Source organism: Phaenicophaeus curvirostris, chromosome 1 (genome assembly GCF_032191515.1).
Source record: "Phaenicophaeus curvirostris isolate KB17595 chromosome 1, BPBGC_Pcur_1.0, whole genome shotgun sequence".
Classification (NCBI taxonomy): domain Eukaryota; kingdom Metazoa; phylum Chordata; class Aves; order Cuculiformes; family Cuculidae; genus Phaenicophaeus; species Phaenicophaeus curvirostris.
In genome coordinates this window covers 3,730,761-3,802,007 of record NC_091392.1, presented here as the reverse complement: position 1 = coordinate 3,802,007, position 71,247 = coordinate 3,730,761, and the positions used below count along the sequence as shown (strand labels likewise).

At 47.3% G+C, this 71,247-nt stretch overlaps 1 protein-coding gene across 7 annotated transcripts; it reads right to left on the bottom strand.

The window, feature by feature from the left end:
* Positions 1–15,435: 15,435 nt before the first annotated feature.
* PFKFB3 (6-phosphofructo-2-kinase/fructose-2,6-biphosphatase 3) lies at positions 15,436–60,572 on the bottom strand. 7 transcript variants are annotated; one of them, XR_011337629.1, is made up of 17 exons: positions 36,073–36,937; positions 31,152–31,277; positions 30,724–30,820; positions 30,208–30,274; positions 29,967–30,041; positions 29,663–29,719; positions 28,431–28,555; positions 27,473–27,680; positions 25,890–26,036; positions 25,427–25,531; positions 24,845–24,974; positions 24,571–24,633; positions 24,309–24,373; positions 22,600–22,770; positions 21,380–21,402; positions 19,270–19,346; positions 15,436–18,436 (listed from the first exon to the last, which is right to left on the bottom strand). XR_011337629.1 is itself a non-coding variant. In XM_069859508.1 (17 exons), exons 1-17 carry the CDS (start codon positions 60,454–60,456, stop codon positions 18,430–18,432), a joined length of 1,533 nt encoding a protein of 510 aa, XP_069715609.1. In that variant the 5' UTR covers positions 60,457–60,572; the 3' UTR covers positions 15,436–18,429. The 7 variants fall into 7 exon arrangements, 5 of the variants coding, with proteins under 5 accessions (XP_069715609.1, XP_069715176.1, XP_069715344.1 ...); XR_011337624.1 differs by having other exon boundaries at positions 19,292–19,346; XM_069859508.1 differs by lacking the exons at positions 19,270–19,346; positions 36,073–36,937 and adding exons at positions 19,400–19,450; positions 60,441–60,572.
* Positions 60,573–71,247: the final 10,675 nt, after the last annotated feature.

Below are 71,247 nucleotides of genomic sequence, written 5' to 3'. Positions count from 1 at the left end.
CTTCTGCAAACATCCAAATTATGCAATACTGATGCCAAGGCATCCAGATTATCATTTCCAGCACTGTGTATTCATGCACAGGTGAATGTGGGTGGTTAGAATATGAATAAATGAATATGCATACAAACATATGTAAAAAGTGGTGAGTGTATGAATACAAACAGACAGGCAAGTGTGTGATGCCAAAGAGTGTTAAATTCAGATATCCAAACCAAAATATCCTTGTGCATCTAGACATCAAATTGCTAGAAATCCTAGCATATTTATAACAAACCTTGCAGGCAAGAACCCTTTCCTCTCTGCCCTGTTTTAGCAGACAGAAGTGTGCCCATGTTTGCTGAGAAAGAAAGCATCTGGCAGGCAGCATGAATGTGTGCACCTGTGTGACAGAGAGAAACAACTATTTAGATGCTGAGTGGTGATGAATAAATACTTGCCAGTGTTTATTCCACACCCCAGGGTGGGGCTGACACTCAGGCTGATCGAGTGAACCTTTTTTTGTGTGTTTGTTTTGTCAGTCTCTGGGGGTTTTCCCATTCTTTCCCAGCTCTCTGGTGGGATTTGGATGGGGAGGTAGGTCCTGTTGGACAAAGCCACTCCACGCAACAACAGAAGCTGCAAAGGTGGGCTGCAGACCGGTTGATCAGGGAGGTTTAATGAGTGGTGTGAGGAGAGAGAAAGCATCTCCCTAAATACAGAATGAGTCAAACTCACCCCTGGGGAAGGGAGAAGAAAACCTGGAGCAGAGAAGAGGCAGTGACAAGGCACCGTATGTGCTCTCAGTCACATCCTCTGCTGTTTACTCAAGCTGGAAGGATATGAGCAGAAGTAAAACCTGATTTAGGTCACATATGCCTTTGTCTTTGCTCAGTACCGGAGACAAAACATCCCTTGGGCAAGAGAAGGAGGAGACAAGGAGTTGGTGCATTGTCTGCATGGTCAGACAGGACTTCATGCGCAGTCTTGGACTATCAAGGATGCCATTTCTCCCAGCTACAGTGCTCCAAGCAGAGGGCGGGTTTTGCATCTCTCTAAACACTTTCTGTTTATTGTGGACCTCATGACAGGCTCATTTGGCTTATCTGAGACTTTATTTTCATAATCATGCAGCTTTGCATAACTAAGAGCACTGTTCCCACTACGGTCTGTAAAGCAAGCACTAGCTGGCAAGGGATGAGCTAGGTTTATGGATCTAAACAACAGGCATGTTTTAGTTCCTCATCTCCTCCCCTCCCACCCACACTGACTTCTCAGCGCACAGCCTCTGGGCTCTGCATAAAACCTTCCAAATTGTTAATACAGCATGGCAAGGACCTATCTACAGCTCCGCATCCATGCAGGGCCCCGGTGCAAAAAATGCACCTCGCAGGTGTCGGAGAGGTCAGGGTGTCTGAGATCTCTGAAACCTGCCTGCAGAGCAAAGCCAAAAGGAGCTGTGCTGGGAGCCTTACTGCAGGTAACACAAAGCACCTGGCTCACATCTCATGGAATTTAGGCTTAAGACCAAATTCATGTCCAGTAATGCCTGTCCTCAGCCATCCAGGGCCAAGACACCATTTCTGCCTAACCAGCAATTGATGTGAACTACCTGGAAGAAACCTTCTTACCAAGAGATCACATGTAAAGATGGATTGTAAGATTGGTGTTGCTGGTTGCCTCTGTTGAGTCAACAGTGGAGAAGAAAAAGGAGACTTCAAGCCCTATGAGCAAGCGATGGGAGAGCTATCCAAGATCTCTCTGTCAGTAAAGCAAACATGAGCTTTGCCTAAGCCATGCAGCGCACATTGATTACTGGAAATGGTTATTGGTGACACCCTCCCTCTCTTTTCCCATGCTCACGACCGTGGCTCTGCCTCTTATTCTGAGCACCTGTGCTGCTTCTCACTTTGAGCCAGCGTGAGGCAGAGACACAAATCTCAGTCACTTCTTCCACTCACCACATGTGAGAGAACTGCATTTACTGGTGGAGGCTAACTACCCATGGTTTTAAATACCACCGCACTCAGAGCCACTGTCTGCCTTCAGAGTTTCTCCTTCAAGGGAGGAGCCAAACCTGCATGCTTTCTATAGGTTTTGTTAGAAATTAATAGATAAATGCACCTGAAGTCAAACATCCTTATTGCTTAGGCCAGCTGCTGCTAGCTTTTTCCAACACAGTAGAGAGCTGGACAATGCAGCAACTGAACCCTGGTCACCAGCTGCAAAGGAAGCTGCAAACATTTGCCAAGGCACAGATAATCAGAATCAAAGCATCGGCACTAATAAATGCAATGTCAAGAAGTTAAGATGGGGTAAATACCCAGTTTGGACACCAGTTACAGGTTCCTCTGCGTTTTGTGACTCCACTGGTCCATCATCTGCCCCGTAAGATGACATGACTTCTGCTGCTGTGCCCCACCATCAACAAATCCTAATCCCAGAAGGTGGTGAAAGGAGTGAGCTGAGAGAACAAGGCTGATGAGCTCCATGGGAACACTGTTTGTCCAGGACTAATGCCAGGTCTCAGGATTGCAGAAAATCCATAACTGCACCATGAGAGGGGAACAGTGATGTTGCTTATGGAATGCAGGGTGGTTGTGTTTCCACCTTGGCTGTCATTTGGGAGATGCCCTGGGGATAGACTTCACATCTAAACCTTGCTTTTTTATGTCTTCACCGTACAGGTTCATTGGTCACTCAAACTACTGGAGATCCAGGCAGGTATGTGACACTTCCTAGAGGCTACAATAGGAATTTATCCCTTCAGGGATCAGCAAAGTATGCCTGGGGATCACAGGGGATGAGAAGAGGGACAATTTACCACTTCCTTTCCCACACCCAATCTAGACAAAGAAACCAAATATAGGCTTTGTGCTCCATCAGAGCTACACTGAGTCCACTGCCCAGCCTGTATCCTTCTCCGACTTCTCAGCTCCCAGCATGCTTCGATCCCAGACACAATAATAGTAACAGTAACAACAGCAAGAATAATAATAGTACCAGTAAAAATAATTAAAATGTTGCATAAAGAGTGTACCATTCCAAACACCTTGATAAGCCATCAGCAGAATGGACTAACACTTGTTAATATTCAATGAAATAGCAGAACTTGTACTAAGTAAAAGATCAAAGCACTCATAATCTGATGTAAGGGATGTCTTGGACATCTGGACTGAAGAAGGACGTATTAAACCAGATCTTGTCATCAATATTGCCGATTTGGCAGAGGAACATAAGAATCCCACCTCCAGGAGCAGGCCTCCTACTGACTGAGCATGCATAGTAGAGAACTTGTGTAATGCAATCACTTGTAGCATTTGTGGATAAATGGAGTGCAGAGTCTCCTGTCAGGGGTGCTAAGAGCTGTGGAAACCCACTGAGCACCCAGACTTGCACTATTGTGCAATAAAATTGATGTCTCAATTTGGCATGTGAGACTGACTATTCGCGTGACAGGTAACGAATCCGACTTTTCAGACAACAGTATGACTTTTCTACCCATCAAGGAATAAACTTTTCTTGGGGTGATTTACATATCTCTGCTGCTGCTAAGAGACCAGCACAACAGCAAACTTTCAGTGGTCCAATGACCCCAGCTGTATCTTTTCACCTGAGGCTGCCATTTGATCATGGAGAGGGCCACAGAGGCAAGACAGCACAGAGATTTGTCAGGTTTGCCCCACCGAGTGATGACCTCCAGAGGAGAGGTCCTCTATGGACCTCTATATGGACCTCTATAGGTCCTATATGGACCTCTACAACCCTATAGTGCTTGTAGAGAGGAGGGTGCTGGCCTCTTCTCCCAAGTGACAGGGGACAGGACAAGAGGGAATGGCCTCAAGCTCCACCAGGGGAGGTTTAGGCTGGACATTAGGAAAAAATTCTTCACAGAAAGGGTCATTGGGAACTGGAACAGGCTGTCCAGGGAGGTGGTTGATTCACCTTCCCTGGAGGTGTTTAAGGCACGGGTGGACGAGGTGCTGAGGGGCATGGTTTAGTGTTTGATAGGAATGGTTGGACTCGGTGATCTGGTGGGTCTCTTCCAACCTGGTTATTCTATGATTCTATGATTCTATGGAGATACGCAAAATGCCAGCTGGGGAGCAGTGCTGCTTGCCCAGCCTCCAAGGTGACCAGAGCTGGCATGCAGCTGAGGGTGAAATCATCTTGTGCCTCTAAATCCTGTGAATCCAGGTGGTTTCCCACAGGTCTCACTTTCCATGTACAAGCAGTGAGGACAACCATTGGGATGGAGTTTTTCTCTGAGCATTGGGACTTTCATGGGACTGTGCATAGAATCATAGAATCACCACGTTGGAAAAGACCCACGGGATCATCGAGTCCAACCATTCCTATCTCCCACTTAAACATGTCCCTGAGCACCTCGTCTACTCATCTTTTAAACACCTCCAGGGATGGCGACTCAACCACCTCCCTCCTGAGCAGCCTGTTCCCATGCCCAAGGACCCTTTCCATGAAAAAATTTTCCTGATGTCAAGCCTGAACCTAGCCTGGTGCAGCTTGAAGCCATTCCCTCTTGTCCTATCACCTCTACACTTGGGAGAAGAGGCCAGCACCCTCCTCTCTACAACCTCCTTTCAGGTATTTGTAAAAAGCGATAAGGTCTCCCCTCAGCCTCTTCTTCTGAAGGATAAACAACACCAGTTCCCTCAGTTCCCTCATAAGACTTGTCCTCCAGCTCCTTCACCAGCTTTGTTGCTCTTCTCTGGACTTGCTCAGGAGCCTCAACATCCTTCTTGTAGCAAGGGGCCCAGAACTGAACACAGGATTCGAGATGCGGTCTCACCAGTGCTGAGTACAGGGGCAGAATAACCTCCCTGGACCTGCTGGTCACGCCATTTCTGATACAAGCCAAGATACCGTGCACGGCATGGACATTGTGTTCATGTGGCCCCCTCTCCGCTCCTTGCCCAGCTGCCCCCAGACTTATCCAATTTATCCATCATGGGGGGACATTGGTCTGACTGTGGACTGCTGCCCTCAGCTGCATTCACAGACCCTGTAGGTATAATCTGCATAATCCTGCGGTCCACAGACTGCATCTGCAGTCAAGGTCTTGCTCAGAGTCCCTCAAGTAAGGAGCTAATTTGAGCACTCTGATTTATTTTAGGAGAGTCCCTTTGGACAGGAGAGCCCCCAGCTGATGCACATACCCAAGCAGATAGTGTGGCTGCCTCCAGGAGCCAACCCTGAGCCCTGCTATCCCTGCACCCATCAGTAAAGGCTCCTCATTAGCCCAGGCCAACACTGCACCAGGGAACACACCAAAATACTGCTGATGGTCACAAGTCCTTGCCCTCTTCCAAGTCTTGCTCTGACCCTGTTGGTTTGCCAGTATAGGTGTAGTCTGGCATGTTGCTGCAGAAAGCTTCTATTTTTGACAAATGAGTGTTTTCAACTAGAAAATAACAGCTCCCCCAGGAGAATCCTGCCTAGCTTTGCCTGTGTTCCCAGCCTTACTTAAACACAGCTGACTTCTCCCAGCAGCCACAGCCCCTGCTGTTCGCCCTGCCTGCTCCGATGAGCTCCTACAGACAGTGCAGCTATAAATAATCCCAGCCAGCATAAGCAACAATCTCCTTGACAGTTTTATTTTCTGCAAGCACGACCAATCCACAAGGATTTAATTTGCTCTTTGTGCATATTTGCTTTGGTCCCTTGATTAATTACTTGAAAGAAGATGTTACTGGATTTCCACCCTGGAATATCTGTTTTGCAATTGAATGCTTCGGTGCTGTGCTTTGTCTCATCTGCTGCAAGCAGAGGTGATGATAACCCAGAGCAGCTCAGTTGCAGCTAATGGGATCTATCTAAAACATATCCGGTTCAACAGAGGAGACAAGGCCTGATTCTGCAATAGCTATTAAGCTCGTTTCCTTTGGTGGATTTATTCCTAAGCCCTCACAGCACATGTTTACTCATCCAGAGGTATCTTGACCCCTGGCATTTGTGTACTGAAGCACGCAATTTGATTGTGAGTTAGTGTGGATCTCCCACACAGCCTGATTTTGAACATCCTCCCACGAAACTGGAGCCAGGCTGCCTCCAGTGATTGGTCCCACAGCAGTTTATCTCAAACCACCTCATCAAAACAATAGAGGGATGTAGCAACAGCTTAATGTTTCGCCTGACCTTTGCATGGGGCAAACACAGTCCTTGTAGTTGTAGATGGTCAATTGGTTTGTGTTTGTTAGCACTTCAAATGCTGATGTCATGGACAGTATCTATTTTTTTTTGGTTATTGCTTGTACTTCTTTTTTGCACTGATGATTTAGTTTTAGGCTGTCCCATGAGGAGCAAGGAGCTGGACTCAATGATTCTTGTGGGTCCCTTCCAACTCAAGATGTTCTATGATTCTGTAATTCTATGACTTTGATCCATCACCTGCAAGAGATGCACAGACATGGGAACTCCTGCTATCCCACAGCTAGCGGATGGGCTGGATGTTATGACTGTGTGGGGTACTGCCTGCTTCTGGCAAACATCATCCTTTGCAAAACGTCTGTCTACGCCACCAAAGATGAGCCACGAAGAGCAATCCTCCCTCCCAGACCAAAACCCACCAGTACAACAAGAAAGGAGAATATTGTGCAATGCATTGCACTGCCGTTAGGAAATAGCAAAGGGTTTCAGATTCCCAGGAGAATAAAATAATAATAAATCTTCCCAAAGATGCTGCAAAATTCACATTACAGGCTCAGACTCACGACCGAGCTATTGCAGTGGCACCCATCAGCCAAAGCCCAGCTGCCCAACACGTGCATATTCTCACCCCGTGGCAGGCATGGGATTGCCTGACTTAGCTTAACCCTCACAGCACCACTGAGTCAGCATCTCTGCAGGCAAATCCGCTTCACAGACACGGCAAAAAGCCTTCCAGAGCTGGCTGACATCCTTGCAGCCCTTAGTCAGCAGCAGTTACGTCCTCGCCAGCCATCAGAGCGGCTGTGCAAGCACGCAGGCAGCAGCAACTTTGCTAGGAGCACCTTCAAGTGGAAACAGCCAGCCGCAGACATGCTCTGATCAGCTTAGCAGATAGGAAGGTAATTAATACCTTTATTAAAATGAATGAGGACACATAGGTGGGCTTTTTATTTAAGCCTACCTCTCCCAGCCTTTCTTCCTGCTCAGGGCATTGCTGACCATCCAGTTCCCATAGCTCCCAAGAGTGTTTCAAGGGATGATAGTGAGAAACAAGAGACACCACACTGAGCCACGTCTGCATTCTTGAGCCCCTGTCTCCTCTGTGGGGTCTTCCAGGAGGTGCCTAGAGGTGATCTGTTGTGTGGAAGAGGTGAGCATCCAGCCCCATATGAGATAAGGGCAATGAAACCCTCATTTCATCTTTCATCCATCCCCCATTTTCTCACCAGTGGTGCTTCTTCCCTAGCATTACTGCAAATTAATCCAGTGCAACCAAAAGAGCAAAGGAGGTGATTCTCCCTCTATGCTCCACTCTCATAAGACTTCATCTTCAGACTGGAGTAGTGTTCAGTTCTTGAGTCCGCAGCACAGGAAGGATATGGATCTGTTCGAGTGAGTCCAGAGGAGACCATGAAGATGATCCAAGGGCTGGAGCACCTCCCATACAAGGACAAGCTGAGGGTGTTGGGGTTGTTCAGCCTAGAGAAGAAAAGACTCTGGGGAGACCATATAGCAGCCTTCCAGTACTGAAAGGGGGACTCTAGGAAAGCTGGGAAGGGGTTCTTTATCAGGGAGTGCAGGGATAGGATGAGGGATAATGGTTTTAAGCTGCAAGAGGGGAGAATTAGATTAGAAATTTGGAAGAATTTGGTTTTTTCCCATAAGGGTGGTGGGGCACTGGCACAGGTTGCCCAGAGAAGTCATGGATGCTCCATCCCTGGAAGTGTTATGGTTTGAGCAACCTGATTCAGTGGGAGGTGTCCCTGCCCGTGCCAGGGGGGTTGAAACTAGATGATCTTTAAGGTCCAAAACCATTGGACCATTTGGTCCAACCAAAACTATTCTATGATTCTATGGTATCTTCCATCAAAGGAATGTTTTGTCAAAAAAAAAGACAACACACTTTAAATCATCCTCAGCAAACGGGGAAGAGGATATGTCAGTTCATGGCATCAAAAGGAGCTTCACAAATTTTGAAAAAAACATTGGTTTCCATCTCCTTTAGACATGTAGATGATTTTGGTTTTACTTACTTTTAAAGGAGAAGATCTTTGTTGAACCAAAAGCCTTGGTTTTCAGCCAGCTTTAACCATGAGTCTTTCAAACTCTTTATTACAACTCTTCTGACTTAATTCTCTTTCTTCCCAGCCCCATGTCTCTCCAGGGTTACCCGAGTCTTGCAAGTGATGTTATGCAATGGATGCAGATGGACTTCTCTCGCTTCTGCAACAGACCCAGTCATGAGCAAAAATATGCTAGAAGAAGAGACTTGAATTTAGTCTCTCTGCAATGACCATGCTCAGAAATGCTCAATATAAGCCTGCATGATGGTTTAGGAAGTCCAGAAAGGCATCCCAGTCATTATTACAAATGAATTATGATGAATATTAATGCTTTATTATTTTCTTATACCTTGATTATTCAGTTTCTCCTGGGGAATTTATAGCCAAACAAGAAAATTAGTCCCCTGCCCTAAGTAGCTTCTAAAATGTGGGCTCATCCACACCAATGGGGTCGGTAATGGTGCAAAAATGTCACTGAGAACATGCTCTAATGGATGGTACCCTCTTAGGAAAACCTTGAAGACATTATTAAAAAGATAAATCAAAGTAGTGGCTGGAAAGGCATTCAGATTTTATGGCGCTGGCTCTGACACTGTAGATGTGTCCATCTCAGCTATGAAGGGCAACCTCCTCCTCCTCCAAGAACCTGCCCTGCGGATGACTCCCAGATCTTTTGTCTCTCCTTTCTCCAGTACATTAAAGCCACCAGTGCAGACCTAAAATTTAATCCTTGGACCCATTCGGCAGAAAATGGGCATGGGTCGCTGCTGGTGGTGGCTGAGCAATTATAGAGTGGGTTGAAGAGCAGGATGTCTGCAGCCTGTCAGAGGATAAGAGGTGGCCTTGTGTTTCTGCACAAGAAGGACAGGCTGGGGAGGTGCCTACACACTGCATTGAAAATATGGAGCAAGAAACAAATGTGTAGTGCTTCAACCGCCTAGTGAATGCTAAAGGATGGAGTAATTAGAAAGAGAGGAGTGGATGCGTGGCAGGAGAGCACGTCTCCCAGTTGTCACAGATGAATCAAGGCTGGGCAGAAGGAAGAGTGAGTCAGGTTGTCTGCTTGGTAGGGTGGTGTCACCCATCATAGCGGGTGACATTAATACTGTCTGAAAGGTAAAAGATCAGCCCTGGAAAAGCCAGATGAAGTCACAGTCCTTGCAGCATTACCAGTGGGAAAGCCAGGAAGGAAATCAGCCATTAACACTTGTACCATCACCCTGAAATCTAGGTCGATGATCCCCCAGGGATAACGTGCTTGCAGCACAGAGTGAGTAGGGCCACCAGGCACCTGTATGAGAGCTACAGCTTCCTTCCCTCCACCACTGCATCCGTGCCCTGGATTAACGATCTGTAGAGATGGACCAAGAGCCAGAGAAATGCCTGGTGACATTTGCTTCTCCGTGCGGCTATATGATGGGACTCCTGCTCCCAAGGGAGGACATCAGTATTTTTAGGTACCCCATGCCTTCTCTAAAACAACAGATTCCCCACCAGCCAGAAAGCCTTCTCTTCTCTTCATTTGGAACAGGCAGCTCTGCCCCCAGGCTGGCATCCAGCTTTGGTGGAAGCATTCAAAGCAGGCTAACACAGGCTTTTCAGTCTGGTTTGGGTGACATTTATCAAAATTCTGGGTTTTGTTTCTGCTGATGCTGAGTCAGTTGTTTTGGGGGATAAAGGCAGTGAAAGGCAAGACCCAGCTCTGGAAATGCCTCCTTATAATGACCAAAATCACACTTTAATTGTGGGGTTTGAGCTGCAGCTAGAAATATCTGGATTTGGGGCTGTGCTCATTCTTGAGCTTTTCTCCACCATGAAAATTAATACTTAGGTCTTAATTATTGTTTCTTTTGGTAGCTCCAGTTCAGTCATGTTTTTTGGTTGTAACCTCTGCCGCCATTCACTTTTCTATCTTCCACACTAGGGCACTGTTGGTACCAATTTTTGCCAACACTGACTTTTAGAGCAAAGACCAAATAACGGCAGTAAAGACCAAATAGTGTTTGCTGGGTATCTGACTAGGAGTGGATGACATACAAGAGTCTCTACCTTGTACTAGAAGAAAAAGCAATTCACAAAGCCTGTGTGATCCTGAACACTGTCTCATCACCATCTCTTTAGATCATGCTAGCTCTGCAGCTGAGGAACATGTACCGACACCAGCAAGGAATGATGATCTCAATTTTCCAATAGGTTGGGTGGGCAGATGTATCAGTTGGGTTTTGTCTGGCTTATCATGGAGGTCATCAGACTAAGTAACCTGGTCATGCTCTTATCAGGTTGCAAATTGGATTTTGCTGAATCGTGGGAGATAACATTCAAGGCGACCTCTCAAGGAATTTAGCCAAGTCCTCAGCTGGATTGGAGCTGCTCAATCCTCAAGGGACCATGGTGGCTCATGAGGGAAGAGACTACCAGGAGATCTGAGGTCTGGCAACACTCAGTACACCACTGACTGTTTGGACTCGATGATCCAATGGGTCTCTTCCAACCTGGTGATTCGATGACTGGTTTCTTTGTGTTCTTTTGCACTGTGGACTGTCTCATGATGACACACGTTGGCTGGTGCATCAGACCACAAGGAAAGCATGGAGAAAATTTTATGAGGAAGGTTCCCTAGGGTATAAGAGCCCAGCATGGCCTCTGCAGCAACAAAGACTGGTTGCCTCTATAGCCTCTCCAGACCAGGCAGAAGTCTTCAGGGTGGACCACAGAGCAGAACAGAGGATCACCAGGGCACTTTCAGGGGGAACATGAGATGTGAAGCCAACTTTGTTGAGGTAGGCACTGTACATAAATCTCAGAGGTCTCTCAAACATTTTGGTATTGACTTCTATAACCATTCCTCTGTCCACATAATATAATTTCTTCTAGGACTGCTGACAACTAGATTAAGTTTCAATTCATTTTTTTAACCAGTTCCTTCCCAGCAGCACTCCCAGCAGAAGTCTAATGACCAGACCTTTAAGGTCTCCCCTGAGTCTTGCCAGGGCTGCAAAGAGTAGCAGTTCTGCAAACAGAGGCCAGATCACTCTTAGTGAACAGGTCACACCCCAAGAGGAAAGAGATAGGAAAGGAAAAGCATATGGCTAGGGAAATGACACAATCTGATTTCTTCTTGAGAAACGAGTCAAAATAAAACCCTCTGTGTCTTTATCCAGGAAGTTGCAAGGGCATGTCACTGGCCAGCTATTTCTAAGCAGCAGCTAAAAGGCAGAAGTGTTTCCAAACAGCTCTGATGGTTGCTCTCAATTGCTGCGCTGAGTGGGAAGTAGGTCTAGGAGGACATTCTGTAGTGGTCAGAAAGGTAACAGAGGGTCAGCAGAGGCAGGTTTCTCCAGCAGGACCAACTCATGGGGCTTGCGACTATCTAAAACAAGTACAGCTGCAGACTGGATGGCTGTTGCTGGTGGCACAGCAATCGCTGTTTTCTTTCTTTCTAGGTGAGTCCTCTTTTACTTGACCTTTTAAACTCAGTGGGGCTTTAAAAAAACACTCTCAGTCTGTGTGGTTTTTGGAAAGATCAGGACTTCTTACAGTGACCTTCCAGTACCTGAAAACAGCCTACAAGAAAGCTGGAGAGGGACTATTTATAAAGGTTTGTGGTGATAGGACAAGGGGGAACAGATATAAACTGGAGAAGGGCAGATTTAGACTAGACATTAGGAAGAATTTCTTCATCATGAGAGTGGTGAGACACTGGAACAGGTTGTCCAAAGGAAGTTGGGTAACCTGATCTAGTGGGATGTCCCTGCCCAGGGCAGAGGGGTTGGAACTAGGTGATCTTTAAGGTCCCTTCCAACCCAAACTGTTCTATGATTCAGCATGGTAGGTCTTCCCTACTACTCCTAGTGGAATATTGCCAGGTAGGAAGTCAAGTTGTATATGGCCAGGAATGGAAGAGTCTCTCAGTGTCATGAAGGGCAGGTGAGAAGAAGGAACCAGCAGCTGGTGGTGAGTCCCTTTAAGACAGGTGAGCTGAAGGATGGGACCAGTGTGTGACCTTCGCCCACCTGACCAGGGAGCCAGCAGAGATATGCAGTGCCAGCACTGGGGGGACCCATTGATGGATTGGGGTGAGGTGAGGAGAAGGGCTTGGGCTCCTTAGTGGGATCCACAACGGAACGGTTCTATCAGGAGCATGAAACGTCTGGGAGAGAGTCTGCAGACCCCCTAGACTCCTACTGAGCCTGTCTGCTCATGGGAACAGGCTTTTTCACACCCTGGGAATGGGTCGGCTCAGGGAGAGAAGCCTGGTTCTATCCCATCACACCCCTCAGAGAGGAGAGAGCACAAAGGTGCACACACAAGCAATGGAAAGGCAAGGGTCAAATATTCATGTCCACATAGTCTTTCCTTGGCCGGGAACAAAGCCTGGGCTCTGAGCTCGCCCTGGCAATGGGGAAGAGACCCTGACAGTTAGCAGGGTTTAGGCACAGAGCAGTGAGACTTTGAGTTACACTGGTCTGTGCACAGCTGTGAAATCAAGTTTCCATATTTCAGTAGAAATATATGCCTTCCCAGCAGGTCCAGGGAGGTGATGCTGCCCCTCTACTTCACTCTAGTGAGACCCAACCTGGAGTATTGTGTCCAGTTCTGGAATCCCCAACATAAGAAGGATATAGAACTGTTGGGAGTTGTCCAGAGGGGACTACAAAGGTGATCAGAGGGCTGGAAAACCTCCCATATGAGGACAGGCTGAGAGAGTTGGGGTTGTTCAACCTAGAGAAAAAAGCTCCAGGGAGATTTTATAATGGCCTTCCAGTACTTAAGAGGCCTACAGGAAAGCAGAGGAGAGACTTCTTACAAGGACATGTAGTGATAGGATGAACGAGAATGGCATTAAATTGGAAGGGGGAAGATTTAGATTAGACATTAGTAAGAAATTCTTCATGGTGAGGGTGCTGAGACACTGGAACACGCTGTGCAGAGAAATTGTGGCTGTTCCCTCCCTGGAGGTGTTCAAGGCCAGGCTGGATGAGGCTTGGAGCAGCCTGATCCAGAGGAGGGTGTCTTTGCCTGTGGCAAGGGAGTTGGAACTGGATGATCTTTAAGGTCCCTTCCAATCCAAACCATTCTATGATTCTATCTCTTTGTTGTAGCAAAAGTGCACAACTGCATTTAGATACCTGGAGCTGTTGCAAAAGGTGCCTATTAAAGCCACACCAGCAAGTCGTTCCATTTTGCAAGCTCCCCAGAATTTCCATTTCTTTTTATTTTTTCCCACCAGTGGAAAAAAAAAAAAAAAAGAAATCCCCTCAAACCCCATGGTGTGATGGCAGCCACTCCCCAGCCAGAGGCAGGTGAGCAGAGTGCTGGCTGGGCTTCATCCAACGTGTTGCCATTGTAAAGGTTTGCTGGCAGTTTATTTAATCCCTTGCACGTATCAGACACATTCCTGAGCCATCAATCAGAGCTGAGTCAGCCAGTGTGACTTGTCTGTCTCTTTTTTTTTTTTTAGCAATCCAGCCTCGTTTGCCAGCAGTGAGCTGGGTTTGTTTGTTTTTTTTTTTTAATGAAAATGGGACTTGACTGGGAGCAGGGAAATGTTCCTGCTGTCAAGTATAACCTTTAAAGCCATCCTGCCTCGAGGAACGTCTCCTCTCTACAATGGTACAAAATGCATCATGTGGGAGAAAAATAAAGGATGCTGCCCATGAACCCTCTCCCTTGCATGGTTCTCCTGCATGGGCAGCATGATACAAGACCCAGCATGACCCTGAACATAAAAAGAGGAGAAAAGACTTATCAAAGAGGACACTTTCTCGCAAAGCAGCCTTGAAAGCACTGCCTGCAGTCGTGTTCCAGGAGGCAAAGCTTCTCCTGCAAGGATGAGGTTATCACAGCTTCATATCAGCTCCTACCCATCCAGAAAAGGCAGGGTAGGTGCTGTTGTGGCTATGCATCATCTCAGCCCGCTGTGGTTGGCATAATCAAAGCCCCCTGCATCCTTGTGGGACTGTCTGCAATGTGGGTGCAAGGCTACACTCCCTGCCCTAAAACAAAGCGAGAGTGTTTAGTCTCCACTTTTGGGTCAAGGAGATGGCTGGGTCTCTAGAGGTTAAATAAAATATTAATAATTAAACCCAAAAAATCTTGCGGTTTCTGGCTTTCCTGTAGAGCACAGGTCCTCCCTGCCCTCAGGATGCTTGCAGGGATGAGCATTGCCCTAAGGTCTCACATGTCTGCATACACATCTAGGAGAAAGTTATTGCAGATACCTCGAGCAAGATTAAAATCAGAGACCCTTCTCCCTGGTGAGGGGCCCAAAGCAAGGCTTGACCTGTTCCGAAAGCCCAGGGAAGATCACAGCAAGTGTTACCCATGAGCCAGCGCTAGCTAACCTCAGAGCTGAGCTTGAGTATAGTGGTCCACACCTTTTGCTCCTAACAAGCTTCCAGGAGGCACAATAGCTTGAGGGGGATGAGCCTCCAACCACATATGCTCCAAGATGTGCTCCGGAGCATCATCTCCAAATGACACCTCCTTCCATGCTTTTTTGCTGGAGCACAGGGCGATGGGGAGAGAAAAAAACAACCGATTTTGCAGGGACTCATACAACTTTGTTTGCAGGTAGCACCTGCTCTTTTCCTGCTTTCAAGGCAAAGACAGCTGTGATTCTCAGAGGACAGATCTCATCCAGCTCTTTGGCTTCATTTAGCAACAAATCATTTTAAGGAGGTAGGTATTTGGTTTCAAGAACTGTATTAAGTTTGAATAAATGCCTTGCCCTGCTGAACTTACAGATGAAGACCTAGGCAGGACCTACTCCCACCTCTCACCTTTGTACTCAACAATGATGTAGCAGGTAGAGCTTCAGGACTTAGTCACTTGCCTAGGTAGCTGTCAAGAGTTAGTTAGAGGAATGACACCGTTGACTCCACTTATGAGCTCTTCACTCCCCATGGCAGAAACCTTAAATGTTCTGTAAAAAAACAGACCAAGCTATGGGACCCCAAATAGTTTCTCGGGACAGGTGGACGAGGTGCCGAAGGACATGGTTTAGTATTTGATAGGAATGGTTGGACTCGATCCGGTGGGTCTTTTCCAACCTGGTCATTCTATGATTCTCTGAAATCCACTGCAGGATCAGGAGGTAATTACGAGGCACAGGAACACGTGCATGGCGGGACTGCACAGCCCATGGTGACCTTTGGAGCCACCAAACCACAGGCAAGACAAGCCTGAAAGCCAATTCCTAATGCAAGAAAGAGTCAGGTTACATCTGTATTTCAACAAGATATTTTATTGGTCCAGCAACTGCAAAATATACAAATTTCTGAAAGGCATACCCTGTTTTTAAGGTGGCACAGCTTTGTATCAGGCAATTATTCCAGACGTATATACAGAACACTTAACATACCACAAATCCAAACAAAAAAAAAGAATCCCAAGTAACTACCCTTCTCTCCAAGCTTCGCAGTATACATTAAATAAATAAGAGCGCTTTGCTATCAAAAAAAATAATAAAAAAATAAATTCAAGTATCACAAAGGAAAACAAAACCAGAAAAATAAAGAGTGTTGGGGGTGTAGAGGGGCAGAAATCATTGGCGTGGTTCCACATGGCCCCTCTCCCCACTTGCCTTGCTGCAGCATCACTGCCCAGTCCTTGGCTCCTTTAACCAAAAACAATGGGCAGCGAGTTTCTAGGGCAGGGTGGTGGCACAGGGCTGACACCATTCACCTGCCACCAACCCCTCCAACATGGGGAACTCTCTGCTGCTCAAAGACCATTTTTCCCCTTGCTGGAAGAAATGCCAGGTTCAAATTTCATCTTTTTGTAGGACCTATTGAGTCTTCCATTATTTCCAAAGGAAGAAAGTTTAGGGTCATTAAGTATTTTTGCTATTTAATTTTTTTTTACATATATATATATTTATATATATGTATATACACACACACACTAATACACACCAAACATCTGCAGAATTATATGTTTACAGGATTGATCATGGGGCAGCCAGACGTCATATTTGCATTTGCCGGCTTATCTTTTCACAGCAGGAGGAGAAAGATAAAACTCCCTAGGTCACTTAGGCCAAGTGACAAACTTAGAGGCCAAGTGACTCGCCTTCCTAAAACATTCATTTTTCTCAAAGTAAGAGAAACCGAAAGAGCAGATGTCAACCAGACGCATAGGGAGAAGTCTGCTTTTAATGAAGTTATTAAAAAAACAAAAGCGGAGGGGGAAGCATTTGTTTTATCTGTACAGGAATATAATACATATACGCAGAAGCTCACACAGGCAGGGCACTGCTGAGACTGTCTCCTCCAGTTGGATACGGACCAAACGTGGTCCCAGACCTCTCCCGCCGCGCTTTGGCTGCATGAGGCTGAAGCGCCAGGCACTGTGGTTCACCTTTTCCCAAAGGAAAAGCAGATCAATCCTCCCTCCCAAAATACACAAAAACAACAACAAAAAAGAAATATAAAACCCAAAAATCATTGTTTCCCTCTCGAGCCTCTCTGCTCCTATCAGTAGGGATGTTTTTTCCTACCCAGGAGTATGGGGAAATCCATGGAAGATTAATTCAATCGGCTAGCCATCTCCAATCCTCCAGCCCAGCACGGCAGGAGGGCTCGGCTGCCTTCACCTCCTGCCTCCAGTTCAGTCGTGCAGGCAAAAAGCAGGAGACAGGGATGGAGAAAATGCTGCATATCAGAGTGGGGAATAAAAAACAACCCAAAAAACTAAAAGAAAAAAATTAAAAATTCAAAATCCACAGACTTTTGCACTAAGCAGTAGTGGTTAATTGTCATTTTTAATTGCTGTCTTGTAGCCTGGGACTGGCTGCCAAGAACAGAGCTCGTATCAAACCACGGGGAGTTGGCTGATGTCAAGTCAGGACCTCTCTTCTATTCCCCACCACCCACACCAACGACATAATTACCTTTTTTTTGTAGTCCCAGCTTTCCAGCATGCAAAATAAAAAAAAAAAGAAAAAAGTTGCCTGTACTCAGGCTTCCCCTGTTAAGGGGCATGACTTGAAAAAAATAATAGTTATGCTCCTGCCACAAATAAAGTGCAAAAACCAAATAGTTTCTAGGTATACACACGTATGTGTGCATATATATATATATATTAAATAAAAAAAAAAAGACACAGACAAAACCATCCTTCTTGTGGCTTTTTGCACCCACACAGACTTCCACATCCCAGCCAGACCCCTGGCCAGCTCCATGAAACCTGAGTGTCTGCAAAATGCATCTAACTCAGCCTGTCCCTGCTAAGCCCTGCAGTGACGCAGGGATCAAAACCATCCCCCAGACCTCTGCTTTCCTCCAAGGAAGAGGGAATGGGAGATGAAGTACCAGCACAGCACCTCCACAGGTGCTCAATAACACCCCCTTCAAAAAAAAAAAAAAAAAAAAAAATCAATCCACACAGACTATCCCTGGGTGCTCCCCAAGATGAAAGCATCACCCAAGCCAGCACCAGCATGGCTCCCTTTAGACTACAGGCAGCTTGTGATGAGTTTTAGAAGCAGATCTACATTCACTGCAAACATCATTTATGGTGTATTGATTTAAAAAAAAAGTTTGGTTTTTTTTTTTTTTGGTTAAACCTACCAGTTCTTGCTGTGAAGGACCTGACACAACTGCCTTCCTGGTGTTTGTGGGCCTGGCTGAGCCAGGCTTGTGTGCAACAGGCTGCCACGAGGGTAAGGGACTGCAGCACAGCATGTTAGGGACTTTCTTGAAAAGTAATTAATAATAATAATAGTAGTAGTAAAAAAAAATGCAAACCCCCTTCACTCTCGCCCACTTCCTTCTATTTCTCTGCTAACCCCGCACTATCCATATATACACAACCCATCTGGAGATAGATGGGGACCAATTGTCTATACAAAAAGAGATCAAAACCACTTACAGAGGAAAATTAGAACTCCTGTGCGCTAGAAGCACTTTACAGCTTGCTACGATCTAACAGGATGCCAGAGAGGAGAGCAAATGCTGCAGCTTAAAGACCTGGTGGTGACTCTGGGGAGCTTGGCTCCTCTCCTCTGCTCTCCTGCCTCTCTCCCCCCTTCAGCAGAGTGGTTTGCAGATAAACGGGCGTGGGTGAAAACAGCCGAGGGTCATCCTCGCCGCAGACCGAGGAGACCGGTTTATAAGCAAGCTTCAGAAATGGCGATGGGATGGGAAGCTGGCGTCGCCGGTGACGTCGCTGGTGGCCTCACGACAGCGCCAATGGAATCACGATGGCTTCTGCGAGTTGTTCATGTTCTGTAATGAGAGAGGAAGGACCAGGATTGGAGGACATGCTCAGGCTAGTCCCCATCCTGGCAGCATCTTCCACATGCACATCAAGGGGATGAGGCAAATAAAGTCACAGCACGGGTCACTAGAAAAGCATCCACCAGAGGACAGGACACTGTCCATCCAAGGAGACATGGGAGGGTGTATGCACTGACTTGCTACCCACAACACCTCCCCTCAAGCATTGCCTGGCTTTAACTACAGGGTGGAAACTTGACAGAGACATCCCAGTCTGCCCTTCTGAAGCTGCTCTTTGGTCCACACAAGGCAAGGAAACGGGGGACCATGATGTTCATTCAAAGAGCCCAATTAAACATCTTGCTTTCTCCCTTTGAGGGTGGGCAGTGTCCCCTCCTGCCTAACAAGGAGATCACCATTTGTCCAACCTTAGCAATACCAAGAAGAGACAGCTCCCACTGGCCATGCCAAAGAGCTGGCATGAGGAATCAGCCACCAGCAGCAGCCCCGCAGGAGCACCTGTTCCCTCAGTGACGCCCCGTGAGGTTTCAAGAGCCCTAGAGCTGCTTCAGACGCAGCCCTGGTGTGGGGTAACAGCAACAGGCACCCACCAGCGTGCGGTGAGGACCACAAAACCAGAGACAACCAGCTAAACACAAGCGGGACCAGCCCCAAGGATGGGGGCTTAAGGAGAGCATCCACTAGAGGAGAAACTCAGAGGGAGATGATCACAAGGACATTTCCCAATTCACAAAAACAGACAAAACAGGGTTAGGAGGAAAAAGGACTAGGAAATAATCAGGAAGGTTTCTCAACATATTTTTTTGTTTTGTTTTTACTACCTAAACTGCCTCTTAAGTTTACCAGGAATCTTGGCCAGGCTACAAGGCAGAGCAGGTTGAGCTGTTCTCTCTGTTATCTAAGGAGACAGGAGGAGGGTTAGGAAAAGCCACATGCACCACAGCCATTTACCTTGGAAATATTAGTAAAGAGAAAACTTTGAGAAAGTGACAAACGGGTCTTCTTTAAGCATGAAAAGTGAAGGGGAGAAGAAGGGAGGGAATCAGGTGGTTGTTAAAAAGTGCACTTTGAATCACAAACCAAGCAAAAGGAAAAGAAATCATCACATCTGGTAGCCCCGTGATCCCAAGTCAGCTTGATCCCATAGCCAGGAGGACTCTGAGGTGCACAGGCGTGTCCCTAGCCTCTCCAGGTGTCCCCTGGTCCTCCTGGATGGTGGTCAAGACCTCAACAGTGAAGGCTGATGCGATGAAGTGCCACCCACTGTCAGCCAAGTCCCATGGTGCAAACTGGGAAGGAGGTACCTTCCACTTCCCCTAACCCCATTCAGGTTGTGACCAGACACAGTGAGGGACCAAACTCATATTTATGAGACGACAACTTCCAAGAGAGATAACATCAGTATGAGTGCAACCAAGTCTTTGGTTTGGGGTGTTTTCATGGCTCCCTCAAGAGTTCAGTTTCAGTTCCACACTAGTAGGTGGAGACAGGCTTTCAACAGTTGGACACTTCAAACTTGCTGCTGCCAGCCTACACCTGCGATGGGCAACCATCACTGCCTGCTCCAACAGAGCTGCAGCTCTAGCAAAGTCTTACGTAGCAGACTCCCAAACTCAACATTGGAGCATGTTTTCAGTGTCCCAGCCAGCACTGAAGCATGCAGTGCTTTATATTGCAACATGGATAGAAAAAAAATTGGGTGGAGGGACAGACAAAGAAACAAAAATGCTTTCAAAGCAACCCAAGAAGACCAGGTACTTCATCAGGGGCTTTTGTTCCCATTAGCAGCAAAGGAAAGGGAAGAGACATGCAGGCCATGCTGAGCAACTCAACCCCTACAGTCACCCAGGAGCACCTTCCTCAACCCACCAGCCAGCAAAGCCAAGTCTGACCTTCCTAACTTCCCCTTTCTCAAAAACATTTACTCTATAAGAAGCTGAGCTTCACCAGCTGTTACACACAAGCAAGGCTGAGTTCTGACCTGGCCATCAAATCCCTCCATTTTCAGCTCACAACGTGAACCAGGACAGGTATGTCCACAGGCTGATTCAAACTGATCTACAAAGGGCAAAAAATTCCTGGGCACTACGTCTCAGCCTCAGCTCAAACCCTCCTTGGTCTTCGAGAAGACATTTGAGTACAGCTCGAAGACTGCTGCTCTCTTAACTCAATGATGTAGCATGAATTCAGTTTGAAGGCTTAAAATTTATCCTGATGCTGTCCTATCTCTATGACACATGGATCAAACAGCACTTGTCCAAACTGTCAAAGCCTTGGTTATCCATAATTAGTGTTCAAGGCACAGAGAGGTAGAAGAGGACAGTATCTTTCTATCTACTCTGCCCAATACATCTAGGCAGACTTCCCAAAATCCAGGTCTGCAGAAGCGCAGATGCCAGGACCCAGGATCAGTCCAGTTCCAGAAGACATTCCTGCTCCCATGCAGGTGACAAAACCCTGCTGGGGTCTGAAGTCAGAGCCTTCTCTGAGATCAACCTGGTGCCATTGCTCATAGACACAACTCAGCCTCTGGGAAAAACACGGGTGGTCTGTCCATCACCTGCAGTACAATGTGCTGCCACAGAGGAGAGAACCCCAGGAAAACCCAGGAGCATCCCCCATCCCAGGAGGAAGCAGGGAATTCAGACATCATTGATAAAAGGCAAGTAATAATTTACTTCATTTCTCAACAAAACGTTTAATCTAGCTAGGATACTTAGGTGTTGGACAAAGCACCACCCATAGCGTCCTCTCTACCTTTTCAAAAACATATGCAAGTCATCCCCCCTCCCTCCCCCCCAACAGAAATATTAAATCTGAGAAGTCCACACCCTTGCTGGGTTTCACAGCAACAACAAAACAACCGGTGGGATGCCAAGAGACATAGAAAGAGGGCGAAAGGGGGGGAATAAGACGCAAGAAGGTACTTACAGGCATGCCTTCCCTAGTAAGGGCTGCAGAGAGACAGAGAGAATGGAAAGAGGTGTCAGTAACACGGCGCAAGACTGGGCAGAGGACACCAGACATCATCGAGGGGCACTCGAACAGCAAGAGCTTCCAAATCCAAAACTGGCAGAGGGTTTATTGAAAAAGCCTCAACCAGTCTAAGCAGAACCCCAAAAGCAGAGAGACAGGCCTAGCTGCCATGCTTAGTGCTTACTGGGGTGGGAAGGGTCACGTGAAGCAGCCACCAAGCAAAGCATTCGGAGGAGCATGGAACCCTTCCTAAGCTGCCCAGGACCTGGGCAAGGAGTGGTGAGAGGACACCAGACAACACAGACAATGCAAAGAGGGTCTGGGCAAGACAACAAGATCCAACAGGCAGCTGGTATGAAGGGCAGTACATCAAAGAGGTTCCTATATATCTATGCTGCTTCTCCAGTACCACCCAAGCTCCTTAACAAGTAGAGGGAGGGGGCTTATGTCCCTGGAGAACCGTACAGCAAGGTCTCTCTTCCCACATCCAATCCTAGGTGGGTGAAAGAGGAGACGACACCTGAGCATCACAGCAGCTACCCACAGGGCTTCACTCAGGGCAAATGACTCAAATGCAAATAGACTCATCATGCCAAGAGGCTTCTACTCATTTTTTATCCATTTTGCTTATTTTTCCAGGAAGGAAGAGACCTCTGCAGCCAAAGCTGCCTCTTTCTCACTTTACTGAAGTGCTTAAATATACGATTTAATAGTAGACAGGTACAGTTGGGCTTGATGATCTCAAAGGTCTTTTCCAACCTAGTGATTCTATCTATTACGATGCTCAGGTCTATGCCAGAGCCATGCACAGCCAGGGGGAAGGTACAAGCCCCTCTGTCTTGCTCACTCTAAAGATGCAGCTCCCCAGGGGTTTGACACCAGATGGCAAAGGCATTATATTAATTCAGCTAGAGACCTGGAGGGTTTACAACACTCTCAAAACTCAAGAGGATCAACAAGAACCATCACCGGTTGCTTCTGAAACCAACCCAAGGCAGGGAGAGACAGCAGCCGTAGGACAAAGATGCATCGCAGAGACAACAGCACAGGTTGCGACAAGTGCAAGCCATTCCCCAGCTTCAGGAGCGACAGGAGGACAACAAACAATAAAACAAACAAGAATAAACAACAACAACGAAAAAAAATAAAAAAAAAAAAAGAAGAGTTCAACTAACTTGTCCTGGCAGCTGCGTGGGCACTTCCTGAGGAACACAGCCTGGCAGCGCGGAAGAAACAGCCACATGCTCCTCAAAGCTGTTGATGCGAGGTTTTTTGGTGGGCTCTGGGCTTGCTAGAGGGATAACGCTATTACGTCTCATGAGCGGGTTAGGTCCCTTCTTTGCTTCCTAAATTAGAGTGAGACAAAGAAAAAAAAAGTAAATAAAAAAAAATGAAAGAAAATAAAAGGAAGAAGGCGACAGTTATAAAGGGAAAAAAAGAAGCAGGTTGGTTTGGGTTTTTTTCTTAGTCTCTGCTTTTCCCCACAATTGCTGTTGACTTGCAAAGGATTAACTGAAAGACTGGACATCGGGAAAAAAAAAAAAAACTAACATAAAATGTTCAAGAACACAGTGTGATATCCCAAAAAGAGGAGAAAAAAACCAAAACAAAAAGGTCCTGCATTCAGAAACAAGACAGACGTTCTCCTAACCTGAGCCTCTGCTCACATAAAAGTAAAGAGAGGTTGCTAAAAAACCCAGCAATGGTCAAAAGCCACGACTTCTCATGGCAGAAAAAGGCACCTATGGGTCTCCTCCCCACAGCCGGTCCCCCTCTGACCCAAGGAGGGGTGTGAAAGCAAGACGACGAAAGAGGAGCCAGCCCAGGCTGATCAGGAAGATTTGGGAAATGGGGGCAGAGCAGCCAGCGAGGGTCAGCACTGCGCCAAGCATCAACTCAAGCGAGGTGGGATGGAGGCGCAAGCGCCTGTGCAGCCGAGCAGAGGGATCCAAGCGCTTTGCACATGTCTCACTCTGTCCTACCCACAGCGCACAACCCTCCTGCCATCCCCAGTGAGGGTGAAGGAGGAGGGCGTTGATGGCCCCATGGCAGAGGGAAGGACCAGCTTCCCCACCTACAACCATGGGGAGGGAGAGGTGTCTCAGATGCTGCCACCAGCTGAAGTTAAGAAGCAAAGGAAGGGAGATGTAGGCATAAAGGGGATGGTTCTGACTGTTAACACCCAGTCGGGCTCCATCACTGCTACGTACAAGCTGGAAAGCAGCTGAGACATAGGCACTGACAGGTTCCCTGGGGTCCCCTTTGGGTGGCTTCCCAGCCGTGACACCAAGCTAGCAACCTCCTGCTCTGGCCTTTGAACTTCTGGTGGAGCATGTGGCAGGTAGAGCTTGACCTTACAGGAGTTTTCCTCCATATGAGAGGTTTTCTCCCAGGACCATCACCTTGCACCCTATGGAACGGCACTCTGGCACCCCCACACAACCATGGCATGCCAGGAGAAAAAAACCCAAAACCACAACAGCAGGAGACACTGGCCAAGGTGTTGAGCCTGGGCTGTGCCAGCCAGCTGGGAGACATGGGAGAAATCGCTTTCTCCTTCCATGGCTCTGCTCCCTGCTCAGGTGAGCGGATGACCGCACAGGCAGAACTTAAATACCAAGAAGGAGCTTTCCCTGGGCAAGCTTTCATCCAGGCAAATACAGGGGAAAGCAGGCACATGCAACAGTCCTTTTCCCTCAGAAAAACCTCAACCAGTCACTTTTTTGCAGAACAAGAGCCCATCTTGTACTCCGGTCCTCCAAAAGCACTGAGCAGCTACCTGAACAACCTCCCCATTGCCCAGTCTGGGTACTCTCACTGCTGGCTGACCACAGAGTAAAGGACAGGACACCAAGGGCTGGCTCTAAGGAAAAGCAACACTCACCTCTGGCCGTTCCCTGTGGGTGTTGACAGCTTCGATATTCAGCGAGATGGACTCCACCCGGCAGCCTGCAGAAGGGAGCACAAGGAGGAAGAGAGGCCATCAGCAAACCCAACAGGCACAGGATGCTACAAAGTGCTCCACCCCAGGTCCCTACTCTTCTCCCACCATCAGTTTGGATTCAGGAAGAGAAGTAGAAAGGTCCCATAGAAAGGGGAAAAAGTAGAAAGTAGAAAGGCATATTTAGTAGAAAGGTCCCACTTACCATAGGCCACCGGGGTCAGCTTCAACACCGTGTGAAGGGGACATTTAAGGTAGGGCATTTCATCTGCAGAGAAAGTAAAGCAGGAGGGTTATCCCATTCCCTCTCCAAAAGTAGGCTTAGACATCTTCATCAACAGCTAAGGCCATGCCACACCAGAGCAATGCATACTCCAGGCTCTGGATGCACCTGCACACATCTCTCATCTCCTCAGAGCTGTCCATTATCCTTCCTCCAGCAGGATCAACCCCCTTCCTAGGGGGACAGGGGAGCTCACCTGCACTCTTGTCCAGAAAGTACGCCAAAAGACAGCGCATGACAGCCTGGTGACAGATCACAAGGACATTTTCTTGTCTCTCCAGCTCCATGATGACCGGCTCCAGGCGCTGCACCAGATCTTGGTAGGACTAAGACAGAAGAAGGGGACAGAGATATAGCATAGAATCAATAACTAGCACCTCACAAGAATAATGATCCTGATCTTGGTCCATCTACTGATTTCGTGCTCTTGACTAAAATATATCAACATAATTACTGCTAAAAACAAGCGAGGTTCAACAAAGCCTCATCTTCAGGCTGCTCTAGAACATAGCTTCTTCTGGTTAGAGAAGGAAGCCAATCCTACTAGTTTGCTATCAAGTCAGTGGGACTATTATAAACCAATAGTTTTCTTGATGAGGTCTTTATGTATCAAGGAAGAGCTCAATACAAAAGGTAAATGGGAGCCCTGACCCATCCGGATTCATATTTCTTGGAGCACTAGCTACTCCTCTGCTCTGAGAGTAGTGGACAGCATGAAGATAATAAGGTCATGTTTAAAGCAAGAATCACATCTCTGAAGGTCTCCTTGCAGACCTACCTCCCCAGAAGGATAGCGGTAGTAATATTTATCCTGATCACGTAAAGCAAATTCCTCTGGATGCTGCTCCCTGATTTCTTCATACGTCATTTCTTCACACACACCCTGCCAGAACAGGACATCCATGAGGTTAGTGGACATGGTTGTCAAAAAGCATCAACATGCAACATGCAAAGCCTTCTCCAAAGCAACCATCTGTAATCCTCCAAGAGGTCAGCTACAGAGCAGTTCCAAGCAAGTCATTTTCATATGCTCATTCAAACATCTTGAAGCATCAGCATAAGGTTAAGATAAGACCAGAAGCCAAGCTGTGAGTACCACAGAAGTACCACTCTTTCCCACAGAAGGAAAATCCCGCAAAGGTGAGGTTTAGCTAAAAGTGAAAAGGCTGGTCCTATCACCCTCTTTGCTAAACAGCAACCAGCTTGATCCAGCTGTCCCTACTGCAATCAAAGATACTTACAGCATCTATCTCATTGAGCGCCTTCCACTGCTCATAGGGCAGTTGGAGAGCTTCTGCAGTTTGGATTGTCCTCTTTAGTTGGCTGGTCCAGACTTTGAGGTCCTTCAAGTTTTGCTCCTCAACAAACTTGTTCAGTGCCAGTGCAAACTGTGGGACATAAAAAAAAAAAAGGTTGACTGATGATCCTCAGCTTCCCAGTAATCCTAATCCTTCTTCCCTGCTTCCCTGTAAATGCTGCCTCCACAGGACCTCTCTTGCCTTCCATAGGTAGTTGTATTAACCTTCTGCTCCAAGGTAAACATGCATTGACCCCTAAAATCTATGGGGGGCAGGAAGACAGAGAGAAAGCAAAGGAAAAAGTGGCAACCTAATGTGATCAAAGAACAACACCAGCATCCAAGAAACAGCACCTGCTACAATGCTGTGGAAGATCCCTGGCCACCCTTAACCACAGCTCTGCTTGTTTATCATAGAGATAAATTGACATCTTCTGTAGTGTATTCCCTTGATAACAGTCACACCTCAAATGACTCCACTTAGACTTCAAAATGGTCTGGCAGGCCCAAATAGATACTAACCTCCCCTGAAGCAGTGCATTTGACAAAGCTTTGAAGAATAAAGCAGTGAGCAATCTGAAAGCACTCTCAGAAAGGATAGCAGCAGTCCTCCTACATCTCACCCTGCTTACACAAGGTCTCAACCAACTCAATGAAGATACCTACACTCTTCTCTCCAAGGGATTTCTGCAGTCCAGACTCTGTTAACCCTAACCACATGCAAACCCTCATGCAATGCTGATGGCTGAAAAGTCTTGTTTTGAGGTCACGTGCCTGAGCTCAAATTTAACCAGCCCTACAGGTGGATTGTCGGAGCACTCCAGCTGTCATCAAATACACACTTAACCCAATACATGGCATCTGCTACAGTGAAATCACTCCTAGAAGCCACAGGGGAATATTCATAGAATCATAGAATAACCAGGTTGGAAGAGACCCACCGGATCATCGAGTCCAACCATTCCTATCAAACACTAAACCATGCCCCTCAGCACCTTGTCCACCCGTGCCTTAAACACCTCCAGGGAAGGTGAATCAACCACCTCCCTGGGCAGCCTGTTCCAGTTCCCAATGACCCTTTCTGTGAAGAATTTTTTCCTAATGTCCAGCCTAAACCTCCCCTGGTGGAGCTTGAGGCCATTCCCTCTTGTCCTGTCCCCTGTCACTTGGGAGAAGAGGCCAGCTCCCTCCTCTCTACAAGCACTATAGGGTTGTAGAGGTCCATATAGGACCTATAGAGGTCCATATAGAGGTCCATAGAGGACCTCTCCTCTGGAGGTCATCACTCAGTGGGGCAAACCTGACAAATCTCTCATTCTGTCCCGTGTCACTTGGGAGAAGAGGCCAGCACCCTCCTCTCTACAATCTCCTTTCAGGTAGTTGTAGAGAGCAATGAGGTCTCCCCTCAGCCTCCTCTTCTCCAGGCTAAACAACCCCAGCTCTCTCAGCCGCTCCTCATAAGACCTGCTCTCCAGCCCCCTCACCAGCTCTGTTGCTCTTCTCTGGACTTGTTCCCTTCCCCCTTACCTTTTTGCCCCTGTTGGAGAGGCCTGAGTCACCCCCAATCTTCCCCTTGAGGTTGAAGTCGCTCTCACCGTGCCGACAGAGATAGATGGTGCGCGGCTGGACATGGATGTTCATCAGGTAGTAAACAATCCTGCTCTGGATGTGATCCTGAACCCTGTTGACCAGGAACCGCCGGCCAACATCAATGACTTTGATGAGTGAAAGCTCCCTAGGAAAAGCACAGCAAGAATCAGAGGGGTTGTCAGTTGAGAAAGCAGAAACACCACCCTTGAAAAAAGGTCTTGTAGTATATCTCAGTCAACATAATCACCCAGCTAAAAGGATTTTCTGCAGGCTGTTTTCAACGAGAAGCCAACAGGTTATGGCAATTCATGGAGAGCTAAGTAACACCAGTGTAATCGCCACTCCTCCTTGCAACAGTAAAGAGGATTAAACATAGCAGAGAGCATGTTCCTCCCCAGGACAGGGCTCAGCAGGATGGGGATAATCCATGCAGGGCACACGGATGTATTTGTGAGCAATGGAGAGGCTGGGAGGTGCCTGTGTGGTCATTCAGGACAGCAAAGGTCTTACCAGGGCACACACAAGGAGGAAACCACAGGGCTTGTTCAGCCTTGTGGTCTGAGCCTGTTCAAACAGCACCTTCCTTTAACTGACAAAAGCACCTCAGAAATACTCAAACAAAACTGCTTTTCCAAAACTTTTGGATTTGGATCTACAGAACCAGAGTATCTGAGCTCAGAGGAGTCGGGGAAGGTTTCAGTGCCCAGCTCCCTGGCACAGGGCTGGAGAAAACTAGCAGTTTCAAAGAAGCAAAATTTACTATGAGGCTTGGCCATATATAATTTTAGTACAGCCACATGCTTGAAGACAAACTGAAATACAGCTCCATACTTCACTAGTCTCCTGGAAGAGGGCAGGCATTCAAGCCAGTTCAGAAATCAGCAAAGTCTCTTACCGATCATAGTTATCAGGGTCGAGTGGCTGGTAGCTGGCTTGGTAACAATTGATCCTCTTCATGAAGTCCTCCATGGCATCAGTCGAGTTACAGTCACGGTAGTCGGGGCTGGACAATTTTACTTCCTGTGGCAGGAGAGAAAACACCACAATGAGAGGTTAGGAAGCCTTGCAAGCCAGACCACACTAATTTCAAATTTCAAAGAAGCAGCAAATAGAACCCAAAGCTAAGTACAAGGTGAGAAAATCTGGTATAAACCACTGCATGACTGCTATGGATGTGTATCAGTCCACTCCAACTCTCCCAAGAGCTGGGGTAGGACCTCACCACCCAACACAGCGGGGAAAGCAAGCTTTATTGAGGCCAAAGAAAAGCATTAGGTTTAAACAGTTCAAGTCGAGGATGGAAAGTGCATGAACTTAGGCAAGATGCTTGTCCCAAGCCTTTTGAGTAAATAAGGCTTCCAGGAGGTAGGGGTCAACCTGACTGTCCACGATCTGAGGCAACAGGATAACAACATCGTGTGGAATGTTTGCTAGAAGCTACTGGGCTGAAAGATGTTAGAAATGTGGATGTTCAGAGCTCTCATGGACTAAGTTCTGCCTGAACTACTCTTAACAGCCTACTTTTCCTGAAGCTTTGGGTTTGAGCAGCAGCATCACACATCTTCTGATAGCGAGAACTCAAAGATCCAGTAACCCCCAAGGCAGTGGAGACACACTGTTTTATGCTGCTCTCTCAGCCAAGACTTCAGCTAGTGGCAAGAAACTTCTAAGCTGAACTGCTATCCTTCTTAAAGCAGACCACGATAGATTTTTGGGAAGCTGCATATGGCTGAAGACATCAAGTCCTACTGTTCTCTGATGCGACTTAAAACTCCTAACCACATCCATAGTTTCCAGAAAGTGGGATTTTGGGAGGGAGGTGTGCCACCAAAGCATCCTGAATGCTTTCTGTCCTTAATATCAAGTCACATATCAACAGATACGCAGGGAGCATCGAAGACAGCTGTGAAAAGGCTGCTGCAAGAACTTATTTTCACTACTTCCAGATAGCCCTGGGTTCTAGCAGATAAAATCTCCTTTCTCATCCCAGGACAAATACATCATAAAAAGATAAAAACCTCCTAAGCCTTAAACAACTCCAGCAAGACATTCTGATGAGAAACCAGCTGGGCTCAGGTGGGAAATCCTATACAAGGGAAAACAAAAGCAAGACATCTCCATGCTTACCATAACGTTGGTGGCAACTACCGTGGGATCATTGCAGACAGATTCAATGAAGAAAACCTGCAAAGCAAAACAAAGTTCACCTGAGGTCCAGCAATAAGGTTTGTAGCATTCAACCAGACCCTCGCTCAATCCAACCTCCACCCTCCTTGAGTAGAGAGCTGTCTCTCTGCCCCATTCCCAACCTTCACTCAGCAGTGAAATATCCCTTGCACAGGAACACCATGAGGACAACACCTTAAGAAGATACGCCAACAATACACTAATGCAGACTATGCAATACAGATAGCAGCCTGCTGATACCAACCTTGAACCCATTTTCTTTGGCAAAGTTAAGGATCATCCCTCTCCTCTCCCGCGTGGTATTGGTGGCATCAAAAACCTTCAAAAACAAACATTTCAATCAGCACCAAGAGTGTCTGGTTTCCCACTGGGCCATTCCTCAGAGAAGGAACTGCAGAGCAAACTGCAGAGTAAACTGCACAGGGAACAGTGCTTCCAGGACAAGGGCTACTGCCAAACCCCACGGAGCACTTCTCTGAGCTTACCGCAATCTGACCACCCTCCTCTGTCAGGTACAGCTTGACATCCCTCAAGGCAGCCAGGGCACATTGCCTGCAAAAGAGGTAAGAGAGACATGTTCCTGGTGTCCTCGGAAAGGTTTGTGGCAGCCAGTGCCCAGACCTCCACAAAGGAAGGAAAAAACACCCTCATCTGCCCAAAATACCAGAGCCTGCCAGCCAGCATGCTGCTCTTCACAGCAGAGACAGTGGCATATGAGGAGGCAAAGGCCAAACCTCTTGGCAGACTTCATACCCTACATCACTCAGCCTGAAGAAGAATTTAGGGTAATATTGATGGAGGATGAGTTGCTGACCCTGAAGCTGCCAAGAGAAGCTCTCGGTGCACAATCCAGACCCTCCTTGGGCAGGGAAAATCCAGTCTAGAACCCAGTTTTTCAGTTAATCCTCCCTCAAACAAGCTGATTAACCATAATGCCAGACATGGGGCTTGCCACCCATTTGGGACCCAAGCGCAAGCAGGGATGGGGGGCACACACTTACTTTCTGACTTTCATGGCCTCCTCGTTGTCAGGGCGGAAGAAGTCATAGGAGCTGTAATGCTTTACAGCCTCGCGGCGATACTCCCCCACATTGAAAACTGTATGAGAAAGGCAACGACCATCAAAAACAAGACTGGGTATCAGCACAGCTTGACTCAGCTGTGCAGTTTGTGCAGATAATGTTTTCTAGCAGTAGGTAAGAAGTGACATTCCTAAAGGAAAAGGCTAAAGGACACCCCTTGGTCTTCAAAGTGAAAGAGAATCTGGGCTGCAGCAAAAGCCACAGGAGGACATGGACATTTGGCCCAGGGGATCTTGGCAAGATCCCCTACTACCTCCCACCCCCTCAAGGCACCGAGATCCTAGAGCAAATCCTGCAGACCCCAGACCTCATGCTTTCCCCAGGCAGCCAGTGAAAGAGAACCTCACCTTTTGTTGGGACACCAATCCAGTTGAGGTAGCGAGTCAGCTTCTTGGAGATATAGGTCTTCCCACGGGCTGGGAGGCCAACCATCACTATCACAGTGGGAGAATTGGCAAGCTGTGGCCCACAGGCTACGAGGAAAAGGAGAAAACATAGCACGAGCAGCTGTTAGTCCTCTATCTCATCCTGTAGCAACCCTACAAGACACTTAATCTTACACCCAACCTTCCCCCAAATCCTTGAGCAGCTAGAGGAAACCCAAAGCCTCTGCTCCCCTTGCACCATCACCTTTGCAGTATCTCCTGTGCATCCCCCTTGTGCACCTGGACAACCAAAACCTTGAGAAGGCAAACATTTCATTTTTGCTATGGGATCTGCTGAATGAGCAGATGTCAGAGCAGGGGACACGATGGAGACAGATCTGTGCGAGAAACAACTGTCCCACCATGTGCCATCCAAACTGGTGGGCAGAAATCGCAGCCGGACAGTCATGGAAACAGATTATCCTGGTGGTTGGAAAGTGGTCAACCTCCCATTTCCACAGCTTGGCAGATTCTGTGAAAACCTAGAGAATGGTCATGGGCTTTGGTCCAGTCCCCGCAGCAGTGCTCTTCGGATACAGCTGCTGGGCTGAAACACCAGGTCTGCACCAAGATCTTCCCACACACAGAGCACCTTCCAAAAATACACAAATGCAACCAACTAATTATTTTTTCTGAAGGTATGCAGGACTTCAGAACTGCAAAAACACTAGCACTTAAAAGCAGATACACATATGAGAGTTACTTTCCTCATAAACCGGATATTTTTGGATGTTTTAAATAGAGCCCACGTCAAACAGCTGGAAATAAATCCGAAGGCATCACTTAGTGATGACTTGGCAAGTGAAGAGAAACTCCTCTCCAATTCACCTGAACGGCACAGCCAAAATGCAGACAAATCAGCTATCAGGTGAATCACTTCTCCCCCCATAAATCCTTGAGAAAGTAAATTCCTTGTTCAGTTTGGAGAAAATTGTAGAGGTTGCAAGACTGGGAAAGCAGCTAGGGAATTTAGTCCTCCACAGCCTTGTCCCAGTGCCACGGGATGCATCTGTAATCTGGTCTGCACAGCCTGTGCACCACGTAACGTGGCAGCATCCCTGCTTCTCTCCTGGGGTTACCCTGAAGAATTGCTCCTCACATGGTGCTGCACACACAGAAAAGGCCAAGCCACAAAGGCAAGCGCTTTAAATATGAGAAAGGAAGATCTTAACGATGTCTAACGGAACACACCCAGGCGTGACATACCAAGAGCCCTCCTGGTGAAGCCAGAGACCAACTCCGATAGGGGGATTTCTTTCCCACCCTTCGATCCACCCAGCAAGAAACCTCATGGCAAAGGAATGCAGGGAGTGAGTGGCTGGTGGCAGAGACATAAAAACACAGTTTAATTATGGTCTGGGTGGAGAGCTCTGCCTGCCTGTCCCAGGTGCCCAGAGAGGCAGTGTGATTTGGGTATGGTAAGGGGCTCCCAGGGGATGGAGATGGTGGGGTAGGTTGGGGTAAGTTTTTCTCCGTGAAGATCTAGGAAGGATAAATAAAGTGAGAGGTATCCAGAGATCATGGAAATACCATGCGCTTTGCTTTCCCTAATAATAAAAGCTAAAGAAACTGAATTAAGGCCATGAAAGAGCTACAGCACCGGTGCCCAGAAAGGCAGCGAAGAGCCAACTATCATCTGCCTGGCTGTCTCGATAAAGAAGACTCAGCAGAAATGAGACAAGAAAGAAAAACTACTTAAAAAAAAAAAAATCTCTTTTAAGTAGTCCACATTCCTCAAGCTGGAACTGCCCTCTCACCCACCCCCTTTGTGCAACCTGCATCCCCAGTGCCACATTTCAAAAGTCCAGGCCACCTCCCACCGATTTCAGCAGCAAGAACTGATTTTGTGTGCTGGGGCACCAAAGCAGCTGTGCAACATGTCCGGAAAAATATTTTTTTCTTCTCCAACATTCTCACAGCCTCAACCAACCTATGAGGGCAAGCTTCTTTTCGCACAGAACTCAACCACATGCTAAATAAAGGGAGGAAGGAATAATACCTGGGTTAGAGAGCTCTTCCTTTCCCCACCTGCCAGAGGACAAAGGATCTCAAAGAGTGGAGCCAAGAGGATTTGGGGCCATGAAAACAATAGCTCTCCAAGAGGGCAGGGACAATACTGGGCACTGTTCACATCCCTTTGCCTCCAGAGCTGGTGCACACGCATAACTTCCAAAAGGTGCTGCAGGAGTTAAACACCTGTAGAATCTCCCCCCAGTTTGGGTTTCTAATGAAGGAATAGATTGGATTAGGAATCCAATTAGAGGAATCTCCCCCTAGTTTGGGTGTCTAATGAAGGACGGATTTGATGTTGAAAAAGCACCAGGTTTACAGACCTGGGAAGCACCAGGGCATCAAGCATGTATCTTTTTGTCAGGAACCTGAGCTCAAACCCAGCTGAAAATCACAAAAGCCTCCAGGAAACTGCGTTAGGGATGAAACAGAAGCTGGTGTTTTCCTCCCAGTGCTTCACAAAGACCTAATTCATCACTGCTTTTCACCCCGTCTGGAAGGCTATCAGGGATTTCAATGCATATTCATTACTCCTTATCAACACCTATGCAGGTAAGTCAAGGTCAGGGATGACTTTCAAACGGCTCAGTCGGGATGTTCAGAAGTAACTGGTCACTTGTGCCTTTCGTCTGCTAGAAAGTCAGCACTAATGCTTTTTCATGCCTCACCAGAGTGGGTGGGAGGGGGGGGAAAAAGGAAAAAAAAAAAAAAAAAGAAAAAAAAAAAGTGCTGCACGTTTTGCATGCGCATCCCTGATGGATTTTTCGCATGCCCCTGGTCCACCAAGCCAGAGCGATGGGAGAGAGGCAGGAGCAGCCCCTCTCCTCCCCGAGCATCCCCCTCCCCTCCTCCTGGCTCTGCCCATCCCGCCGCATGCGACGACTTGACTTTCCCAGCCCCTACGTGAGAGACGTGCAGCTTGACAGGAATTTAATGGATCGCCGTCAAAAGGCCAGATGAAGGCATCACTTCGCATTCCAGCCTCCCCATTGATGAGGAAGCAGACAATCAGCCTAATTATTTCACTCACAGGCGGCAGTTTTCTGAGGATGCTCCCGGGGATGCTCCCGCTCCCTCCTCCCCGCATCATCCTCGCCTTTCCCCTCGTATTTCCACTCCCACCCGGCTTTGTGGCTCTGCTTTTTGTCGCAGGCGAGGAATTAATAGCGCCTTGAGTTTAAAATAGCCTCGAGTTAAAAAGAAATACTAAAAAAAGCTCAACAACTAGCTTCCCATCAAGCGCAGTGCCCGGCGTGGCTTGTTCCCACCCCGAGAAAAAAATAATTAGAAGCCACATTACGGTATTAATAAGCCACTCGGTGCCTTAATATGTTAAAGTATGAGAGGAATTCTCGCCTCTGAGAAACCGGGTGAATAAAGAGGTAAAAAAAAAAAAAAAAAACACAGGGAGGCTCCACGTACACGCGGGATTTCGTTCAAAGGTGCCATCCCGTGAGAAAAAAATCAATTACACGGGTACATCTGCAAAGCATGAAAGCCAGGAGACGTTTTACACCCCCTAAAAGCAAAGCCCCGTGGCAACCCAGGTGCTCAGCCTGTTGCTGAAACCCATTTCCCCAGCAGATCCTGGTGCGGAGCTGCCCTAAGGTTCAGGCATCCTTGCTGCGTGCCAGACCCATAGCCATGGGGCAACCAGGACTGGCAACGCTATAGGGTTTATTTATTTTTTTTTTTAAAGGGGAAAACTTCCCATCCAACAGAAATAAACCTCCCAAGCGACTCTGAAAGCGCCTGCTCAAGGCAAGCATTGGAAAGACTGATTCACCCAACAGCCCAAGCCACTTTCCATCCTTCGCCAGGCTGCAAAGTGCCACCTCCTCCCTCCATCCCGGCTCTGCGGATTCCTGCGACGCTTTAATTTATTAGAGTTGCACAACTGGCAGGCTGTCAGTTTAGCTGTTGGGCGAGTTAAAAGAGCTGCCTCCTGCTTGACTAGTGGATTATGAATCACGATTTGTTTTATAGTAGCAGCGGGGTGACCCAAGCGCCGGCTTTTTATGATCTATTTTGGAAGCGCAGAGGTTGGTTTTAAACGCTCCAGGTGCTCTCTGAGCTTGGAAAAAGCAAGGAAACCACTGCAGAAGTTTCAGCCCTCTCCACCACCTGCCTCTTATCTTATTCTGATACTGAAAATGCCGGCAAATAAACTCGTTTTGGAGTTCTAGAAAGCAAGCATCCTTTTTTTTTTGTATTTAGTAACTACTTCCCTGGAGGTGTTTAAGGGATGGGTGGACCAGGTGCTGAGGGACATGGTTTAGTGATTGATGGGAATGGTTGGACTCGATGATCCTGGGGATCTCTTCCAACCTGGTTATTCTATGATTCTTATAAGAGAATTCCAAGGTCTGTCAAAATCCATCACCCGAATCCTGCCTCTCCTCCCCCACCACGCAAAAAAAAAAGTAATAAATCAGGAGAAAGGTGTCAAGACATCCTGGAAATTCCAGCTGAGCTGGCACCCGGCCGCTGAGGTTAGCGACCTGCTCCTTTCCCTTTTAATCCCAGGGATGGAGGATGGAGTGGAAACGGGGACACGCGTGTCCCAGCGCCTCTCAGCACCCTGCCATGTGATGCTCGCACCTTCCTCCACCTCCCGGGATTGGAAGCGAATCACGGGATGGCAGCGGGTGGGATGCAGGAGGAGGAAATGCGGGGGTGGAGGAGGTGTGGGGGGGAGAGGGATGCTGCATGGATATTGTGGGAAAGAGAGAGGGCGTGCAAAGCGCAGGAGAAGGAGGAGGAGGGGGGGGTTCCTGCTTTCCATCCCACCCCATCCCATCCCGCAGGGATGCGGCGCTGCTCCCCTACTCACAGCGGCGGGGCAGAGCCGGCCGGTTGTCATTGGGGAGCCAGATCTTCTGGATGCGGCTCTGCGTCAGCTCCATGGGCATTTTTAAAACAAAGGTCTTTTTGCGCTGCGCGTCCACCTTGATGCGGTGCGAGGGAGTTAAAAAAAAAAAAAAATCACAGGGAGGAGGGGGGGAAAAAATGTAGGATAATAATAATAAAGGCTTTTTGTTGCAATCGTCGCTTTTGGGGGGCGTGTTGAGCAAGCGGCTGCGGCTCTTTCGGAGTCTCCTTAAGGCTTTTCGGCGGAGGAGGAAGAGGAGGGACGGGGCTTCGGGGCACAAAGCCGGCAGGAAGGGCTCGAACGCCGCGTGGTTGGAGGGGGAGCGGGCGCGGATGCGAAAAAAAAAAATTAAAAAAAATATCCCTTTTGTTTGGAGAGGGGAAAAAAAAAAAATAAATAACAAGGAGGAAAAATCTCCACGCGAGGCAGGCAGGGAAGGGCTGTCGGTGCCTGGATCCTGCGGAGAAGCGGCGAGGGAGATGACGATGCGGCTGCTCCGCTCGCGATGAGGCGGCGGGGGCAGCGGGAGCCTATTTCTAGCCGGCCCCGAGCGAGCTGCGCGGCCGCGCCCGCCCCGCGGGGCGGGGAGGAGGAGGAGGATGGAGAGAGGGGGAGGAGGAGGAGGAGGAGGAGGAGGAGGGAGGAGGCTCGGGTAGCGCTGCCGCCTGCTGCCGGTCCCCCGCACTGCAGCGCGGACAAAGGAGCGGAGCCCGGGAGCCTTTGTTCTCCTTGGAGGGGATGGATGGATGGATGGATGGATGGATGGATGGATGGATGGATGGATGGATGGATGGATGGAGCGAGCTGGGGGAGGAGGGGAAGGGGTGTACAGGTGGTCCCCGAGCTGAAACACCCCGAGGAGTTAAATATCTGAAGACACATAAGTGGAAATGAAGACCGCTTTAAAAACGAGATGAAAAATGATTAAGAAGTAGAAGGAAAATGAAAAATAATTGAAGTGGCATTGGAATTAGAAAGAGTTAAAAAGAAAATTAAGAATAGTAAAATGAAAGTAAGTTAAAAGTGAAAATGATGATAGGGAAAGTTTAAAGGAAATGGAGAAAAAAAATAATTAAAAATGAAAACTGAAAGGGGATAAAAGACAAAGAAAAGGATAAAATAAAAATAATTAAAAATGAAAATTAAAAGGGAATAAAAGACAAATATAAGAATAAAAATAATTAAAAATAAGAGAGAAAAGGAAATGAAAGAATAAAATAAAAATAAAAGACAAGGAAATAAAAGGATAAAATAAAAATAAGAAAAGGAAATAAAAGAAAAGGAAAAGAATAAAATAAAAAAGTAAATAAAGGATAAAATAAAAATAATTGAAATAAAAGAGAAAAGGAAATAAAAGGAAAGGAACAAAATAAAATAATTAAAAGACAAAAGGGAATAAAAGAAAAGGAATAAAATAAAAAATAGAAAGGGAAATAAAAGAACAAATGAAAATAATTAAAAATAAGAGACAAAAGGAATGAAAGAAAAGGAAAATAATACAATCAAACTAAAATTAAGAAAACAAAGGGGAATAAAATAAAAAGTAAATAAAAATACAAGAAAAAGATAAAAGCGAGAACCCTTAACTAGCTGCAAACTGAACTGTGAACAGCCCGAGGACCGACCGGGGGGTGGCCCGGGGGTCTCCCAGCGGCTCCGCACGTCGCGCACGTCGCTCTTGGCTCTGCGGGGCGGGACCGCGGCTGCTCCGCCCCCCCCGGCTCCGCGGGCGCGGAACGAGCGCAGAGCGGGAGCGGCGCGGGGGCTGCTCGTGGGAAGCGTCGCTGTGGGATGGGCTCCAGCACAGCTTATCAGTTTAACCCTTTACTTTTTATTCTTCACATTTTTCCTAATTTTATTATGTTCCTTATTTCATAATTTTAAGTAAAGTCATTATTTTATTATGCCCATTTGATTATTTTATCATTTTCATTATTTTATTACATTTTTATTTTATTATTTTTATTATTTTAATTTTATTTTTTCTTATTATTTATTATTTATTATTTATCTTATTACTGTAATATTATTTTCTTTTATTTTTTAATTTTTTTCACATTATTTTACTTCTGTTGTTTTATTATTTTCATTCATTTATTACTTAAATAATTATATTATTTGCATTTTTTATTTTCATTCTTTCATTCTTTAAATTATTCTATTATTTGCATCTTATTATTTGCATTTTTATTTCAATTCTTTTATTATTCAAATTATTTTATTATTTGCATTTTATTATTTTCAATTTTAATTATTTCATTATTTAAATTATTTTATTATTTTCATTTTATTATTTTCCTTGCTTCATTATCTTATTATTGTATTGACTTTATTTTATTATTTGCAGTACTTTATCAGCATATTGTACCTATCCTTACTATTATTAATGCAGTAACAGGGGTCCCTGCAAGTTACCCTTTCAACCTCAAATTAGGCTGCGAACACCAATCCAGTGATCATAACGACGCAAACAATCATAGACTCATAGAATGGTTTGGGTTGGAAGGGACCTTAAAGATCATCCAGTTCCACCTCATTGTCACAGACAGGGACACCTCCAAACCAGACCAGGTTGCTCAAGGCTCATCCAACCTGGCCTTGAACACCTCCAGGGATGGGGCATCCACAGCTTCCCTGGGCAACCTGTTCCAGTGCCTCATCACCCTCATTGTGATGAAAGGGAAACACAGAAATACAGCTGGGAATAGCGTAAAAGTGGGAGCATCTGCTTTGTTGTGGTTTAATAAAGATAATTTTGCTTGGAAATTTAAAGCCAAATAAGTAGCATCTTGAATACTTGACGTGTTCAGTAGCCTTTTTATTATACAGGGAATTTTCATCCTCTGGAAACAGACTCATGTATTTATAATGGACGTAGGAAGAACATATTTTTGGCTCTCTCCTTACATGGAGCCAAGATGGATGGAGTAAAGAAATGCACAATCGCTCCCTCTCCTACACAGGAAAAAAATATTCACAGGCAAAAAAAAAAAAAATAACTACTATGAGGGAGCTGGAAAAGAGCCAGAGATTTGAGGTGTGGGAAGAAAGAGGATGAGAGAAGTAAGCACTTCAGATGGTGAAGGTGGAGATGTAGGTTAGACATAACACTGTACACAAAATCCAACCTTGGGATAGGGCAGGAGGGTTTTTTCTTCCCCAAATCCTGGACCTTTTCCCATGGAAGGCAATAAAAATTCAGTTCGTGGCTAAACCACGAGTCAGGAGAAGGACAAAAATTCACATGATGTTACGGGACGAGGAGTCTGGGCATCCCCTCTTCCTCCAGCAGCCCGGCTCCCCTCTCCACCACCCCCACAATCTGGAAAGGAGCCTGAAAGCGAAACCCCCGCATGAATTAAAATCACAGTCACTTCAAATTAGATCCACCTAGTAATTCTTGGCTTTAAAACTCCTAAATAACTGGAGCGGAAAGCTTCAACTCCTAAATAAATGGCCTGGTTTTCAAAGGCACGAGCACCCAGCTGCTCCAAGTGAGGTCAACTGGAAGAAGCATCATTACTATTTATAAGGCGCTTTCGCCATGGGGAGAGGGTGGTGGGCAGGACATATAGGTGCACCACGAGGGTTTATTTTCCTCTCTCGAGCCGTGCTGTGCGAAAGCACAGCCCCCTATAAATAGAGCCTGCACTGGTAAATAAGCTGTTGCTCACAGCTGCTGTGAAAGGAGCCCACAGGGTGCTTAGCTCAGCGATCTTTTGAGAAATCAAGTCACCAACAGGACCAAACGCTGTTAGTAAGAGGGGTGTCAGCTCGCCGAGAGCCACCGTGGACACGGTGTCTTGCATCCTCTGCTTTGTTGGGTGATGAAAGGTGCGGAAGGGAGGAATAAATGACCCAGCGCTCACCCGAGGTGTTGGTTTACCTACTCCATCACAGGAACCTACAGGGATTTAATAAATGCAAAGGGACAGAAGTATAAACATAATGTCAGGTCTCAAAACTTGAAGATCCTGGTGAGAGATGGGAAAAAAAAAGACCTCTAGCATCTGAGGGACGGAGGCGGCAGGACCAGAAAGGTGGGAGAAGGGAGGGTGGTGCAGAGGAATGGAGTCTGATGGAAAAGGGGGAAATAAACCTGATGCTGTGAGAATGGGGCACCCACTTCTTGCAGGGTTTATAGGCTGTGGACTTCTCTGAAACACCAAAGCCAAAACTCCTCAGTTCCTTCATTCATTTCTTACTGAACTGACCTAGCAACCCACCCTGGACAGTGGAATTAAACTCTGGATCTGGCCCAAAAGTAACAATCCTAGATTAAATTCCCCATTCCCTTTGGAAGAACTGACCAGTACCAAAGGGCCACCAACCAGCCGCCCCTGGCACCCTTCCCCCAGCATCAAAATGCAGGCAACGGCAGCGACTGCTCTGGCGAGCCCCAACTCTGACTAAGCATGATTCATCCTCCTTTTCTTTCTTTTCCTTCCCCACCACTTCTAAAGGAAACTTGGAAGAGAAAGACAAGTCATGTTCACGCCTACGTTCAGTGCGTGAGGTCTCTCTTGTGAGACCTCATCTGGAGTATTGTGTCCAGTTCTGGAATTCTCAATGTAAGAAGGAGATGGAGCTGTTGGAACGGGTCCAGAGGAGGCTACAAAGATGATCAAAGGGCTGGAGCACCTTCCTTTCGAGGACAGGCTGAGAGAGTTGGGTTTGTTCAGCCTGGAGAAGAGAAGGCTCAGAGGAGACCTTATAGTGACCTTCCAGTAACTGAAAGGGGCTACAAGAAAGCTGGAGAGGGACTGTTCATAAAGACTTGTGCTGACAGGATGAGGGGGAGTGGTTATAAACTGGAGAGGGGCAGATTTAGCCTAAACATTAAGAAGAATTTCTTTACCATGAGACTGATGAGGCACTGGCACAGGTTTCCCAGGGAAGTTGTGGATGCCCCATCCCTGGAGATGTCCATGGCCAGGTTGGATGGGGCCTGAACTAGTGGGATGTCCCTGCCCATGGCAGGGGGGGTGGAACTAGATGATCTTGAAGGTCCCTTCCAACCCTAACTATTCTATGATTCTATGATTCTATGAACCATGTTCTTAGGGTGTGAGATGGAGGAGACAGGGCGCAGCGTGCATGATGCCCAGTGGGATCCAAGTCATGCAGTCCAACCCTGCACCCATCAAACCCTTTGCATGGCTAAAATTTGGAGACGGTGGCCGTGAGCTGTGCATACATCACCATAAAGCTGCAGCCATACGTATGCTGAGTTAACGGGAAGGCAGCTTGACCCCCAGCAATTTCCAGCGTGGCCTCAGTTTACCAGACTGGGACATGGGCACAAATAGTTCTCCCTGCCCTGGGACGGGGGTTGCAAAAGTCAGGCAGCAGCCACCCAAATTCTTGTTAGTGCATTAACAACACCCTCTTGCAACAGAAAATCATTCCTTTGGGCTGACTGAGGGGTATTTATATATTTATTTGGAAAAAAAAAATCCACTAAGCTCTTTGTGCTTCTGAAAAGGGATCCTGGAGAAACCAAGGAAATTGTCTGCAATGCTTTAGGGGAATTGTGGGCTTGCAATAATATTAGGGAGCAAACTAAGTGGTTGCCTTCTCCTCTCACCCTCTGGATGCTGAACTGGTTTTGCTGCTGATGGCACTTTCTTTGCAGGGTCTTGAGGTTTGTGAAAACTGCTGAGGGGTCAGGCTGGGAGGGGAGAATTTTGCAAAGGCTGATAGAAAGTGTTTGGGCTTGGAGGGGTGGATGGAATTCACAATCCTTTGTGTCTGCAAGTTTCAATCACTTCAGCCCTTGCAGGTATTTCAAATATGAGAATGAATAAACAAGGAGCAAAGTGCGAACTGTACCTTTATCATCGAGATATCACATCTCTTTCTCCTTATCTCATGCCCTTTCTCATCCTGCCCAAGCCCTGCTGCCAGGGTGGCCACAATGAGTTCCTGCATCAGCCCCTGTAACACATCTGGGTATCTGAGCCACGGAAAAAAGCATTCTCAATCTTCTCAACAAGATGGGTTTCCCTTCCTCATTTCTTGCCTTTCACCTCCCCTGCCCTTTCAATCTCATGCTCATGTTCCTCCGCAACAGCATCAAACCTGCAGCATCAACCCCGCTGCTGCCAAAGAGAAACAGAAATGGGGCAAAATTGTTTCTCCACAGTATTATTTCCAGGCGGGTTTTCCTGCGGTGATTATGGGATGCTGCTCAGCATGGGACTTGCAGTCCCCTACCCTGAAATTAAAGGAGAGCTCCCGATTGACACCTCTCAAGCCTGCAACCGAGAGGGCTGAATCCTGCCTAGGGTGCAGGGTTAGGGCAAGGCAGGGAACATCGCGTGCTGGGGCTGTCCCTGAGCCATCCCTCAAATACAGGAGAAAAACACACGCTCCTCCGTCCCGGGACAAAGCGTCCAGTTTTTCACACTATTTCACACTGTAACTGGACCTGACGTGCTCATGAAACATCTTCCTTCCCCAATTGTAAGAAATTCAGCTGGTTGCTATCAACAGCTGAGACCTGAGATCAGAGGAGCAAGCACCCAGAGCTGCCGCATGCACGCCCTTGGTGCAGCTTTCCTTAAAAATAGCTGCAAGCAGAGAAGGGGAAAATTCAAAGGAGTTCAGTCTCTGACGCTGAGAAACAAGTGCTGAGTCCAAAAGGGGGAACTCCCCACAGGGGCACAGGGCATCGCACAGCCCTGCTGTGTAAGCCCCAATCAAACATTATACCCAGAGCTGATCTTGACTTTCCTGGCAGCCAAGAGGCAGGAAAAGCCACAAAGGGGTTGCAGAATTCATGGGGGCAGTTTTCCCAGTGCTTAAGTAAAAATCAGCTCTTGTGCACATGACCTCTCTTGAAAGGATGGGTACTACCCAGGCAGTAAAAAAAAAAAACAACATAATTTTACTGTCCTTTGATTAAAAAAAAAAAAAAAAGAGGCTCCCTATAGGGTTTTTCTACTTTTTCAGCCATATCCAACCATGCAGGACACTGGTTGCTTTTGCTCAGCCCTCTGCTCTGAGCCCTTCCGTGTGCTGTCACCGTCACACGCAGTGCAAGACAGAAACTATTTCAGGGACAGTAAATCCTGCCTGAAGCCAACCCTCTGTCATGCTATGCTGTCAAGCCTTGCTTAAAGTAATTTCTTTATTTTAATTCCATTTCATTTAGGAGCCCTCAAACCTAGTTTCTTTTGAGCTGGCAGATTTGTGCCCTTACTGGAGGAGTTATAATCGAGTGAGCTTAAGGTAGATAGGAAAGGAATTGGGAGAGCTGCAAATGCATTGCCTGGGCCAAAATCAATATGGGGAAAAAGGAAGGATGAAAGCCTGGATTTAACCCTGATTCCCCAAGTCAGAGACAAAATCAGCCAAGGATTCCTCCATCATCCCCAGAGCGAGTTGGGTGCCCTGGACTGTGCTCAGGTCTTGGAGGGTCCCTGGGAAGAACCGATAAGGCTCAAGGACAAAGATGAGGAGGTATAAATGGGTGTCCAGTAGCCAGGATTGATGACCCCAAAGGAACCTCTGAGGTCTGATGACTCCCAAGGTGCCTCCTGGCCCAATGTTCTTATTTAAAATCCCAGTGAAGGGGTTACATCTCTGATTTTTGAGAATTACACTCAGTAATTCTCAAGAAAATAAATTTGAAAATAACGTTCTGAACCTGCAACGTCCATTGGAGCAGGGGCATTTCTCAACACTGGCCGGTCTGCTCAGAAACGGGTCCAGAAGGATTGAGCAATGTCCTGTGAAAGTTCCTGACCTTACAAGACTACTGCAAAACAAAACTCACCCCATGAACGTGCTAAATCATCAAGATAATTGACTCCATAGGTTGCAAAGACAAATATGGGGTTTTAAAAACGGTTAGAGGGTAATTAGATGGCAAGAGGTTGGGGATATTTCAGTCTTGGAAATCTGATACCGATTCTCCTTTAAATGAGATCTCTCTGCAGAATTTCAGACTTGATTCCAACAGAAAGGATCAAAGAGGATGGATCACTCAGAGAGCCAAAATTCAGGTTTTGGCACTATCAGTGGCTCCAAAGAGCCACTATTCACATTATCCTAACACTGGGTTGTCCCTCCTGTTCCCAGATACTTTTAATTACATCAGAGGAATGCATCCCCCTCTGTGATTTTAGGGTGTGAAATACCCCACAGAAAGATCCATGATTGATTTAGGCTACAATTCCACAAGATGTTAAACTTGACTTTAGGTTACCTTGTCCCTAAGAAAGATGCCACAACCATCTGTGACAAGGCACCAATCTGGCACAAAAATACTGCTGGTTTGAAAGCAAAGTGTGTTTACAGGGTTAACCCATCTCCCACCTGCGAGATGAGACATTATTCATCCTGCTTCTACCAGCATTAGCCTTGTCTATGTTACTGTAATACCTTCTCCAGAAAAATCAGCAGACGTACTGCTAAAATACACCTGATCCAGGCCTAATTTGTGCTGGAAAGTGATGCAGCAAGTTGGAATCCAGCAGGAAGGAATTAAAATCCCAGCCCTCCTCTAAGCGCAGTTTGTAATAGGAACTATTTCCACGGAGGTGTCCAGTGGCTTAAGTTTGTTGTGTTCATGAAGAGCTTAATTCCCACTCCTGTAGTGCTATATTTGGGATGCAGCTTTGGGATGCAGCTCTCCCTCTCCTGCCTGCAGACCCTTAGCAATAGATATGAAACCCCCAATGGATGAGGCTTTTCAGCCCATTTAAGGTGGAAGATGCTCACCCTCCGGAAATCACAACCTGTCATTATCCCTTGGACTTTGCTATTGAACTGTTTCCTAACATCTCATTAACACCCACCTTTCATTAAGAGCCTGGATCATTATCTCATCATTGCAGGTTATTAACTCAAACAATGGCAAAGGCTGTGGCCTTTCATTCTGGGGCTGACTCACCTTATGATGTAAGAAGCCCATATCAGTGACAACCTCAGCATTGCCATGGTGACCAAGAGGCTTCGAAAGAGCTGTAGGCAATGATATCATGAAGTCAGATACCTGGAAGATGCTGGGGAATCTCTTCAAAGTAATGCAAGAAGAATACAGACCTCTCAGGCTGAAAACATGGTATTTTGTCTTCCTACTGATCCAGAAGGAGGTGCTTATGGCCAGCAGCAACATGCACTGGATTAATCACAGCCTAGGGAAAAAAGTATTTTCTTATCCCTGCTGTCAACCCCCACTAATACCAGTTCAGAGCCTGATACAGGGGCTTTTCATCAAAAAGCCATCCTACAAAGCAGCATCCCAGTGTTGCAAAGAGTGTTCTGTCCTAAACACTTTGATAAGCCATCAGCAGAACCAACCAACACTCGTTAATATTCAATGAAACAGCAGAACTTGTACTAAGTAAACGATCAAAGCACTCAATCTGATGTAAGGGATGTCTTGGACATCTGGACTGAAGAAAGACATATTAAACCAGGTCTTGTCAACAAGAATGTCAGTTTGGCAGAGGAACATAAGAAACCCACTTCCAGAAGCAGCCCCCATAATCACTGAGCATGCATAGTAGAGAACTTGTGCAATGCAATCACCTGTAGCTTTTGTAATAAATGGAGTGCAGAGGTTCCTGTGAAGGGTGCTAAGAGCCGTGGAAACCCACTGAGCACCCAGACTTGCACAACTTTAATGAAATCAGTGCCACAGCTTGGTCTGTGAGACTGACTCTTCACATGCTGGGTAACAAATCCAATTTTTCCAACAACACCAGGAGGATTTGCACCGCCTGGGAGGCTCAGGTCGAAATATTCCCTGAAGGGTATTGAGCAGGGAGGAGGGATTGCAGGCCTGCACAACCCCTGTTGAGTCTGCATCTATCCACAGCAAAGCTATAGGTAGTATTTGGGAAGGATTTATGTTGCTTTGGGTGTCTACACCTTTGACTACTTCTAACATCACATTCCCTCTTGTCCTGTCCCCTGTCACTTGGGAGAAGAGGCCAGCTCCCTCCTCTCCACAATTTCCTTTCAGGTAGTTGTAGAGAGCAATGAGGTCTCCCCTCAGCCTCCTCTTCTCCAGGCTAAACACCCCCAGCTCTCTCAGCTGCTCCTCATAAGGCCTGTTCTCCAGCCCCCTCACCAGCTTCGTTGCTCTTCTCTGGACTCGCTCCAGAGCCTCAACATCCTTCTTGTGGTGAGGGGCCCGGAACTGGACACTCCCAGAGCAATTCACCTGCCCTGCTGTGGATATTAATTTTAAACCAGGATGAGATGCGTCTTGAAGGTGTTTGTAGCCTGTGAGCACGGAGCGAGTCCTCAGTGCTGTCTGCATCCAAAGCCATCTGACGCACACCTCGGTGAGCTCCAGCACGAGCTGACCCAAAACACAATTCCCTGTTCAATCCAGAGCCCCACGTATGGAGGAAGAGTAACACTTTGATGAGGAGGTGCATTTCGAAACTGCGTACGTGCTGAGGATCTTTCCACCCACACCCTTGTGAGCACGTCTGCCGTATCGACAACCCACTTGTCCCTGGTTCCTCACGGGGCTGGGATCATGGAGGCAATAGCAGGTGATGGTTGTCTTAACAGTGTCCTACAGATCTCAACCCCATCCAAGAAAAACCACTTTGAGAACCAACACCACTGCTTGGGTTGAGCTGTTCTGTAGATCAGCCTCCCCAAGGTTTCACCTCTCCATTCAACTGATGGAAACCACAAGGCATCAAGAGGTGAGGTCTAAGTGTCCCACTTCTTCAGGCTGTTACCCTGTGTTTTTAAACATGAGGTCTGCACGATCTGCTTTTAGAAGGTCTGTGAAAGACAACTAAGAGGGAAGGCATGTGATCAATAAAGTGAAATTTAGAATAGGAAGATCCACATCTACACTGAAAAATTCCCACAGACCAAGCAACTGAAAAGCCATTTTGAGATGGCAAAGATTTCTGAATTCTCTGCACCAGGAACAAAAATGTTCAAGAGATGAAAGACAGATTGAGGCTCAGCCCTTCACACAGCAGACGTCTCAGCAGTCAGTTTGAGTTTCCATATCTTTTGCTGGAGCTCTTTACAGTCAAAACTTCTCCCAAGTAACCTTTCATATCTCTGATTTCCTAACAACACTCCTAACCAATTTTTGGAGCCAAATCACTGGAATCAGATCACATGAATTGCTGGAATGCAGAAGTTAAATAGCCAGAATTTCTTATCAGCGCTTTCTTAAATTTTTCTGCTTATAGGGCAAATACTTCTATATATCTCATTCCTAGTAGATGGTTTTAATTTGTGCATTTGGTTTAATCTTTTCCATGTCATGGCTAAGAAAAAAAGAATGGCTAAAATTGTCCAAAAATATCTACAGAATTTGTTTCTTCTTTCTCCAATATTTTCCAATCAGACATGAAAAATATTAACGGGAAATTTCTCTGGAATTTTGGGACAAGCTGAAAAAATTGGAGGAGATTGCTGCCAACATATTTTCTCAAATGCATTTAGATTTTCCAACCCACAATTACAAACTGTTAACAGCTCCTGGGGGAAAAAAAAGAAAATTCAGCTGATTGTTTAGATTTCTGCCCTGGAGTTAACAAAAGGCATCTGTTATTGCCCTACAGTAACAAATACCTGGCAAGTTGGTAGAGATCACGAGGGGAGATGCTGCGCTTCGTAGCATCAAGGAGTGCCCCAGCTTCTGCCCAAAACAGCTGCTGTCACTTCAGCTGAGAGCCAGAGCCATGAGGGGATCACACAGGTGGAATCACACATTGGCTGTTGACCATGAGTCGACCCAACAAATAGGATGGAGAAGGGGGAAAACCACTTCTATTGCATCTGCCTCAGTATTTCTGGCAACACGGCTCACTGGGGAATCACAACACAAACCCTATGCCCCAAATAGGGTTCAGTTTTTAATTCTTGCTCCTTGAATACCAAACAAATGACCCCAGGAGACATGGGCACACCCTGCTCGTTCATCCCTACCATCCCCATATGCTCCTGTGCACCGTGCCGGTGTGTCCGTGCTTCTCTGCTTGCACCTCCCTTGGCTGACGCCTGTGGTGACAGTAAGGTCAGAGTGAGAGTTTCACATTTCCCAGCCCGGCTGTTTACCCAGCGCTCAGGCTGAATTAAAGCAACTGCTAGAGAGTGCCCTGAGTCAACAAGAGATCTAACAGCCACCCAACTCCAAGGCAGGCTCTCCTGCCAACTTCCCAATAAAGAAACAGAACTGGGCTCAGGCTCAAGGCGTGACCTTCCTTCACTCCGTGTTGTGTATTTATTGCCTGAGCTTGGATAATCCAAAGCACCTCAGTGACAGGCATATTGTTTCCACTGCTGGATGAAGGTGCCTGTGATGCCTTGTAGGTCAGACGGATGTTTGAGTTGCCCAGCCTGTGTGTTGAGCCAACAGGAGCTGCAGCCTGTATCCATCAGGATGCTGAGACCCACAGTGATTTGCATGGTCAGAACTCAGTGCAAGGGGACCCATCAGCATGGGTCTGGGGTGAAGGCAGAGGTAACTAGAGGGCCACAGTAGCTGCAGTCCGTCATATCTGAAGGGCATGCTCAAAGCACAGCCCCTCCCTGTCCTGCCTAAAACACAGATGCTTATTCCAGAGCTGACCAGCTAAATAGCCCTGAAAACCCATCTCATGCACAGTCCAATCCAGCCTTCCACACCTGGACAAGCATAACTCCCTTGAACACGTGCAGGTGCACACGCATCCACCTCGATCCCTGGCAACCCATGCTGCTACTGCCTTCGAATGCTAGTCAAAAATCTGGTCCTTTTGCATTCAGGCACAGTCATCGATGAACTGGGGTGACTAAGACTTGATGCTGGCACATGCCAGCCTCATCCCACATCTGTCTTGTCTTGTCTTGTCTTGTCTTGTCTTGTCTTGTCTTGTCTTGTCTTGTCTTGTCTTGTCTTGTCTTCTCTTCTCTTCTCTTCTCTTCTCTTCTCTTCTCTTCTCTTCTCTTCTCTTCTCTTCTCTTCTCTTCTCTTCTCTTCTCTTCTCTTCTCTTCTCTTCTCTTCTCTTCTTTGCAGCCAGGCCGTTAGCCACCAAGGCCACCTGACCCTATCACTGTAAGCACAGCACGGCAGGACATCCAACAGCCCAAGCCAGAAAAGGCAACCTGAGGATTTCCCAAATTTGGGCTGGTAAAGTCATACCTGAAAAAAAAGAGCTCTTCCCACCCTCATATCCTCCACCAAGAAGTTGCAACAGCTATAAACCATCTAGTGGGTTATTAATTTGCACTAATGTTCTTGACTTGGGTTAGTTTCTGAGCAGCTCATCTGCACCCAAAAACTACAAGAAGAAGAAAGGGAGAGGGGAAATGCAGCAGCAAACAGGGGCGATTTCACATTTAAGAGGCTTTCACCAAAGGCTTTGGTGACTGCATTCCCCCATATACCCATTCATAGCTGCTACGAGGTAGAAAACCCTTCACTGCCTTTGGCAAATCAACCTTGGAGAAATAAACAAACAAAATAAAATATCACTGCTGGCAGGTGCCTCTTCTCTATCAACTTGTCCTGCTCAGGTTAGTTCAACAACATGGAGATTTCAGCGGTGAAGCCACTTCTGATTCCTTTTTCTTACCCCAAAACCTCATTTTCAGCTGTAAACAGGATCCAGCCATTCAGCTGGAAAACACAAAGGCTGGAGGGGAAAAAAAAAAACCCAACCTTTTTTATTTCTTTATTGTTTTTATTTTTGCAAAAGGGGTGTTGATTCACGAGCATGGATCCATCCCCAAAACAGTGGTGTGGATCCAAAACACTGCCAGGGGTAGAGTGGTGGCTTTATTGAGCTGCACAAGCTCAAATCACAGCCTCAGCCATGTCTTACAGTTCCTGTTAGAAATATCTTGCTAATAAGGAGGATTTCTAAGAAAATCAGTGACATGGATTAAAAAATAGTCAAACCTTTAGATTTCTGCACCAGGCATGTTAGAAGCTCTTGTTGGCATCAAAGCGGAATGCTTGCCTGGGTCATACCTGGGATGAAAGGATGAGTTTCCTCCAAATGACTTTATATTGGTGACTAAGGAGCTTTTATTCTCCACTTGTGCAGGGTAACCTGGTGGTGGTTGTTTGCATTTTTAAGGGCAGAACAATCTGGTCTCCCAGGCACGGAAAACAGCAGCGTGGCTCTGTGCCAGTTGCTCGGTCCTGCCCTCAAGCTCATGAGCAAGACACGCGCAGCGCAACCCATCCTGCTGCTGACCCTTCAGCAGAAGCAGCCGGAGCATCCCGGCTCTGGAGAGACTGAAACTGGGAAGTCACATCCCCCATGGGGCTTGTGGCCAGGTCTGGGTGTGGGAGGCAGGATGCTCAGTTCTCCTCCCAGTACTGCTGGGAGAAAAACATCTCCCATCCCAATGTACTATCCCCTTTGTTTACCAGGCTCAGCTGTTCTCCAGGTTTCCTGGAAAACAGCTGGAAAGCCCAGCGGCCCCCCAGCACTGGTGATATGTGTTCATGCCCTTTTCGCCTGTCTCCAGAGAAGGCTGCAGCTGTTGGGAGGGACAGTGGCAGCGCTGGGTGACGGCGAGGTCAGGGAAGCGGAGCGCAGCAGCGTTTCCTCCCAGTGTGCATGCGAAGGGGGCATGCACAGCCCGTGCGGCTTCCCAGGGATGGCACGTGCTGGCTGCCCTGCGTCCCCACCGTCCCTCTCGGGCAGTCAAGCATGAGCTCCCGCCTGCGGCCACGTGCCAATGGACCGTGCATGGCCAAAAGAGAAATAAATCAGCAAACAAGTTTACCTCGCTCTCCTGCAAAAGGCTCCCCCCGCACCAGGTTGGACAAACAAGAACCAGAGCTGACTGCCAAGGCGTCACAGAGGGGAATAAATCAGGTCATCTGGAGGGTTTGCAGGCATTAAACACCAGCCCTGCTATGTCCCTTCCCAAATGCCGGATGCTAAGGGCTGCCGGTCCCTCCTGGCGAGCACAAACTAGGGCTGGGGCTGCACAGGAACACAACAGCACCTCATTGTCCCAGAGGATTTATTGTCACCCCTTCCACAGCCTTGAAACAGCATAATTTCTTCCCAAGCCATATCACAGTGAGATATTTGTCTCCATTTCTAGACGTGTTTAAGACCAAGCTGGATGGGGCTTTGATCAACCTGATGTTGTGGAAGGTGTCCCTGCCCATGGCAGGGGTGCTGGAAGTGGATGATCTTTAAGGTCCCTTCCAATACAAACCATTCTATGATTCTATATTTGCCCACCTCAGACTCCCCATCCTGCCCTCAAGTAACCTATTCCAAGGGTGTGCAAAGCATTCCCTGATTTCCAACCCAGATCTTCCTAGGTGGGGTTTTAACACCCTGTTCCTACCCATACCGGTTGATTTTCAAGCTCCACGTTGCACTATGCCCAGGGAGGTGGTTGAGTCACCTTCCCTGGCGGTGTTTAAGGGACAGGTGGATGAGGTGCTGAGGGGCATGGGTTAGTATTTGATAGGAATGGTTGGACTCGATGATCTGATGGGTCTTTTCCAACCTGGTGATTCTATGATTCTATGATTCTAGGATTCTATGACTGGACCAGAAATGCACACCAAAATCTACCAATGCTGCAGGATGCTTGGGCACAGCCAGGTTCGATGCAGACAGCGCTGGATCTGCAGGTAAAAGCAACTAAATCCACAACTTCCACAGCCTCCAGTCTGTCACTGCACCCTCCCATGCCTCAGTTTCCCTTGCAGCAAGTGATAAAGCTGGAAATCATCCAACGAGGACTGAAAGACTTGTTGGGAGAGGGGTACTAAATAAAATCTCATCAGCCAACTATGAACAGCATGTTACCCCTGGAATAAAAATAATAATAATGAAAAACCAAAAGGAAAGCCCGATTCCAGGGTGTTTTAACATGAGGATTGTATAGAATATGGAGGAGGTTGCTTTTTCTGGCCTGGATGGTGCTGGTTCCTCAGAACCTGGGAAGGGCACATCTCACTCTGGCCACTGTGCTTTTTGGAAGAGGTTTAATCTGGGATAAGAGAGCGGGCAACGCCAAGGAGATGTTTCCAGAGTAGGATATATGGTAAAGTGCAAAATGAAATTGATTTTGTGCTTCAGGAAGGAGAAAACTGGAGTGGAAAATGTGGGAATAGCTTTTAGTCTGAAAAAGGATGCTACAAAGAAAGCAAGAGCTGTCCTTTATTTGAGGTAGATACAGGAAAAATTGCCCAAATATTGGAAAGCCTGATATTTCTTGGGAGGATGAGGAATCCCCCCAGGGGAACACACAAGGGAAACTTGAAACTGCTTGTACAGATTTGATCTTGACTCCCAGCTGGGGTCTATCCTCCATCCCCCTTTTATTTTTTTCAGGCTTAAAATGTTGTTATGCAGGGAGGGAAAAAGCGGGGTGCCCTACAGAGACGTGCATGCCTGCACGTGCGTGTGTGCATGCACACACCAGGCAAACAGGGATCACACCTTGCCAGCTGCTGGTTTTGAAATCCTCCCACATCCCTCCAAGAAATCCCGTGGTCATCTGATTTAAAGCCTTTGGAGTTGTCGTACGCCGAGATTAATTACTTCATCGTTGAGGGTGTGTTAGGGAAGGGTTCAGCATCCCAGCCACCGTGCCGGCGTGGCCTCCTGATGGCAAAGGAAACATCAGAGGTGATGGGATGCCAGGTGGAGAAGTGGTCCTGGGGGTGAGGGTGGTGTGATTGGAGTGCTGGGGCGAAGCTCAAGTCCACGATGACCTTCCTATGGAGGACCCTTCTTCATGAGCCAAGCCCAGAAAAGCTCAGCCAGGTGGGATTTTCCTGTGCAACATGGCCAGCAAGCCTGGTCTTCAGCCGGTGGCATGGAGAGAAAGCACCAGTGTCATGCCAGTACATGTTGACCATGTAAAACCAACAAAGGCAAGTTCTTCTCCATTCAGGCAGGAGGGAGGCAGGACACCAAAAGGCGGGTTATTCCAGCATCCCAAGTTGCTCAGGAGTTGCTGGCCCTGGGGAGGCAGTTACAGGCATATCTGCCTGCTCACAGGTTAGGAGATGAGGAGATGCTGAGATGCTATCAGCAGCTGCATCTTTATGTGGTTTCAATTCCCAGACTCAGGAAGTCTGAGAGGCTGTAACAACCCATCTCTTCTCACTGGCAGGTTTCTGTGAAGCAATTGGGGTGCAGAGTGCATCCTTAAAACCCTCACTGGACTTGACAGCTCCTCCATAGTAGCAGATATAACTTTACAAGCCTCCTACCTCAGTTTCCAAGTTGGGTAGTGGTCCCACCTCTGGCTGGTGGCAGCAAAGTACCTCCCCACCACAGCCTGGTGTGTCTTCTGCACTAACACCATGAAACATGGTGAGTTTTGCTGCTTAGCTGGACATGACCCCAGGAGCACCAGCGAGAACACGACCACTAGGCACGGTGGCTTCTTAAACCCCTTAAAAACCCTCATGAGTGATCATAAATGCTAAAGAAAGCATGATGTTAAAGAGGTGGTGGAGAGGTCATGCTCACCAAGTGCTTTTGTGGAGCTGCAGGGAGCAAGAACATTGTGGGACAGGTGTGATGCAAGGGACAGACACCTGCTCCTTTGGGTCATTAACTTGTGTTTCACTCAAGAGGCTGGTGAAGCAAAAGGGAATGAAATAAAACCGAGAGCCAGAAAGAAAATACCCGAGCAAGAAACACCAACCAGGGGGCAAAGCAGGACACGAGTGGGTTTCCGGCCTTCCAGGAAAGGTGTTCATTGAAAACAAAGTGATGCTTTGACTCAGTCATCAGCCTGTGAGTCAGGAGAGCCAGGGCCAGCTCTGCTGCACATTTCCTCCTTGCCCTTTGAGCAGATGGCTGTGAGCAGATGCCTACGCCGTCACCGGGACAACCCCCATAAAGAGCTGTGACAGGCAGGACAACCCCATAGCAGCTCCGGACTCCACATCCGTGTCACTTGGAGGCACAGCTCATCAGCACGCATAAATCCTCCCCGGAGCCTTTGATGGGAAACGCTGAATAAAAGTTTTCAAAGGCTGCCAGGAAACCACAACATCGAGAAGTGACGGGTGATGTGACCAACAAATGCAGCAGCACGTGAATTCCTAGGGCATTGCCAGCAAGCCAGAAAGCAGCCCAAAGTGAAAAAAATTATCCCTTTTAACACCAAAAAGCTGCAGAAAGGCAAATCTCTGTAATCACTGTGCAAAAGCAGGTAGTTTCCCATCAGAGGGTGTTACAACCTGACTATCTGCAGGAGTTGTGATATCAAGGAAGTGCTCAATAGAGAAGGGGTGATACAGCAGAAATAGTAATGCGACGATGTGGCACTGTCCTGCCCTCTCCCTTCATGCTCACATGCAAAAGGCACCTCTGCTAACGCTAACAAGAGCCTCCTTGATCTTAGCAAGCACAAATGAGACCAAAAGACATCAAAACTTCTGCTAACACAGAGGGAAAAAGCTTAGTAATAAAGAGAAGTATTGTTATACGAGCTGGGCTGTTTACTTAATTCTCCTACCACGCAGCTGGAAATGCTTGGTGGCAGAAATAACCTCCAGAACATCACCCCCACTAGGACATTTCTCCTGCCTAAATAGTTCCTGTTATAACTTTCCTTGCTGTATAATAACTTCTGCCACTTTTGAAGAGGAGCTGCTTGCAGGAGGTTGCTCTGATGGTCACCAGCAGAGAGAAGCCAGGGAAGGGTAGGTATCAGCAGGGCTTTGTGCAGGTCTGCCAGGTGTTCTCCACTCAGTGTCATGGGATGCTGCAAACCTACATGCAGACAAACACCCCATAGTGGCTGGGATGTGGTGGCTGAGGGATGTCCAACATAGTGCATCTACAGTGATGTCAGTAGATGCGACACAGGGTGAGGTCTCTTTGCAGAGAAGCTCCGTGCCTTGCAAGCATCCGAGGGCTGGATTTGGGAGCTGCTATTTCAGAGTCTCCAAGTTCTCCAAATGTTACAGAAGAAATCTTGCCAAAGTTTATACACCACACCGAGAATCATATTCACTTCACCCAAGACTTCACTGCCAGGACCAAGGTCCATAAGCAGCAGGTGGCTCCGGTCAACCGATGGGTGCCCATTTTGTCTCTCTTAACCACTCTCACTTACTGTCTCTCTCTCTGTTGAGTTTCTCCTGTTGGCTCAGCCCTAGGTTTCACTAGGCAGAGTCTCTGACATGAATCACTTCAGGCTAATTGATGGATGGTACAGGCTCCAGCTCCACCTGGGTGCCACGGGAGGGGGACCATGAACAAAACAACTCCTGAGCAATTATACCTTACAAGCCAAGTTCCTATCCTCCATGTGCTCTACACATGCTGTCCACGTGACAGCTGGTACAATAGGTGTTCCAGGCAGTGGGGATTTTCCATTATTCATTAAGTTCTTTCCTTGTCTTTGGGCAGGCTGTCTCTTTTCTTATCTTTAAGGTTTGCAGTTTGAGTAGCTTGCTTATTTTCTGGCTTGAACTGGCTCTGGGACCTTCTTTTGTGTAACTCGGTAAAAGTTCAGCATAAGTTAACCATATCTATGAGTAGCTCACAGTTTGTAGCCTTCACAGGTTCAGTTACTAATGCTAAGCAAGTTCTGCTGTGTCTCCTGCTATCACTGGTTACTTGGGAGAAGAGACCAGCATCCACCTCAATAGAACCTCCTTTCAGGTAGTTGTAGAGAGTGATAAGGTCTCCCCCCCAGCCTCCTTCTCTCAAGGAAGATGCTGCACAGGATCCAATGCTGGTCCATCATGCCCATGGTGCTTCTGATGTCTACCTTGCTATGAGTCCTTCCCATTTATTTTGCGAAGACAGCATGCTCAGCACAACCTGCTCATCCAAGCTTTGCTTCTGCCTGGGATCGCCCTGGTGTTGCAGAACCTCAGCCAATGTCCATGTCAGCAGAGTCCCTTTGCAGGAACACAGCGTCCACCGTTGCCTCTCCAAACCGCAGCCCATGTCCATCCAGGCCCACATCTGCCACCAGCATAATCCACTTTCGCAGTCCCAGAGAAGACCATCAACAGATAAAATCAACTCCAGCCACCAACCCCCTCATCAAACAGCTCCCCTGAATCCTCTTTCTTGTCTGATTCAAGCCAACCACAACAACACAGGATCCTTTGTTCACACGAAGAGTAACATGCTGGAGTCCTCAGCACAGGAAGGACATGGATCTATTCAAGCAACTTCAGAGGAGGCCACAAAGATGATCAGAGGGCTGAGCACCTCTATGAAGAGACGCTAAGAGAGTTGGGGTTGTTCAGCCTAGAGAAGAGAAACCTCCTTATAGCAGCCTTCCACCACATAAAAGGGCTACAGGAAAGCTGGGAAGGGATTCTTTATCAGGGAGCAAAGGGATAGGATGAGGGGTAACAGTTTTAAACTCAGAGAAGGGAGATTTACATTAGATACTAGGAAGAAGTTCTTTCCTCTGAGGGTGGTGAGGCACTGGCACAGGTTGCGTAGAGGAGTCATGCTTGCCCCAGCCCTGGAGGTGTTTAAGAGCAAATTGGATGAGGCTTTGAGCAACTTTATCTAGGTGAAGATGTCCCTGCCCATGGCAGGGGTGTTGGATGATCTTTAAGGTCCCTTCCAACCCAAACCATTCTATGTTTCTATGCCCTGATCATCCAAGCAGCGCCCAGCACGTCCCGCCCGTATCCAACAGCTCAAAACCAGCCTACATCTTCATGTGTTTCCATAAATATATATATATATATTCATGGTACCTGGTTCTTCTATGATTCTATGATTCTAAGTACCTTGCACCACGCATCCACCATGCCCTTGCCAGCTGTCTAACGCCTGTACACATACCCTCAGGAGTCAGTTGCTCCCAGCATCGTGCATTCAAGCTCTGCTCGCTGTCTTCCAGTCTTATCTCCAGCTGCTTTGCAGCCAGCAACACCACCAGAGTTTCATTTGTCCTTTGACAAATGACAAACATCCCACTCTGGCAATATCCCGGCTGCTTATCACCTGCATGCTCCCAGCCTTCCTTGTGTCAGCCACGGTAATTAAATCATATTTTTCAGGTGGAGCAAAGGGCATTTTAGGTGAAAGATCCCAAGACTTCCTGCCAGGAGAGTTGTTGTCATGGATGGCAAGGACAGCGGCACTGCCAGGGATCAGGACTTTCTCCAGCACTCCCAGATGATGCTTTGATGCTGTGAGAAATTAACTCCTGCCTTAAGCTCATTCCTTCTAGGTGTCCTCGAGCATCTCTGCTAGAATTACCTTTCTTTAATAGCCAAAACTGCCAAATGCCTTGAGGTTGGCTAAAGGTACAGATATGAAGTGCAGATCCGGGGGCGATGCCACTGGCTCTGATGCCCAGAGAGAATGGAGACAGAACAGAGCCAAGGCAATAAGGATTTAGCACAGATGTGACAGGGAGACCTGAGAAAGTGATACCAAAGCTGCAAGCAGTGAAACACCGGCAGAGCTAGGGTGGAGTTTGCATTTTACTCCCCAGGATATTCCGTTTCCACATGCAGGGGTGTACAAAGACAGCTCTGGGCCTCCAAAATGCAAATCCCAACGCGTCTACGTGCCTCAAGCTGCCTGGGCTTTGCAGAGCAGCAACCTTCAGGCAGAGACTCATCTTTGCACCCCAGATCTGGATGGCAGTGAGCAAGCCCTGGAGTGAGACGCTGCCCCCAGAAAGCCCCCAAAGGAAAGCTCAGTCTCCTTGCTGAGCTGGCCAGAGTCCCAGTTCTCCTCTGGGAAGATTAGGCAGGCATCCTGACTCTGATCAGGCTGAGGCCACCACCTTCAGCATGGATTTTTAATACAGTAAGTTGAATTACAGGGAAAATATCTTCATGCCTTAATTTCCTGCAAACTAATGATATGCACAACTCACCCTGTGCAGCTTTTGAAGGGCAGCCAGAAGACCGTGCTCTCCACAACCTTCCTGCCTGGTGGCTTATAGATGTGCCCATGGGAAGCGCAGGCAGCCCAACTGCAGCAACCGAGCAGTGCTCTAGGCACAGCTGGTCACACGGAGTCCCACCAACCCAACAGGGTGATTTCACCTGGGGTCACATCTACACAGACTGCAACCAGGCCTTACAGACACTCTTTACAAGCATTGTCATGGCCAAACCCACAGTCTAAGTGGGTCTTACAGACTCCATCTGCAAGAAGAAGGGGTCCTTGGTGGGTTCTGCAGCGTGAGCTGAGCACACACATGCACAAGCAATGGACAAAACCCATCCATGCTGGCCTCTGTGTCATGTTGGATCTTCCCAAGGTGGACCTGCAAACTGATGCAGGGAGCTGCTGGCCACTGCTCTGACATTTCAAGGTTGACCTCTAGAGGAGATAACTCCGTGTGGGTGACACAGTGGTCTCAGAATCAAATTGTCCATAGCAGGGTGCTGGGGACTTGCAGGTTAGCTGCACCCCAGGTATCTAGTGGTGACAGCAGGCTTGGGATGGTGCTCCAGAAAGTAGCATCTCCTCCCTGGGTGAGGTGTGCTTAGCAAGACCGCATGGAAGTGCATCCTCATTACTGCAAATCCACCTTGTGTCCCCAGGGGCTGGAGACCTGCCCACTGTTTTTTATCACTGGGATCCCTACTGAGGCTGCAGCGGGGCCATGTGAGCTGCCCTCCAACACGGGAAGCTCATGAGTTGTTTAGCCTGGAGAAGAGGAGGCTGAGGGGAGACCTCATTGCTCTCTACAACTACCTGAAAGGAGGTTGTGGAGAGGAGGGTGCTGGCCTCTTCTCCCAAGTGACAGGGGACAAGAGGGAATGGCCTCAAACTCCACCAGGGGAGGTTTAGGCTGAACGTTAGGAAAAAAATTTTCACAGAAAGGGTCATTGGGCCCTGGAACAGGCTGCCCAGGGAGGTGGTTGAGTCACCATCCCTGGAGGTGTTTAAGAGACAGGTGGACGAGGTGCTGTGGGGCATGGTTTCATGTTTGATAAGAATGGTTGGACTCGATGATCTGGTGAGTCTCTTCTAACCTGGTGATTCTATGATTCTATGATTGTTCCCCAGACTCTCTGTGCTCACCCGCAAGGACTCAGCACTTTTAAAGCCTGATGCTCTCTGCTTTTCTCCACCCCCCCACCCCCCAACATCTCTCCTTCTGCTCTAAATGCATCCGTTTATCACCCAAAATTAAATCAAGATCTGAAGTCTGCTACACTGTCAAGATGTGAGGGTGTGAACCACATCACGCTTCATTGAGCCTTAAAAGGCAACATAAATCTCCGCGCCTGAGATCATGGGCTCTGTGAACATCACTGCGGGCAAACTGTCACACACTCAGAACATCCTCCCCAGAGCGAGGACAGGGGAGAAGAACAAACACAGCCCCCTCTCTCAAATTTTCATGCCCTCTGTGCAGCCCTTTTATGCCGTGGCAGCATCCGTGTGTAACATCTCTGCAGCGGTACCCTCTGCCCCATCACAGCACTGGCTGCCCACCAGTCCAGAGACACCGATCCACTTCAGCGAAGCACCTATGTTGGATGCTGAGCAGCATCTTCTCCCAGTGTCCTTGCACATCCTGACGTAACCTTGCCTCCCCTGGATTTGTGTCTCTCTTGGAGAAGACCTTTTCCCCCTCCATTTCTCCTCTGAATACAGCTGCTAGGACAACAGGCCACCACGAGCATCCTGCTCTGTGTACCACATGCCCCTCTGGGATGAGAAGGAGGTGATGTAAGGACCTCTGCTTCACAGAAGCCTGGAGAAGATAGGAAAATCATTCATCCCTCCATGGAACAGCACAAGAGCAGCTGTCAGAGCTTTAGGTCTCATAGCTAGGTCCTTCACTTAAAGTCCTTCACTTTAGGTCCTTCACTTTACATCTCATAGCTAGGTCCTACACTGCCAAGCCAGGAGATCTCAAGGGGAGATTCCTGCCAGCTGCTGGCATGGAGTTTTTGAGAAATTAGATGGTTTGAGACGCAGATCAGAGTGAAAGAGGGCCGCTCAGGTTGGGTACCCCTCTCAAAAGCCGTTTACCTCCCTGGTCTCTCCTCCCAGGCCCCCAGAGGCACAAGTCCTCCTGCTGAGCATCTCCCAAGGACAACCACAAATGCACGCAGGTTGTCAGTTCTCAGCCTGCATCATCCAGAACAACCCCCCAGCAGCAACCTGCTGCCCAGAAACGTTCTGCTTCCTTCTCATCCTCAGCCCCTGCACCACCCAGAGCATCTTACTCCCCCAGAGCAGGGACAGACCAAAAAACCGCACAGCCAAGGGCAGGTGGAGGGGACACAGCTGCCCTTTGCAGGCTGCATTTCTATTCTCCCACCCCAGCATCGTGGGGTGTCCTCCCCTAAAAGCCAGAGGTGCAACAAAGCCGGGCAGAGCCCACCCCTGGTCCCCCAGGTCCTCCCAGCACCCCGGGATGCTGCCTCTCCATCCATCCCTACCTTTGCGGAACGGCATGGGGCGAGCAGGAGGAGCTTCGCTCTTAAATATATCTATTTCTTCTTCATTTATAGTTTCTTTCTTCCTCTTCCTTCTTCTTTTAGAAGGAAACGGACATATTTGGGCAAAGCCCGGCAGCAAACAGCGTCACTTGGAGGCTGGAACTGCAGAGAGGGGGAAGTTCTTGCAGTTTCAGAGCCTTTAACTCTTAGCTTCCCAGAGACAGCAGGACTGAAAGAGAGGTGACAGGGACAGGACAAGGAGCTGACAGCTTTAGAAAGGGATGGAAACCACTGGAAACTGGGTTTTAGTTTGGTTTGTGGTGATTTTTCTCCTGGTAGGACCAGTAGAGAACTGAGCGTAATGGATGAGGGGGGAATAAAGGTGATTTGGACCTCCCACATCATCTCTGACAGACTTCTGAGCCCAGCAGGGCATTTGATGCAAGAAGTAGGTACTATTACAGAGTGGAGTATTTTTTATTTAAGCTAGAGTTAGGTTTCATCTAAGTGATTGTTGGTTTTGAAAGTCAGACAGAATGTCCCTCTGATAGCGTGATTTCTTTCTCTGATAGCATGTTTTCTTTCAGACAGTGTTTTTCCAGACACTGTTCATTCTTTGAAGATGATAACATGTTGTGTGAAGTATGATCTGTGCTGAACAGATGTCTCTTCTTCTGTAATCACCTCTGTTTGGAGTCTCTTCCCATCTCAAATGCGAGGTCAAGCAGAGAGCTGGAGCCAGCTCCAAATTAGCAAGAGGTTTGACTGTTGTGAAGCTTAAAATAACATTAAAATTAGTCCTTGGAAAGTAATAGACTATGCATAAGATTTCTGGGAAAACATATACATATGCACATAAGTGGGAAATAGATTCTGTAATCAGCTTTTGTCTCACTGCACATGATTGATGTAGTTCACTCCCTTGTGTTGCCCAGGCCTGATAAAGGATGTTTGCTTTCTAAAACTCCAAAAATGAGTTTTATTTGCTGGCATTCTTGGTATCACACTGTTCCCATCTTCTTCACAGTGGCCCTGGCCCAAGCTGAGAAAGCTTAACTGTTTCCAGCACCAGGGAGCCAGAAACTCAGACCCACCTGCTCATCTTCTCCTGGCTGCCCTTATGCAAGCTGGGAGATGCCATCCAAGGCCAAGGCAATTGGAGGTTCAGTTCCTGGTGCACTAAACCCCATGCTAAGTATGTGTGAATACCCCTCTCTGGGTATCCCAGCAGGGACACCCAGCACAGGGTTGGGTTGAGCTCTGGGACAAGCCTAGAGCTTTGGAGTGCAGTAAGTTCTCTGTGGTTTAATCTCTACCATTCAACCTGCAGCTCAGGTTGCAGCAGGAGGTGAAGATGGAGCATTACTGCCAGAGAAAGTTGCTTATTTTTACTGTGGTTCCTTTGCTGCCCTTCCTGTAAGTAGAAAGAGGAATTGGCTTGGAGCTAGCTCAAGAGATGCCCCTTAAGCTACGCAGGACTGGACCCTATCCTTCGATCTTGGAAGTTAACAGCAATACCATGCACACTCTGCTGTGTGTTTGCTCTATGCAGAACTGTTCTCCCTCCTGGAATCACCAAGATCTTCCTCAAACCATCCCTGTGCTGGTGGCCATGGTAGTATAAAGCCTCCCTGTCCATCTACTGCAGGCTCCAACCCCATCCTGACCACCATGAGATGGTCAAGGTGAGCACTTTTCATCTGCTCCAAGGCAGAATCTGCCAGGTATGTCTTAAACCACCCTGAAGAAAACTGTTTAAGCCAGTGCTCCAAAAAAAACGCCCTTATAGTTCTGTTGTAGGAGCAGTAATTCCAGCAAGGATGGCAGCAACATCAATATCTTGCATGGAATTGCTGCTTCTGCTCTGCTTTGAGAGGGATAGTTGCTGCACGTGAAGGTTCCCTGAGCCTCAGCACTGCACGAGGGACAAAAGCATGGAAGACCTGGTGGCATGGGCTGCTGGGCTTCCATCCAGCAACTGGAATCGGTTACAGCAGCTGGTTTCTACCCTGTCCCCAGTGAACAAGGCAGGACATGCTGGGGCTGGGTCTCTGCCCAGGCAAATTGAGCGGGCAATCATTTTCTTGGAGTAAAATGATCCAAAAATGGAATTTCACAGGACATTTAGCAAGCCGAAAGGGCCGCAGGCTGGGAAAATTCAAGGCAGCTGGACTAGATTTCCACGTGCCGCTGCCAGATATAGCCCAGCAGGTAAAGGAAAATACTTCTTCACTCCACGTGGCCCAATGCCCACGTGCAATGAAGGACACCTCAGCCATGCCTGAGGCCAGGGCGGCATCACAGCAACCTGCCTTTCATGGCACTATCCAGCAGCAGCAGCCAGAGCTTTCTGGAGGCAGTTTAGCGAGCTCTGATGCTATTCCAAAGCCTGTGAAGCCCCTCTCGTGTCCTTCAGGCTCCTTCTGCCCATTGCTGGGGGCTGCTGAGCCCAGGTCCATGCCCAGGCTCTTGCACCGCATGGTCCTGGCTGCTCCTTGCAGCTGTACTGGCACAGCTCATGGGTGAGCAATGATAGAATCACCAGGTTGGAAAAGACCCACCAGATCATCGAGTCCAACCATTCCTATCAAACACTAAACCATGCCCCTTAGCACCTCATCCACCTGTCCCTTAAACACGTCCAGGGATGGTGACTCAACCACCTCCCTGGGCAGCCTGTTCCAGGGCCCAATGACCCTTTCAGTGAAAATTTCTTTCCTAACATCCAGCCTAAAAATCCCCTGGCGCAGCTTGAGGCCAATGAAACAATGGGAGCAACTAAGAGGAGAGGAAGGAGAGCCTGGCACTGCCTCAGCTTGCTCAGGGAGCACAAGCGAGTAGAGCTGTGCACGAATACCAGCATCTACCCATGACAGTCCCTGCTTACAAACTGTATCCTCCACTGAATCTGAGGGTATTTAAAAGACGTGTAGATGTTTTAATGCTGGATTTGGCAGTGATAGGTTTATGGTTGGACTTGGTCTTTGAGCCCTTTCCCAACTTAAAAGGTTCTGTGATTCCATGATCTTAATGTGAATCAAGTGTCTACTTTATAATTGGGATTTGCCTCACTTACTCTGGGCATTGGGCTCGAAAGATCTCAGATGGGACTGTCCTTGGTCTCTACACACCTCCTCTCTGTTTTCCCTATGGGTAATTTCTAGAAAGCAGCTTCCAAGCTCCAGCCAAGGTAGGTGTAGGACTTGGAACATCTTGTTACCTCATCCCCATATTAGATACTATTGGGTTTTGCCCACAGAAAGCATGTTGGGACAGCTAAGTGGTGCCAGGCAATTTAAATAAACAAGGAAGCCTTCACAGTCTGGGGATTCCTAGTGCACTAGGATTTTTACCCTTTACTCACTGTTCAACAGTGTTTCTGTCTGGGATCTAAAAAGAGCGACATAAAAGTAGTAGTAATAGTAATAATGATAATAATAATGATAATAACAATGATGATGATGATAATAATAATAATAATAATAATGCCTGTTTAGGTGAAACTAAACAAAATATGGTCCAGGCTGATGAAATGAAGATGGCTTTCTTCTTGGCAGAAGGCAGATGAGAAGCTAAGTGGGCAGAGAGGGTGGTGGGTGGCTCGGCATCACTTGAAGGCTTAGGAACAGGTTAGGCAAACAGGCTGGGCACAGTCTTCGCCAACAGTGATCCTGCCCTGGGGCTGAGGGATGGTCTAGATGGCTTCTCAAGATCTTCCCAAGCACTGGTTTCCTTGGGAGAGGTACCAGCAGCAGCGATGTGGGAGAGGTATCAGCAGCAGCAATGTTCATGAGCACCTTTCCCGGCTCTGTCCTGTGGGAAACTTTCTCCAAAGGAAGAAAAAGCATAATTTAATGCCTGATAATATTTTAGGGGGGTTGATTAGTTAGAACTAACCCAGCAAAGAGTCCTTTCTTATAGGTTTAAAACCCTTATTTGGCTGAGATGCTGTACCTGCAGACCTCAGCTTCATCTCTAACCCCAGGAAAAACTTCTTTGGCCAACATGGAGATGGAGATTTAACTTTCCTTCCCTACCTTGCACTGAATCAATAGGTTTGCACAATCAGGCTAGGTATCAAGGGACATGGGAGATGGGATGCTTTGCCAGCTAAGTTGCTTTGCATTTCTTTATATAAGGGAAGCAGAGATGTCTCTCCCTATACTGGGAGGAATGAGTCTTCATATCAGTGACTGCCCAGCCAGAAAATCAGTATTGAACTGGCCTTCCTTTCCAGTTAGCAGTACAGTAAGATAATGGGTGGTAGCAGCCTGTAAGAGAGGGATGTCAGTGCTTTTCTTGGTCTGGAGCCATGCAGTCGTTTCAGCCTGAGAATCACTCACAGGGATCTCCTTCACTACAAGGGCTGCATTCTACAAGCAAATAATAATGCAAAGAGCTCATTTAAAATATTTATAACATTTTGAGCAGCTTGCGTGGCACAAAACCAAGAAAGATGAGGGTGCTCATAATTGCTGGTGCATGTTGGGTACGGGACATACTTACACGATCGATCAGACTTGCATAATCCTACTTTGTCCTTTTACAAGATGTTCAGAGAGCCCAGGCATGCTCTTAGCCTCTGGCCTCAGCCCCTGGGTTACACATTGCTGAAGGTGCTGCTTTCCCAGGCATTATCAGGGCCCTTATCCCACTGCTCAGCTGCTTTCTTGCTGAGCTGCTGCTGTTATGCCTAAACCAAGCTCTCAAGGTTGCACTTCAGGGACCAGCCGCTGATCATCAGCAAGTTGTTTGAAGCCCTAAGGCTTCTATTTTCAGCCTATGCCCAGGTTTTCAAGGCTTTTGCTAATCCTCCCATGCTCCAGCAGCCAGAGACACATCATATCCAGCTCCCTTTCACACAGCGAGTTCTCCCCACACTGTTGATCACAAGCCTGATGTTTCAGCCTGGCAAATATAGCAGAAGAGAAAGTTGCAGAGAGGCTTGTGGCCTCTCACTAGCAAAGGCAACACCGTTTCTGCTGGGAGAGTGGGCAGCACAACCAGGTCATCGGAGCTTAAGATGCAGCAAGGACTGGGAATTATGAGCTTTTGGAAACTTTCCAGCCAACCCTCACGTACACTGCAGCCTGACCTAGACAGATTAGTTTTTGTCAACCTCTGGTATTAGAGCTGGCATCTTCATATCGCAAAGATTATGTGCTCTATAAAGGTGTTGGGACTAGATTGGATTAAAGAGATGCAGGTCAAAGACTTGGGACCGGATGCTCTTGCTCCCTTGCAAAGCTCTGGGTCCAGGTCTCCTGTTTTGCACACAGACATCAGCTTCTGGGTTTTGGAGACAAAAATCCCTGGAAGGAACTGGACAGCATTTCCCAGGAGTGATCTGCATGCAGCAATTACTACAGCAGCACCACCCGCTGTCAGATACACACCTCAGTGGCTTTTACGCAGCTGCCTGCTCCAGCAGATTTCTAAATGTGATTTTGCTCTTCCCATGCAGGAAACTCAGTCTCCTCTCTCTGTTGATTTTCATGGCTTTGAACTGCTACCACACACCCACGTGGCACTGAAGAGAAAAGGTCACATCTGGAAAAACATCTCCATCCTTATTCTGATGCATGCAGAGTGACACATAATCACTTCTATTTCACACAGTGCAAGCTTGGTGAGGCAAATTCTTGCCGTATGATTGAATCCCTTTCTTGTTAAATCAGGAAAAACATGTATATATTGATTTTATGATGCCAAAGTCATGATTTTTTTAATGTAAAAACTGACATCAGCCTCAACTTTCCAGGCTTTTATCTTCTCCCAATCTTTGCCTGCAAAATTGCTGCAGGAAAAATAAAGACCGTCAGATTTTTCCCATGAATACAGCAACCTGCTGGATAGAAAAAAAACCCAAAAACTAAGCAAAGTTTGAAATGGTAAGTTAGAAAGCACAGTGAAAAAAGGCAAGGGAAATACCTAAAGCCTTCCAGTGCGTAAAGGGGGCCTATAGGAAAGCTGGGGAGGGGCATTTTATCAGAGTGTTGTGGTAGAACAAGGGGTAATGGTTTTAAGCTGAAAGAAGAGAGACTTAGATGAGATATTAGGAAGAAATTCTTCACTGTTAGGGTGGTGAGACATTGGCACAAGTTGCCCAGAGAAGTTGTGGATGCCCCATCCCTGGAGGTGTTCAAGGCCAGGCTGGATGGGGCTTTGAGCAACCTGATCCAGTGGGAAGTGTCTCTGCCCATGGCAGGGGGGTTGGATCTGGATGAGTTTTAAAGTCCCTTCCAATCCAAACCATTCTATGATTCTATGAATAACAGTGTGATGGCTGGAGATATTTTCAGGATTTACTTGATTTACTTATTAGCCCTAAATTCCTAACGTCCTTGGAAGAGCTGAGCCCTTGCAGGTGAATGTGATACTTTTGGGATTGTATCTCCAGAAGCAACTGCGTTGTGTTATACAGAGTGACGTGCAGAGTTTTGTGGTGTGGTACAGGCAGATGGGCTGCACGCTCCAGGGTCTTCCTCTTAAATTTGTGCTTGAAGCAAACACCTGAATCCTGGTTGGCTATACCTCATTTCTATATAATTACTTCCCCAGAAAGGTCTTCACATTTCACTGGGTAACTGCATCACCCTCTCCCTATAAAGAGGGAATAAGAGTCCATATCCCAGGACACAAAACCCACCAGTTTTCTCTTCCCATCCTCACAGGAGGAGCAGGAGCTGGGGGAGCTTTGTGTATTTTGCTAGGGTATCATTTGAGTTTTGGTTCACAGTTGCTATACAAGTTTTACAAGTTCAAAGCAACGAAGTCCATAACAGCTACCCAGCTTTGTGCTCGCGGCAAAAGGCGGAGAAGTCTGTGATGAGTTGAAGACCTTTGTCTTGGCAGGACCACATGAATTCCTGAGCTGTTGACTTGCTGCAAGCTCTCAAGTGGAGGCTAGAGATCACACCTTAAAGATTGTGAGAGGAAAAATAACTCAAGGGCTATGAAGTGGTAAGATGTTAAAAAATTGCTTTGGAAAAACAACAGATTCTTCCCTCAGGAAGAATGAGAAGCAGGAGGGAAGCTGGGAAAGGTCCTGTTTCCCATGTAGCTGAGGTTATCTTGGTCTTTGAAGCATGTGCCACTTAAAGCATCTTTGCAACATCTCCAGTGCCTGGTTTAGTCATTCCCAACGCTAGCTGGTTTATCTTGTAAATCAAAGATGGGACAGATGATCTTTAAGGTCCCTTCCAACCCAAACCATTCTATGAAATGCAGAGCTGGAGAGAACGTGCCATAATTAATGGGAGATGGGCAGGCAAGCACCAGCCTTCAGGTTTACCAAAGCAGGGCAGTGGGGCATCCTGCACAGGAGACACAGCCCAGATGGAGCAGAGCTCAGTCCTCTGTCCTTTGCTGCCCACATCTACAGGGCTGAAAGCTTAAGGTGCATCAACGCTGTTAGGACATAAGACATAAAGCTGTGTTCTTATATTTCTATACTGACAAGAATGAAACACAGTAGGAATCCCTGTGCTTTGAGATTTCTGGATTTCCTGACACTAAAAAGAAAAGAAAGGAAATGCCATAAAGTCACTATCATGAGCTCAGCAGGGATTAGAAATCACAGAAAGCAAATACAAGAAGAAAAAAGTCTGCAGAAGTGTGCACACTGCCCCTTCTCCAATTTATTGCAATGCTTTCTTTGGTTTTCACTTCTCTCATCTTCCATTGCAGCTTTTCCTTCTCTACGTTCTCCCGCCCCCATTCAAGTAGGACTTTGCTTACCAATCTGGAAAGTTGTGGTTTTGCTCCTGTGTACAGAAAACCACAAGCAGCACCTAGCCCCACCTGACACAGACAGACAGCAAGATCACTAAAGGAGCACAGCTCATGCCAGGATCACACTTGTATTGATTGCCAGCTACCGCATAATTCAAGGTAAGCTATCAAGCACAGGCATGTGGACAGGGAATTTGTCAGCTGTTTCTCTCTTGAGGAACATAGAAGTGGAAAACTTTAGGCTTGCCCACCCTTTTTCCCAGCAGTTAGAAGTCCTGCAGACTTCACTCAATTTTCTCCTCCTCACCATTACCTTGTTGAGCTGCATCTTAAATGACAAAAGACAAAATGACAAAGACTTTTTGCTGGAAATAGCAGGTAAAATCATCTTGGACCTATCAGGCTGCGGAAAGAGAAAGGTGATATTACCATCCTAAATCCTCATTTAAAGAAAGTTTCAGAGTCCACAGATCTTTCAGTGAGGAGGAGAAAGGAGCAGCTCCTCGTTGTTGTTCAACACAAGCCATGAATATCTACGATTACGCCTAAAGCTGCCCAGGGGTAAAGGCCCATAGGCTCTGGAGCTGGCTAACATTACAAACAACTCATATAATTGCCAGCTTTTGCATCCTTGAAAAATCTTATTACCCTGCAGCATAAAATTTCACTGCAAGCCTTTGAGGAAAAGGTTCATTTTCGAGCTCATTCTGCAGATGTGTAACAGCCTTCTTGTGAGATCTGCCTCCTCCCACCCACAGAGTAGTGATCCAATCAACCAACACCTCAAAGTACTCACAAACATCTCTCATGCATTACTCTGAGCACCAGCACTCCTACCTCCTCAGTTCAAGAAGTTGTTTCTCCAGAATGCTGCAGGAAACCAACATTCAGGAAAATTAGGTGTATCTATCCCCTAAACTACATCACAGGTGAAAACCACCAGCATGTAATGCCATTTTGGGCCAAAGGAGGACAGAGTTAAGGTTCAAATATTAAACATCCAGTCAAGTATCATGCATCCTGCCAGGAGCTGAGTGATCACCTCTAGCTGGAGTTCACAGAAGTCCCTTCTACAGCCATAACCAGAAATCTATGGTGGTGTGCAAACAAAGTTCTGCAGGAATTGCTTTGTTTTCCCATGGTCACACAGCACCACGACAGAACACTCCTGTTTTAAGATAAGCTGTCTCAAAAAGGTCTGGCTCTGGCATACAGGATTTAAGAAAAACAAGTGCTGGAGCCTTGGACAGCAGAACCCTCTATTCACAGCATAGACACAAGGGCCACTCTGCAGTTCTGCTGTCTTGTAGTCTCCATCATACTCTGGAAGAACAAGCTGTAAAGAGTCAGTCACCTGCTGCCCATCAGTGTTTCCCTGTTGATGGGTTTAGCCTAGCGCCAACCTCAAAGCATTCACATTTCTTGAAGTCCATGGGGGTTTCAAAGGAGATGAAGGACATAAGAAAAATAATTAAGTTTCACACAAACCAGACTGAGCAGATGATAAAAGCTCTGGGATTGTTCTTTCACTGCTAAGCAGCTAGAATGAAATCTTCAGCATCACACAGCAAGAGGGAGATCCTTTATTAGTAGTCTGGCCTACAGAACACATCAATAAATTTCCCAAGTCCCGGCTCTACTCTCAAACCCATCTAGGAAAACCCCAGATTTGCAGTTCAGCATAGTGGAAAGCCAAATCTCCTGGCTGACAGATTCAGAATTTCACACAAGCTCAATTCTCTCCTCTGGCACAGGAGGTGAAGCCCGAACTCAAGGCACTCACTGCCACCAAGCAGTAGCTGGAATTTAACAAGTGCGAGGAACTAGGGGTGGCAGTGCAACAACCCATAACGATGCCTGTATTTCTTGAAGGAATGCAAATGTAAGGTTTAGAAATCCAAACAGCACCTGGAAAAAACAGAGTTTTCAAAGTGGCAAATGCACCCTCCAGTTGCAGACGGGCCATGTGCTCTCACTGCTCAGCAGATGGCACACGTACACAGTGCACAGCTAATGCAATCAATGCCTACTCCTATTCTAAGGACAAGTATCTCATCACCTAAAGGCATGGATTCTCCTAAGGAGTCAATCATTATCACATAGTACTGCACTTACTGGCACAGAAAAATGCTTAGAAGGTACACAAGTTCTCTGTGATCACAAATAGCTCTTGTTTGACTGGGGAAAGGAACAGCAATACAGTCTCGTACCACTCAAGAACACATTACCAATGCTAGATGTATCTGTAAGTGACCCTCAGCCATATGGACACTCCTGCTCTTCTCTGATTTTTAGAGGATTTTCACTTATTTCTAAGGTTCTGGAGCAGTTAATCCTGGAAAGTGTTTTCCTGAAGGACAAAAAAAATCATCAGTACTAGTCAGCATGGATTCGCCAAGGAGAAATCATGCTTCACCAAATTGATAACCTTCTATGTTGAAATGACTGGCCTGGTAGACAGTGGGAAAGCAGCAGGTATTGTCTACCTGCTTCAGTAAGGCTTTCCAACATAGGATCCTCCTTGTAAATAAGTTGTTGAAGTATGAGCTGGATGAGCTGACACTGATGTAGGCTGAAAACTGGCTGAATACTCAAAGCCAGAGGGTGATGATCAGTGGCACAAAGTCTAGTTGAGGGCCAGTAACTAGTGGTGTCCTCCAGGGGTCTATACTCAATCCTGTCCCATTTAACATTGTCACTAATGATGTGGATGATGGGGCAGAGTGTACCTTCAGCAAGTTTGCAATGACAATAACCTGGGAGGAGCAGCTGATACTCCAGAGAGTCATGCTGCCACCCAGAGGGACCTTGACAGACTGGAGAAATGGGCTGACGGGAACATCATGAAGCTCAACAAGGACTGCGAAGTCCTGCACCTGTGGAGGAAAAACACCAGCACGAACATGGGATTTAATTTAACACGGGATGAACCTGACTCTTGCTCAGGACCTGTTGCACTAGATGCTGTAAGAACAGAAAATACTGCCTCATTGGAATCAGAATAGTTGGGGTGGGAAGGGACCTTAAAGATCATCTAGTTCCAACCCCCCTGCCATGGGCAGGGACATCCCAC

Bases quoted from the DNA above. Each gene is read 5' to 3' on its own strand.
- PFKFB3 (XM_069859075.1), bottom strand. From the start codon at position 36,151: ATGCCCATGGAGCTGACGCAGAGCCGCATCCAGAAGATCTGGCTCCCC. The intron at 30,821-31,151 runs GTGAGGTTCTCT...TTTCTCATACAG, and splicing joins GATTGGTGTCCCAACAAAAG to TTTTCAATGTGGGGGAGTAT. The intron at 24,374-24,570 runs GTAAGTGGGACC...TCCCTTCTGCAG, and splicing joins GCTGACCCCGGTGGCCTATG to GCTGCCGGGTGGAGTCCATC.